General features: G+C 52.1%; 1 protein-coding gene across 1 annotated transcript; it reads right to left on the minus strand.

Moving 5' to 3' along the window:
• Positions 1-27,053: 27,053 nt before the first annotated feature.
• LOC147113258 (kazal-type serine protease inhibitor domain-containing protein 1-like) lies at positions 27,054-52,444 on the minus strand. The gene is made up of 5 exons (XM_085994146.1): positions 51,902-52,444; positions 42,630-43,232; positions 31,978-32,138; positions 29,975-30,122; positions 27,054-29,170 (listed from the first exon to the last, which is right to left on the minus strand). Exons 2-5 carry the CDS (start codon positions 43,120-43,122, stop codon positions 29,088-29,090), a joined length of 885 nt encoding a protein of 294 aa, XP_085850272.1. The 5' UTR covers positions 43,123-43,232; positions 51,902-52,444; the 3' UTR covers positions 27,054-29,087.
• Between the last annotated feature and the right edge of the window lie 19,308 nt (positions 52,445-71,752).

The following is a 71,752-nucleotide window of genomic DNA, read 5'->3' on the forward strand; positions in this document are numbered from 1 at the left end:
AACTCAGCAACCTCCGAAAAGCTAGTTTCGTTGGAAGTATATGAGCAACTAAAGGTTGAACATGAGCAAGAAGTCCAAAGGCTGCAGGAAATTCTTGAGGAGCTCAGGGCCAAGACAGACTCATCGGTAGAAGTTCCATACATAGATGAGGATGTAGAGGTGAAAGACATGGCAGAACTCATAAAAATATGGAAGGAAGCCCAAGACAAATATGAGGCGGCAATTACCGAGGTTGACCGACTTGAAGAACAGTTTCAACTGGGAATGGGCCCTGAACATGAGCTAGAGAGCATCGAGGCGCAACTTCTCCAAGCACTGGAAGCCAAAGTACAAGAGGAAGAGAAGATGAAAGCATTGGAGAAAATGATGGATGAAATGGAGGAGTACGCTGAATTACGTCCAGGGGAACAGGAGAATGGGGAAACAGCTACTTCAGTAGAAGGATTAAATAGCCTGATAACGAAATCCCTGAAGGAAGGGAAAGGATTGAACGCACAAATGAGGCCAGGAGGGAAGGAAGGGCAGACATCCGAGGAAGAGCAGGATGAATATGATTGCTTGAAGAAGGGTTTTGACCTGTTGAGTGACACCGAATGTTATGAGGATGTGGTCTGCCCAAATTGTGATGGGAACTCCCAAAGTGCTGAAATCCTGAGGAAGCACTTAAGGTCTAAGGAACATAGAGAGTTGGTGGCGCTACAGATGGCAGCCGGGAAAAGAGCTCGGAGAGTTTCAAAAAGGCAGAAAAGAAAAAGAAGAAGCAGAAAATAATAACTGTTTAAAATATTATTACTTCTACTACCTCAGTCCGAACACTACGAAAGGTGCTAAATTTGTAAAAAAAATCCAGGGACATTATCAAGACAGCCAGTGGGTTGTATAAGTCCGCACTGCTGGTTCAACAGGACGAAAGTACAAGCTGTTAAAAAACAAAAAAGGCTATGGAGGATGCTGTCTGGAACGAATTAATACCAGAGACTGAATTTATGAACTGTTCCCACAGAGACTGAACCTGTAAACTGATTCCACTGAGAGTATGTTTGTAAACTGTTATATGACGTTGACTCCATTGAGAGTATATCTGTAAATTGTTATATGACGTTGACTCCATCGAGAGTATATCTGCAAACTGTTTATATAAAGTTGAAGATTGTATGTTTAACGGGATTCTGTAAGTAATAAGCTAGGAAGGGAGGAGTGTTGTGTATGTAACCGTTTACCTTTAAGGGAACTATAGAATGTAACCGTTCGCCTTTAAGAGCACTACTTTAGGGTGGCACTATCTATTGGCTCATGTATACTGTAATACCGATAGTGACCACACCAGTATATAAGGGTTGTGATACGTTAACTAGGGCAGAATCGCCCGAGCCTCTGAATAGTAAAGACGTGTTTTATTTTGTTAACAGTGGAGTCTGTGATTATTTATAATACAACCCACAGACTTAACACACTCGACCACGGTCGAGGGGGAAAGGAGCCGGACAGAAGTCGGGCCCAGAGGCGCTGAGACTGGGGCAGCGTGGAGCAGAAGCCGCGGTACAAGCGGGCTGGGGAGTGTCGTGAGATGACTAGACCGCGACGGCGAAAAAGGCCGGACAAATACCGCGACCACGAGACGCTGCGACCGGGATCGTAAGGCGCGGGAAGAGATAAAAATAAATAAATCGCGGAGAACTCAGCCGCAGCCGGGGAGGGAAGCACCGGACTGCGAGAGGGCTGGGAGGCGCGATTGAGAGCCGCGCGAGCGGGAGAGACAGAGCCCGAGCGAGAGCCGCGCGAACGGGAGAGACAGAGCCCGAGAGAGAGCAAGTGAGAGCCGCGCGAGCGGGAGAGACAGAGCCCGAGAGAGAGCGAGCGAGAGCCGCGCGAGCGGGAGAGACACAGCCTGAGAGAGAGACCGAGCGAGGTTCCGGCCAGCGGCTTGCAGCAGCTGCCGTGAAGGACCAGGAGCTGGATCTGTCCGACACCAACTGGTTGTCCCCAGCGCCGGTTGCCCCTGCCGAAAAGAAGAAGGGGGGGGGGGACAAGGAACGTGATCGGCTTTTCTAGCGCGCGCTTCAGAATAAACTGAAGCCGGCGCATAGGCTACAAACCCCATAAACCAGCGGTCGTCGCCCGAGGGCAAAGCTTACCCCTCCCACCAGAGGAAGAAGTCAGGAGCGGGAAACCGCCATTTTGCCAGTAGGGGGGAAGAAGACAAGCGCGGGAAACCGCCATTTTGCCAGTAGGCGGGGAAGAAGACAAGCGCGGGAACCCGCCATTTTTGGAAAAGAAAAAAAAGAAAAAGTTAAAAAGTTAAAGAGAAATCCTGTTGTTTCGCAGAAAGATAGTGAGAGATAGTGAAGATGCCTAAGCATGGTAACATCAACAACTTCGATGCCGAGGTGGAAGATTGGGCCACGTACGTAGAACGTATCGAGATATATTGTGAGGCCAATAAAATAGAAGATGATGATAAAGCTATAACCTTGCTAAACTCGATGGGCACGAAGACATACGGGTTATTGAAGCATCTTCTATCACCAGCTAAACCGGCGGATCAAACCTTCGATAATATTGTTGCTGTCCTGAAGGGTCATTTTAACCCCGCACCGCTGATGTTAGCGGAACGATCTAAATTTTACGGGAGAACGCAACGAAAAGAGGAAAGCAACGCGGAGTACTTGGTCGAGCTGCGTAGACTAGCGAAATACTGCCAGTTTAGAGGAAATCTGACAGAGGCATTGCGAGACAAGTTCGTGTGTGGATTGTCAAAGGAAGGAACGAACGCAAAAACGACTACTCGAAGAGAACGATCTTACACTTGATAAGGCTGTCCTTATTGCAGCATCGCATGAAGCCGCAGCGAGAGGCACGGCGGAAATGCAGCGGAAGACAGCGGTACTCAGTGTGGATCAAATGACTTCGGGTACAACGAAATGTTCTCGTTGTGGGAAGACAACACACGACCAGAACCAATGCTGGGTTAAAAACCAGGACTGTAGGAAATGTGGCAAGCTTGGCCACATAGCTAAGGTATGCCGGCCAGGAAAGAAGAACAACAATAATAAGTCACCGCAGAAGAAGTACAGAAAGGTACATGAGGTGACTGGGAAGAGTCCAGATGAACAGAATTCGGACTCAGACTCCAACAGCAAGGCACTGGGTAGTCTGAGGATTCATAATGTGAGTAAAGAAGCTGACCGACAAACTATCTGGATCACACTACAGATTGCAAAAGTCCAAGTGAAGATGGAAGTGGACACCGGATTGGCGGTGACGGTCATGAATAAGCATGATTACAAAAAGTTATTCAAACATATTCCCCTACGGGATGCGGAGATAGTATTGCAGACATACACGGGGCACAAAGTATACCCCATCGGAAAGATAGAAGTCAAGGTGAGATACAAAGACAAAGATCACCAAAGGATGGACTTGTATGCGCTGCCCGAGGGAGGTCCACCACTTCTGGGACGGGAGTGGATCAGGAAAATAAAGATAGACTGGCATTCACTAAACATAATGACGGTAGATTCCGGGAAGGAAGAGGTCAAACCTGAACGGTTGTCCAGAATATTGGACGAAGCTAAAGAGGTATTCCAGCAAGGACTGGGAACACTGAGAGGAATTAAAGCAAAAATCAAGATTGCAGAACATGCAAGCCCAAAATTTTTCAAAGCCAGATCGGTACCTTACGCGATACGACCTGCTGTGGAGGCAGAACTGGAAGAGCTTGAACGTTCAGGGGTACTGTCTAAGGTGGACTGGAGTGAGTGGGCCACGCCCATTGTTCCCGTCATGAAGTCTTCATCAAGTAACAAGCCAGGGGGACTGGGGAAGGTCCACATCTGCGGAGATTTCAAGATCACAGTTAATCCGGTGCTGCACATGGTACAATACCCGCTTCCGTGGATTGAGGATATCTTTGCTTCATTGTCTGGCGGGCAACACTTCACCAAGATAGACCTGGCACAGGCATACTTACAAATGGAAGTCGAGGAAGAGTCGCAACAGTATCTCACAATCAACACGCACAGAGGCTTGTATCGTTATAATAGACTGGTTTTTGGAGTAGCTTCGGCTCCAGCAATTTGGCAGAGGGCAATGGAGCAGGTCTTACAAGGTGTTCCAAGCACGCAGTGTTACTTGGATGATATCCTGATTACGGGAGAAGACGAGGGGGAACACCTCACAAATTTGAAACTGGTGCTCACCAGGTTGAAGGAATGGCCTAGAAATTCAGTGCCCTTAGCGCCGATTTTGCGGCGCTAGAGGGCCTAGCGCTGCAATTGGCGCCGGTTCCTAAATTGCCTGGCGCCCTTCCGCGGCGGTAGACCGGTAGCGCTGCGCCGGCACCGATGACGTCATCAGTGTGCGCAGCGTCCCGGTTGCCGTGGTAACCCGGCCCCAAGCCGAAATTCAGTTGCGGCCGCCTCGCCAGTGGCAGCCGCAACTAAGACTCCGGCAAACGAGTGTTGCCGGAGTCTGCGCCGGCGCTTTAAGGAGGCGCGGCGGCCGGCCGCTTTCCCGCCGGCCGCCTGCCCGCAGTTCCCTCCCCGGACTTCCCCCCCCCCCCCGGAACAGATGCAAGCCCGGCACTTGTCCGAGGTGCCGGGCTCATTTTTGATGAGATTTGCGCGGGCCGCGGCCGGGTGCAGGCAGCTCCTCCTTAACGGAAGGAGGAGGCCTGCACTTCCCGAGCCTGCCGCACCGCAGCGGGCACCGCAGCGCCGGAATAGCGCCGCAATGCGGCGCGTTGCGCCAGTTTTCAGGCGCTAAAACCCTTCAGTAGCGCCGGCAGCCGTTTGGGCGCGGCGCTACTGAATTTTTGGCGCGCGCAAAGGGCTTTAGCGCCGGCGCTAACTTCCGGCGCTAAAGCCCTGGCGCAGCGCAAACTCAATTTCTAGGCCATGGCCTTCGAGTTAATCGCCAGAAATGTGAGTTCTTCCAGAAACGGATCTCGTACTGCGGTCATGTCATTGACCAAGAGGGGCTGCACAAGTCACCTGACAAGATAGAAGCTGTCGTGAAGGCCCCCGCTCCGGAAAACGTTTCACAGTTGAGATCATTTCTGGGGTTGATTAATTATTATCACAAGTTTCTGCCAAATTTATCCACGGTGCTACATCCGCTGAATGCTCTGTTACGGAAAGAAGTGCCATGGAAGTGGAGCGAGGACTGTAAAAAGGCCTTTCGCAGAAGCAAGGCGTTGATTACCTCTGAGGAAGTGTTGGCTCATTTCAACCCAACGTTACCTCTTCGTCTAGCTTGTGATGCTTCCCCTTATGGAATTGGAGCAGTACTTTCACACAAGTTACCAAATGGCTCGGAAAGGCCAGTCGCATTTGCGTCCCGATCGTTGACCTCCGCGGAGCGAAATTACGCTCAGATAGACAGGGAGGCCCTCAGCCTTGTGTGGGGAGTAAAGAAATTCAATCATTACCTGCAGGGCAAGAAGTTCACATTACTGACAGACCACCAGCCGTTGGTGTCCATATTCAACCCTAACAAGGCCGTTTCCACTATGACAGCGCAAAGGTTGCAGAGGTGGTCCGTGTTACTTGGGGCGCACCAATATGACATTGAATACAAAAGCTCCAAACAGCATGGAAATGCTGATGGGTTATCGCGCCTACCGTTGCCGGTAGTAGAAGAGGCGGCTACAATGGACCCGGTAGAAATGTTCCACTCATCCATAGTAGAATGTCTACCAGTAACCAATTCGATGATCGAGAATGAAACAAGAAATGACCCGACTCTCTCACGGGTCTACGATCTAACAGTGGAGGGATGGCCAGCACATGGCGAACCAACACTGCCAGCATTTTCGCAACGGAAAGAACAGCTGTCAGTGTGCCGAGGAACTTTGATGTGTGGATCAAGAGTGGTGATCCCACCCAAACTTCAGCATAAGGTGCTAAAGGAACTTCACGAGGGGCATCTGGGTGGAGTGAAAATGAAGAACCTAGCAAGAGCGTTTGTGTGGTGGCCAGGTATTGATGGAGACATCGAGGAAATAACCAAGAGTTGTCTAGGATGCCAGAAGGTCCAAAACGCGCCACCACAAGCTCCTCTGCATCCATGGGAGTGGCCCTCATCTCCTTGGCAAAAGGGTACACATCGACTTTGCTGGTCCATTTATGGACTCAATGTTTCTAATAGCGGTGGATGCACACTCCAAGTGGCTGGAGGTAATAAAGATGTCCTCCACCACCACGGAAAAAACCATCACAGTATTAAGGACCATGTTTGCCAGCAATGGGCTGCCGGAACAGGTCTGTTCTGATAATGGACCACAATTTGTGTCCGAAGAATTCAGGAAGTTTTTAAAAAGCAATGGGGTCAAGCACTACACGTCAGCCCCATACCATCCCGCCACCAATGGCTTAGCTGAAAGGTTTGTCCAGACCTTCAAGAAGGCCATAAAGGCCATGGGTAATGAGAACATCAACTTACAACATAAGGTAGATAGCTTCTTGTTGGCGTACAGGAATGCAACACATGCGGTCACAAATCAAACTCCCGCCATGATGTTTTTCAATAGAAGACTAAGATGCCGGCTGGATTTGATTAAGCCAAACGTCAGAAGGGACGTAGAGAACCGGCAATTCCAGGGCATGAATGAAAGGCCAACTAGATCTTTTCAGACAGGTCAACAAGTTTTGGGCCGGGACTACCGTACCGAGAAATGGCAGCCGGGAACTATTGTAAAAAGGCTAGGGCCGCTGCTGTATACAGTGGACATTGGTGACAGCATAATAAGGCGCCATGTTGACCAGATCATAGGGTCATCCACAAAGAGCCAACCTACTCCACAACCTTACACGGCTAATGTAGAAACAGAGATACCCAGAGCACCTACCTCCGATCTGGTAATACTGGAATCAGATGATCCTGACACTGTCCTTCAAGCTGAATCGGCCTTGCCGGAAGAACCTACTACCCCGCCGAAAACTACTACACCACCGAGGCGTTATCCGGACAGAGTCAGGAGACCTCCAGAGAGACTGAACCTGTGAACTGTTTTACATAATTTGTATATATGTTCTAATGATATGGTTAATGGGGAATAAGTATGTTGTAAGCTAAAAAGGGAGGATTGTAGTGTATGTAACTGTTCTACCTTTAAGAGAACTATCGTATGTAACCGTTCACCTTTAAGAGAACTATTTTAGGTGTGGCACTACTTTATCTTGGCTGCTGTATACTGTAATACCGACGGTGACCACACCAGTATATAAGTGCTGTGTCAGGATTTATTGGGCAGATTCGCCCTGACCTTCGAATAGTAAAGTCCTGTTTAAGTTACTCTTGTAGTCTGTGTATTACTTCGCTATACAACCCACAGACTTTCCAGGAAACAAACCGAAAACAGAGGGTGTCTGTTCTGCACCCTGTAACAATACTGACACTGAGACACACGGGCCGTACAGAACCACACGGGACTGAATCGTTCCCTTTTACCTACTGTGTACTGTACATGTACAGGAGCAGACACTGAGACACACGGGCCGTACAGAACCACACGGGACTGAATCGTTCCCTTTTACCTACTGTGTGCTGTACATGTACAGGAGCAGACACTGAGACACACACAGGACATACAGTACCAGATGGGAGTAAATCGTTCCCTTTTTCCCGCTGTGTACTGTACATGTACAGGAGTTGACACTGAGAAACACATGGGCCGCGCAGTACCAGACAGGAGTGAATCGTTCCCTTTTACCCGCTGTGTACTGTACATGTACAGGAGCTGACACTGAGACACACACAGGACATACAGTACCAGATGGGAGTAAATCGTTCCCTTTTTCCCGCTGTGTGTACTGTACATGTACAGGAGTTGAAACTGAGACACACACGTGTCGTACAGTACTGGACGGGACTGAATCATTCCCTTTTACCTGCTGTGTGCTGTACATGTACAGGAGCTGACACTGAGACACACACGGGCCGTACAGTACCAGACGGGAGTGAACCGTTCCCTTTTACCCGCTGTGTGCTGTACATGTACAGGAGCTGACACTGAGACACACACGGGCCGTACAGTACCAGACGGGACTGAATTGTTCCCTTTTACCCGCTGTGTGCTGTACATGTACAGGAGCTGACACTGAGACACACACGGGCCGTACAGTACCAGACGGGAGTGAATCGTTCCCTTTTACCCGCTGTGTGCTGTACATGTACAGGAGCTGACACTGAGACACACACGGGCCGTACATTACCAGACGGGACTGAATCGTTCCCTTTTACCCGCTTTGTGCTGTACATGTACAGGAGCTGACACTGAGACACACACGGACCGTACAGAACCAGACGGGAGTGAATCGTTCCCTTTTACCCGCTGTGTACTGTACATGTACAGGAGCTGACACTGAGACACACAGGCTGTACAGTACCAGGCGGGGGTGAATTGTTCCCTTTTACCCGCTGTGTGCTGTACATGTACAGGAGCTGACACTGAGACACACACGGGCCGTACAGTACCGGACGGGATTGAATCGTTCCCTTTTACCCGCTGTGTACTGTACATGTACAGGAGCAACACTGAGACACACATGGGCCGTACAGTACAAGACAGGAGTGAATCGTTCCCTTTTACCCGCTGTGTGCTGTACATGTACAGGAGCTGACACTGAGACACACACGGGCCGTATATTACCAGACGGAAATGAATCGTTCCCTTTTACCCGCTGTGTGCTGTACATGTACAGGAGCTGACACTGAGACACACACGGGCCGTACAGTACCAGACGGGAGTGAATCGTTCCCTTTTACCCGCTGTGTACTGTACATGTACAGGAGCTGACACTGAGACACACACGGGCCGTGCAGTACCGGACGGGAGTGAATCGTTCCCTTTTACCCGCTGTGTGCTATACATGTACAGGAGCTGACACTGAGACACACGGGCCGTACAGTACCAGACAGGAGTGAATCGTTCCCTTTTACCCACTGTGTGCTATACATGTACAGGAGCTGACACTGAGACACACACGGGCCATATAGTACCAGACGGGAGTGAATCGTTCCCTTTTACCCGCTGTGTGTGCTGTACATGTACAGGAGCTGACACTGAGACACACACGGGCCGTGCAGTACCAGACGGAAATGAATTGTTCCCTTTTACCCGCTGTGTGTTGTACATGTACAGGAGCTGACACTGAGACACACACGGGCCGTGCAGTACCAGACGGAAATGAATCGTTCCCTTTTACCCGCTGTGTGCTATACATGTACAGGAGCTGACACTGAGACACACACGGGCCGTACAGTACCAGACGGGAGTGAATCGTTCCCTTTTACCCGCTGTGTGCTGTACATGTACAGGAGCTGACACTGAGACACACACGGGCCGTACAGTACCAGATGGGAGTGAATCGTTCCCTTTTACCCGCTGTGTGTGCTGTACATGTACAGGAGCTGACACTGAGACACACACGGGCCGTACAGTACCAGACAGAAGTGAATCGTTCCCTTTTACCCGCTGTGTACTGTACATGTACAGGAGCTGACACTGAGACACACATGGGCCGTGCAGTACCAGACGGGTGTGAATCGTTCCCTTTTACCCGCTGTGTGTGCTGTACATGTACAGGAGCTGACACTGAGAAACACACGGGCCGTGCAGTACCGGACGGGAGTGACTCGTTCCCTTTTACCCGCTGTGTGCTATACATGTACAGGAGTTGACAATGAGACACACGGGCCGTACAGTACCAGACAGGAGTGAATCATTTCCTTTTACCCACTGTGTACTGTACATGTAGAGGAGCTGACACTGAGACACACACGGGCCATATAGTACCAGACGGGAGTGAATCGTTCCCTTTTACCCGCTGTGTACTGTACATGTACAGGAGCTGACACTGAGACACACACGGGCTGTACAGTACCAGACGGGGGTGAATCGTTCCCTTTTACCCGCTGTGTGTGCTGTACATGTACAGGAGCTGACACTGAGACACACACGGGCCGTACAGTACCAGACGGGGGTGAATCGTTCCCTTTTACCCGCTGTTTGTGCTGTACATGTACAGGAGCTGACACTGAGACACACACGGGCCGTGCAGTACCAGACGGAAATGAATCGTTCCCTTTTACCCGCTGTGTGTTGTACATGTACAGGAGCTGACACTGAGACACACACGGGCCGTGCAGTACCAGACGGAAATGAATCGTTCCCTTTTACCCGCTGTGTGATGTACATGTACAGGAGCTGACACTGAGACACACACGGGTCGTGCAGTACCAGACGGGAGTGAATCATTCCCTTTTACCCGCTGTGTGCTGTACATGTACAGGAGCTGACACTGAGACACACACGGGCCGTACAGTACCAGACGGGAGTGAATCGTTCCCTTTTACCCGCTGTGTACATGTACATGTACAGGAGCTGATGCTGAGACACACACGGGCCGTACAGTACCAGACGGGAGTGAATCGTTCCCTTTTACCCGCTGTGTGTGCTGTACATGTACAGGAGCTGACACTGAGACACACACGGGCCGTGCAGTACCAGACGGAAATGAATCGTTCCCTTTTACCCGCTGTGTGTTGTACATGTACAGGAGCTGACACTGAGACACACACGGGCCGTGCAGTACCAGACGGAAATGAATCGTTCCCTTTTACCCGCTGTGTGCTGTACATGTACAGGAGCTGACACTGAGACACACACGGGCTGTACAGTACCAGACGGGAGTGAATCGTTCCCTTTTACCCGCTGTGTGCTGTACATGTACAGGAGCTGACACTGAGACACACACGGGCCGTACAGTACCAGATGGGAGTGAATCGTTCCCTTTTACCCGCTGTGTGCTGTACATGTACAGGAGCTGACACTGAGACACACACGGGCCGTACAGTACCAGACGGGGGTGAATTGTTCCCTTTTACCCGCTGTGTGTGCTGTACATGTACAGGAGCTGACACTGAGACACACACGGGCCGTACAGTACCAGACGGAAATGAATCGTTCCCTTTTACCCGCTGTGTGTTGTACATGTACAGGAGCTGACACTGAGACACACACGGGCCGTGCAGTACCAGACGGAAATGAATCGTTCCCTTTTACCCGCTGTGTGCTGTACATGTACAGGAGCTGACACTGAGACACACACGGGCCGTACAGTACCAGACGGGAATGAATCGGTTCTCTGCTACACTGTCATTGGCAGAGATGTCCTGCAGGTGGTGCTGTTCAGTGCTTGATTCAGCGCTGGTGAAGTTAAATTCTGCTGAGGGGAATTTTAGTTTAGATGAAAATTATAAAATAAGTGATTCAGTTTGAAAGGATCAATTAACATAATTAGTGGAACCTGAAATTTTTCTTAAGTTGGTGAAATACATTTGAGACAAACAAACCCTGCACTCACTGACCCATTCAACAGGGAAAAGAAAATGATAGACTTGCATTTCTATAGCGCCTTTCACCACCAGACACCCCAAAACGCTTTACAGCCAATGAAGTACTTTTTGAAGTGTAGTCACTGGTGTAATGTAGGAAACGCGGCAGCCAATTTACGCACAGCAAGCTCCCACAAACAGCAATGTGATAATGACCAGATCATCTGTTTTAGTGATGTTGGTAGAAGAATAAATATTGACCAGGGCACCGGGGAGAAATCCCCTGCTCTTCTTTGAAATAGTGCCGTGGGATCTTTTATGTCTACCTGAGAGAGCAGATGGGGCCTCGGTTCAATGTCTCATCAGAAAGACGGCACCTTCGACAGTGCAGCGCTCCCTTAGCACTGTACTGGAGTGTCAGTCTAGATTTTTGTGCTCAAGTCTCTGGAGTCTCTGAACCCACAACCTTCTGACTCAGAGGAGAGAGAGAGAGACCCACTGAGCCATGGCTGACACTGTTGCAGCCCCTGCTGGTCCAGATGTTCGTAATGCTGATTCAGGAGGAGGGCAAAACTCGCTGAAGGAATCGAACAGCAAGCAAGAGATGATAAACACACACTATACAATATTGGGGAACCTCCCCCCCACCCCCTCCGTGCTCCTGTCTCCCCACCGCACTCCGCAGGTTTAGTACAGAAAATGATTGATTTTATCTCTCTACCCTGTGGAGTTTAATCACCTGGACTCGCCACTGAAACTGAGAGCATCGTCTGTACTCGAGGGGCTGAACGGCCTCCTCCTGTTCCTGTGTAACAAGCAAGAGGGGCTGAATGGCCTCCTCCTGTTCCTGTGTAATAGGCTCGAGGGGCTGAATGGCCTCCTCCTGTTCCTGTGTAATAGGCTCGAGGGGCTGAATGGCCTCCTCCTGTTCCTGTGTAATAGGCTCGAGGGGCTGAATGGCCTCCTCCTGTTCCTGTCTTCTATCATAAGGATTTTGCGAATCGATAAGCAGAAATGTTAAGCCGACAAAACGAGGGGCATTGCTTGGACACAGCTCAATGTGAAAACAGTCAAATAGCCGTCAATCATATCGTTAGCTGGGGGTGCAAGAGCAGAGGGACCTGGGGGGCAGACTCACAAATCCTTCAAGGTGGCCGGGCAAGTTGCTATTGCAGTTAGAAAGAGTATGGGATTGGCTTTGTAAATAGGGGCATTGAATATAAAAACAAGGAAGTTATGCTAAACCTTTATAAATCACTGGTTAGGCGTCAGCTGGAGAATTGTGTCCAATTCTGGGCACCGCACTTTAGGAAGGATGTCAAGGCCTTGGAGAGGGTGCAGAGGAGATTTACTAGAATGGTTCCAGGGATGAGGGACTTCAGTTATGTGGAGAGACTGGAGAAGCTGGGATTGTTCTCCTTAGAGCAGAGAAGGTTAATATAAGAACATAAGAAATAAGAGGAGTAGGCCATTCGGCCCTTCGAGCCTGCTCCGGCATTCAATATGATCATGGCTGATCTTCTACCTCAATTCCATAGAAGCTCCCTTTACACTGGCCCATCAAACACTCCCAGGGCAGGTACAGCACGGGTTAGATACAGAGTAAAGCTCCCTCTACACTGTCCTAAAGATCCCTCTACACTGTCCCATCAAACACTCCCAGGGCAGGTACAGCACAGGTAAGATACAGAGTAAAGCTCCCTCTACACTGTCCCATCAAACACTCCCAGGGCAGGTACAGCACGGGTTAGATATAGAGTAAAGCTCCCTCTGCACTGTCCCATTAAACACTCCCAGGGCAGGTACAGCACGGGTTAGATACAGAGTAAAGCTCCCTCTACACTGTCCCATCAAACACTCCCAGGGCAGGTACAGCACGAGTTAGATACAGAGTAAAGCTCCCTCTACACTGTCCCATCAAACACTCCCAGGGCAGGTACAGCACGGGTTAGATACAGAGTAAAGCTCCCTCTACACTGTCCCATCAAACCCTCCCAGGGCAGGTACAGCACGGGTTAGATACAGAGTAAAGCTCCTTCTACACTGTCCCATCAAACACTCCTAGGGCAGGTACAGCATGGGTTAGATACAGAGTAAAGCTCCCTCTACACTGTCCCCATCAAACACTCCCAGGACAGGTACAGCACGGGTTAGATACAGAGTAAAGCTCCCTCTACACTGTCCCATCAAACACTCCCAGGGCAGGTACAGCACGGGTTAGATACAGAGTAAAGCTCCCTCTACACTGTCCCATCAAACACTCCCAGGGCAGGTACAGTACGGGTTAGATAGAGAGTAAAGCTCCCTCTACACTGTCCCATCAAACACTCCCAGGGCAGGTACAGCACGGGTGTCTGTAACACACTGTAATATCAAAGACCGCCAAGTACTGAGAGACATTAATGGAAGTTGAACAGTCCTGGGACAGCTGGCCTAAGTATAAACAGAGATCTGCTCTTAATCAAATATTTATACACTCTATCAAATGATTAAAGATCTATGGTCTCAGAGAGTACATATCCTGGGGCGTTCCTTTGATATTGTTAACTGCAGACCCTCATTACTGTAAATTTTAGCTGATTTGCCACCATTAACATGACGTGGAGAGAGAGAGTGGCAGGGATGGGGAACGAGCAGAGTTGATCAGTTTAATGGGGGACGTGCAGACTCGCAGTGTTTCCAGTCTGGGCCAGCGTGGTCCTGCCATTAGGGTCAGCGGAGCGTCACCTGGGCCTACTCTCAGGCTGTGGTTTGTGGTGGGGTCAGTGTGGAGTCGGCAGGTGTCCCGCAGTGAGCTGGCATCTTTCGCCTCGCTGCCTCGTCCAGGCGTTTCAGGCCATCCAGCCCATGTTGGAAGCTGCAGGGGAAGTGGGTGAGGGAAGGAAATGTCTCGCATCCATCAGAGCAAATACACAAATATGGCGGCCAGTATGAACACTGCTGGTCTTTGTTTTCTCCAGGGTAAATCACTGTCGGAGGGGCAGTACTGAGGGAGCACTGCACTGTCGGAGGGGCAGTACTGAGGGAGCGCTGCACTGTCGGAGGGGCAGTACTGGGGGAGCGCCGCACTGTCGGAGGGTCAGTACTGAAGGAGCGCTGCACTGTTGGAGGGGCAGTACTGAGGGAGTGCCGCACTGTCAGAGGGGCAGTACTGAGGGAGTGCCGCACTGTCGGAGGGGCAGTACTGAGGGAGCACTGCACTGTTGGAGGGGCAGTACTGAGGGAGCGCTGCACTGTCGGAGGGGCAGTACTGAGGGAGTGCCGCACTGTTGGAGGGGCAGTACTGTGGGAGTGCTGCACTGTCGGAGGGGCAGTACTGAGGGAGTGCTGCACTGTCGGAGGGGCAGTACTGAGGGAACACTGCACTGTCGGAGGGGCAGTACTGAGGGAGCGCTGCACTGTTGGAGGGGCAGTACTGAGGGAGTCCTGTACTGTCGGAGGGGCAGTACTGGGGGAGTGCTGCACTGTCGGAGGGGCAGTACTGAGGGAGTGCTGCACTGTCGGGGGGTCAGTACTGAGGGAGCGCCGCACTGTCAGAGGGGCAGTACTGAGGGAGCACCACACTGTCGGAGGGGCAGTACTGAGGGAGCGCCGCACTGTCGGGGGGTCAGTACTGAGTGAGCGCTGCACTGTTGGAGGGACAGTAGTGAGGGAGTGCTGCACTGTCGGAGGGACAGTACTGAGGGAGTGCTGCACTGTCGAAGGGGCAGTACTGAGGGAGCGCTGCACTGTCGGAGGGGCAGTACTGAGGGAGTGCTGCACTGTCGGAGGGGCAGTACTGAGGGAGCACTGCACTGTCTGAGGGGCAGTACTGAGGGAGTGCTGCACTGTCGGAGCGGCAGTACTAAGGGAGCACCGCACTGTCGGAGGGGCAGTACTGAGGGAGCACCGCACTGTCGGAGGGGCAGTACTGAGGGAGTGCTGCACTGTCAGAGGGGCAGTACTGGAGGAGCGCCGCACTGTCGGAGGGGCAGTACTGGGGGAGTGCTGCACTGTCGGAGAGGCAGTACTGAGGGAGTGCTGCACTGTCGGGGTATCAGTACTGAGGGAGTGCTGCACTGTCGAAGGGGCAGTACTGAGGGAGTGCCACACTGTCGGGTGAGGGGTCAGGTGAGGGGCAATTTAGAAATCTAAAGGGAAAGGTCAAGGCAATAGAGCAGTGTAGTGATTTGTGTAAAAATAAGCAGAGGGTGACAGGAAGTGACAGAGAGTTTAACGGTAGCAGTGCAGCAGAGTATAAGGTCAAAGCAGGAATAATGGTGAAAAAAAATTAAATTAAAGGCTCTTTATCTGAATGCACGAAGCATTCGTAACAAGATAGACGAATTAATGGCACAAATAGAGATAAGTGGGTTTGATCTAATAGCCTTTACAGAGACGTGGTCGCAAGGTGGCCAAGGTTGGGAACTAAATGTTTTAGGGTACTGGATGTTTTGAAAAGAGGCAGGCAGAATGGAAAGGGGGGGGTGGTGTAGCCCTGATAATAAAGGATGACTTAAGGACAGTAGAGAGAAAGGATCTCGGCTTGGAAGATCAGGAAGTAGAATCAGTATGGGTGGAGATAAGGAATAACAAGGGCCAGGAAACACTGGTGGGAGTAGTATATAGGCCCCCTAACAGTAGCTGTACCATTGAACAGAATATTAATCAAGAAATAGTAGGAGCTTGCAACAAAGGTAATGTAATAATCTTGGGGGACTTTAATCTTCATATAGACTGGACAAATCAAATTGTCAAAGGTAGTCTGGAGGACGAGTTCATGGAATGCATTTGGGACAGTTTCCTAGAACAATACATCATGGAACCAACCAGGGAACAGGCTATTTTAGATCTTGTATTGTGTAATGAGACAGGGTTAATTAGCAATCTCATAGTAAAGGATCTTCTGGGGCAGAGTGATCATAATATGATAGAATTTTACATTAATTTTGAGAGTGACTTGCTTAAGTCTGAAACTAGAGTCTTGAACTTAAATAAAGCCAATTACATAGGTATGAGGGGCAAGTTGGCTAAGGTAGATTGGAAAAATTGATTAAAAGGTATGGCGGTAGATAAGCAGTGGCTAGCATTTAAAGAACTATTTCATAATTCTCAACAAAAATACATTCCATTGAGAAACAAAAAATCCACGAGAAAAGTGATCCAACCGTGGCTAACTAAAGAGGTTAAGGATAGCATTAGATTGAAAGAAGACGCTTATAATGTTGCAAAGAATAATAGTAAGCCTGAGGATTGGGAGAGTTTCAGAAACCAGCAAAGGTTGACCAAAGAATTGATCAAAAGGGAAAAAATAGAATATGAGAGAAAACTAGCAAGAAATATAAAAGCAGATTGTAAGAGCTTCTACAAGTATGTAAAAAGGAAAAGAGTAGCAAAAGTAAACGTTGGTCCCTTAGAGGCTGAGACAGGAGAAATTATTATGGGGAATAAGGAAATGGCAGAAACGTTAAACAAATATTTTGTATCTGTCTTCACAGTAGAAGACACAAAAAGCAAATCAAAAATAGTGGGGAACCAAGGGTCTAATGAGGGTGAGGAACTTAACATAATTAATATAAGTAGAGAAAAAGTACTAGAGAAACTAATGGGACTAAAAGCCGACAAATCCCCTGGACCTGACGGTCTACATCCTAGGGTTCTAAAAGAGGTGGCTGAAGAGATAGTGGAGGCATTGGTTTTGATCTTCCAAAATTCCCTAGATTCTGGAATGGTCCCAGAGGATTGGAAGGTCGCAAATGTAACACCGCTATTCAAGAAAGGAGGGAGAGAGAAAACAGGGAACTACAGGCCATTTAGCCTGACATCAGTCGTCGGGAAAATGCTGGAATCCATTGTTAAGGAAGTGGTATCAGGGCACTTAGAAAATCATAACATGATTAGGCAGAGTCAACATGGTTTTATGAAAGGGAAATCGTGTTTGACAAATTTATTAGAGTTTTTTGAGGATGTAACTAGCAGGGTAGATAAAGGGCAACCAGTGGATGTAGTATATTTGGATTTCCAAAAGGCATTCGATAAGGTGCCACATAAAAGATTATTACACAAGGGGTTGGGGGTAATATAATAGCACGCATAGAGGATTGGTTAACGGACAGAAAACAGAGAGTAGGGATAAACGGATCTTTTTCAGGTTGGCAGGCTGTAACTAGTGGGGTGCCACAAGGATCAGTGTTGGGGCCTCAGCTATTTACAATCTATATTAATGACCTAGATGAAGGGACCGAGTGCAATGTATCCAAGTTTGCTGATGATACAAAACAGGTGGGACAGTAAGCTGTGAGGACAACACAAAGGGGTATAGATAGACTAAGTGAGTGGGCAGTAAGGTGGCAGATGGATTATAATGTGGGGATATGTGAGGTTATTCACTTTGGTAGGAAGAATAGAAAAACAGAATATTTGTTAAATGGTGAGAAACTTTCAAATGTTGGTGTTCAGAGAGATTTGGGTGTCCTCGTGCAAGAAACACAGAAAGCTAGCATGCAGGTACAGCAAGCAATAAGGAAGGCAAATGGCATGTTGGCCTTTACAATTCAATTCAATTCAATTTTATTTGTCATATATGCAGCAGACGTGTGTACTGCACAAAGTAATGTTGATTTTTACGAGCCCTCCCAACATTGGAATAAATATGGCATAACAATGATAAAATACTAATTTATTGCAAGGGGGTTGGAGTATAAGAGTGAGGAAGTCTTGCTACAATTGTACAGGGCCTTGGTGAGACCACACCTGGAGTACTGGGCACAGTTTTGGTCTCCTTATCTAAGGAAGGATATACTTGCCTTGGAGGCGGTGCAACGAAGGTTCACTAGATTGATTCCTGGGAGGAGAGGGCTGTCCTATGATGAGAGATTGTGTAGAATGGGCCGATACTCTCTGGAGTTTAGAAGAATGAGGGGTGATCTCATTGAAACATACAGGATTCTGAGGGGGATTGACAGGGTAGATGCTGAGAGGTTGTTTCCCCTGGCTGGAGAGTCTAGAACTAGGGGGCATAGTCTCAGGATAAGGGGTCGGCCATTTAAGACTGAGATGAGGAGGAATTTCTTCACTCAGAGGGTTGTGAATCTTTGGAATTCTCTGCCCCCAGAGGGCTGTGAATGCTGAGTCTTTGAGTATATTCAAGGCTGCGATCAATAGATTTTTGGACTCTAGGGGAATCAAGGGATATGGGGATCGGGCAGGAAAGTGGAGTTGAGGTCGATGATCAGCCATAATCTTATTGAATGGTGGAGCAGGCTCGAGGGGCCAAATGGCCGACTCCTGCTCCTAATTCTTATGTTCTTATTTCGGAGGGGCAGTACTGAAGGAGAAATGCACTATTGGAGGGGCAGTACTGAGGGAGCGCTACACTGTCGGAGGGGCAGTACTGAGGGAGCGCCGCACTGTCGGAGGGGCAGTACTGAGGGAGCGCCGCACTGTCAGTGGGGCAGTACTGAGGGAGCGCTGCACTGTCGGAGGGGCAGTACTGAGGGACGCCGTACTGTCGGAGGGGCAGTACTGAGGGAGGGCTGCACTGTCAGAGGGGCAGTACTGAGGGATTGCTACACTGTCGGAGGGGCAGTACTGAGGGAGCGCTGCACTGTTGCAGGGGCAGTACTGAGGGAGCACTGCACTGTCGGAGAGGCAGTACTGAGGGAGAGCTGCACTGTCGGAGGGGCAGTGCTGTGGGACTGCTGCACTGTCGGAGGGGCAGTACTGAGGGAGCGCCGCACTGTCAGTGGGGCAGTACTGAGGGAGCGCTGCACTGTCGGAGGGGCAGTACTGAGGGACGCCGTACTGTCGGAGGGGCAGTACTGAGGGAGCGCTGCACTGTCGGAGGGGCAGTACTGAGGGAGGGCTGCACTGTCAGAGGGGCAGTACTGAGGGATTGCTACACTGTCGGAGGGGCAGTACTGAGGGAGCGCTGCACTGTCGGAGGGGCAGTACTGAGGGAGGGCTGCACTGTCAGAGGGGCAGTACTGAGGGATTGCTACACTGTCGGAGGGGCAGTACTGAGGGAGCGCTGCACTGTTGCAGGGGCAGTACTGAGGGAGCACTGCACTGTCGGAGAGGCAGTACTGAGGGAGAGCTGCACTGTCGGAGGGGCAGTGCTGTGGGACTGCTGCACTGTCAGCGGGGCAGTACTGAGGGACGCCGTACTGTTGGAGGGGCAGTACTGAGGGAGCGCTGCATTGTCAGAGGGACAGTACTGAGAGTACTGCACTGTTGGAGGGGCAGTACTGAGGGAAGGCTGCACTGTCGGAGGGGCAGTACTGAGGGAGCGCTGTACTGTCGGAGGGGCAGTACTGAGGGAGTGCTGCACTGTTGGAGAGGCAATACTGAGGGAGCGCTGCACTGTCGGGGGGGCAGTACTGAGGGAGCACTGCACTGTTGGAGGGGCAGTACTGAGGGAGTGCTGCACTGTCGGAGGCGCAGTACTGAGGGAGCACTGCACTGTTGGAGGGGCAGTACTGAGGGAGCACTGCACTGTCGGAGGTGCCGTCATTCTAATGAGATGTTAAACCGAGACCCCGTCTGCTCTCTCAGGTGGATGTAAATGTTCCCATGGCACTATTTCGAAGAGCACAGGAGTTCTCCCCAGTGTTCTGGGCTATATTTAGCAAAGAATATTTGGGCTAGAGATTCTTTATAGCCCAGTAATGGGCGCTATCATTAGAAAAGTTGGAGGATTGGCATCAGGCGCTGATGCTTTATGCTGCACGCAAAATTTATTATCAATGTTCAAAGAAATGATTGGAGCGCTTATTCAAGTCTTAAAGCGGAAGCTCACTGGTGTTACACTCAAAGGTGGACCAATATTGCGTGCAGTCTTATCGCAAGTCATCATTGCCACAAGCTTTTACCAGCTCTTAAAGGGGAGGATCATTGATGCTGCAGAACCTCAGCATTGCTGGCTGTGCAGCTGCCTCAGCAAGCAGCAGCAGGTCAAGTAGAAGGAGCCAGTGGACTGAAGCAGCTGTACTCATGGCAGATCCACGCCCCAGGGGGAGAGCCCGCATATTCTGCGATCAAGCACTGGAGGCATTGGTGTTCGCAGTGGCAAGACGGAGGGCGGTGCTCTACCCGGCAAGTGGCAGGAGGCCCTCGCCACAAGTCTTCTGCACCATGTGGAGGGAGGTAGCGCAACACATTTTGGGCAGCATTGTGGTCCCCAGGACCCCCACACAGTGCAGGAAGAAATTTAACGGCCTCACTCGTGTGGACAGGGTGAGTGAATGCTTCAACAAATGCTACATACCACCATCTGAACCACAGTCTGCACACACTGCCCAAAGCACCAGACTCCCAGCATTCACCCACCAACAATCTCTACCTACCAACGCTCACACCTTGCACACAATGACAGCTATTCAACTATGGCAGGCACATCACCCAAACACATTGCTCCACACTCACTCACACACTTTCCTTTCTCTTGCAGGCCAAGGTGGCTCACAACAGGAGGGAGCAGGAGCGCACAGGCGGGGACCAAGCCGACACCCAACCACTGTCTGCGCTGGAGGAAATCGTGCTGCAAATCATTGGGTGGCATGTGGTGGTCGCCGTGGCCACCGGCGACGTTGACCCCCTTGGGGACAACAATGGTATGTTCATCCCTACTCCTTCTTCTCACATCCCACTTCCCCCTCATCCCACAAGCGTTTTGCTTTTTCCAGCTAATCCTGCTGTATGCATGCGTTTCAACCTTCCTGCCCCCTGCCCTCACCTTAACCCGACTCTTGTGCCTTTATGCTTTCAGATAATCAGCAAGCACCTGATCAGCCTGTCCCTGAGGGCACCAATGTGCGCGAGGGGGGTGAAGAGGAGGAGGCGGAAGAACACACCGCGTCACTGCATATCTCACCCGCAGGCACCAGCTCAGATACTGGCACTATGCAATCTTTAGAGGCTAGTATAGTAACGGGATCGGCACTGGGTGATGCACCGGGGACAAGCGGGCTGCAGCAAGGCCAGGGGGAAAGGGTAGCTCAGGAGTCAGCTCCCCGGAGGGCGAGTTCACGCGTGAGTTCTGCTGCACAGGACTCAGATGAGGACCTCGATAGGGAGGTGTTCACAAGAAGGGTGATGGGCATACACACGGAGATGATAGGTGAAATGTCAGGGGTGTCCGAGAGCCTGTCGGCAATGGTAAGGAGCATGGAGGAGTCTGCCTCCAACATTGCACAGAGCTCTGCGCACAGCATGGAGCCCATCCTTGGCAATCTGCAAAGGATGGTGGACTCCCTGAGAGACCGTGGGGACCCAGACCTCATGCCGCGTGTCATGGGCGATGTGGCAGCTTCCATTGCAGCACAACGTCTTAGTGCTGTAATGCAGTCAATGGTTGATGCCATCGATTCTCAGACTGCTCTCATGCAGTCTCAGCTTGATGCCACACAAGCTCTGACTGCTGCCATCGTCGCTGGGTCCACCACAGCCCACCAGGGATCTCATGGTGTCGCAGCAGCCCAGCAATCTGTGCTCCAACAAATTGGTAGGGGTGCTTTGGTGCTGCCCCGGGGGAGTGGCAGTGGGTCAGTGGAGCAGGAACCTGCTGTCCTTTCTCAGGATGGCAGCATTCCTGCTCCCACCACTGCCACTCCGCCATTGCCCTTGTCGCTGCCCGTCATCCAGCCAGCCCAGACTGCTGCCGCCCAGCCTGAGGGGGTGCAGTCTGCAGCCGGGTCTCCCACACGGACACTCAGCAGCCTTCCACCAGCCCTACTGCAGCTACTGGGCCAACACTTCGTAGGAGCACTAGAGTAGGCAAAGGCACATTAACGAGAGGCACTAAGGGATTGCACAAGGGTGAATAGTTAATATTTTTTGGTGTAAATACGTGTTCACTGATTATTGATACATTTATTAATTCAGTTTGGACTCTTTTGTGGTGTCTCTCATTTGAGCTGTGAACTGTGATATGGCCTGCGACAGGGATGGAATGATGGGGATGTGGTGAGCAACGGGGCTCTGGGGTTTAATTTATTGGAACCGCAGTCTGATGAGGTGGTCACAGACCGCCCTTCCAGAAGGCCGATTGAGTAGCTGCCTCCGCCCTCGCTCCTGTTCCTCCTCCTCCTTCTCCCTCACTCCTGTCCCTCTTCCTCCTCCTCCTCCTTCTCCCTCACTCCTGTTCCTCTTCCTCCTCCTCCTCCTCCTCCTCCCTCACTCCTGTTCCTCCTCCTCCCTCACTCCTGTTCCTCCTCCTCCTCCTCCCTCACTCCTGTTCCTCCTCCTCCCTCACTCCTGTTCCTCCTCCTCCTCCTCCCTCACTCCTGTTCCTCCTCCTCCTCCCTCACTCCTGTTCCTCCTCCTCCTCCTCCCTCACTCCTGTTCCTCTTCCTCCTCCTCCCTCACTCCTGTTCCTCCTCCTCCTCCTTCTCTCACTCCTGTTCCTCTTCCTCCTCCTCCCTCACTCCTGTTCCTCCTCCTCCTCCTTCTCTCACTCCTGTTCCTCTTCCTCCTTCTCCCTCACTCCTGTTCCTCTTCCTCCTCCTCCTCTTCCCTCACTTCTGTTCCTCCTCCTCCTCCTACTCCCTCACTCCTGTTCCTCCTCCTCCTCCTCCTCCTCCTCATCGCCCTCTTCCTCCTCCTGAGGTGATCCCGCTATGCCTGGTGACAAGGGCTGTGCCCTCATGATGGCCAAGTTGTGGAGCATGCAGCAAACCTCCCGAGCGGTCAAGGCAGCGGAACCGTTGCTTGACCGCCCCGATGGTCTGCTCGATGATGTTCCTGGTGGCAGCATGGCTCTCATTGTACGAATGCTGGGCAGCAGCGTTGGGGTTGCAGAGACGAGTCATGAGCCAGGTGGAGAGCGGATAGCCCTTGTCTCCCAGCAGACAGCCGCAAGTTTGATGTGGTGGCTGGAAGAGTGCTGGCACACCGGTCAGGCGCAGGATGAAGGCATCATGGCAGCTGCCAGGATAGCGGGCATTGACGGTCAGGATTCGGCGTGTGTGGTGGCACACCAACTGCACATTAAGTGAGTGGAATCCTTTGCGGTTACAGAATACCTCAGGATTGTTATGAGGTGCCTGCAAAGCCACGTGGGTGCAATTAATGGTGCTCTGCACCATGGGGAAGCCCGCTATCCTGGCAAAGCCACATGCATGCTCGCGCTGCTTCTCTCTGGTCATGGGGAAGGAAATGTAGTCCCTTCTCCTTCTGTAGAGAGCCTCTGTGACCTGGCGGATGCAGCGATGGACGGCGAACTGTGAGATGTTCACTATGTCTCCTGTTGCAGACTGGAAGGATCCACTGGCGAAGAAATTGAGGTCAGCGGTGACCTTGACTGCCTCTGAGAGAGCCGTGGTCACCCTGATCTGGTTGCAGGAGGTGGCAGAGTTCTGTGAACACCTCCTTGGTGAAATGGAGCCTCTTAATACACTGCTCCTCGCTTAATTGGAGGTAGGAGAAGTGCTCTCGGAATACCCTCAGAGGGTAAGACCACCTGTTGATAGCCCTGATGGCCCTCCTCCTCTCTCTGGCCACATGTTCCCGTCTTTCTCGCTGCCTCCGCTCCCTACACCATAGATCCTGGAGGGCGAGGTCGATTGCCAGTACAGCCCCCATTAATGTAACCAAGTGTAGCGATTTGAAATTTTTAAGAATAAATGTAGCTATGTTTTAGTTCCCACAACACTCCTGATACAGAAGAACCTTTAAATTACTGAATGAAACTGTTGAACTATGTGAAACTGACAAGAAACCACTGAAACTCCACTAACCTGACAGCTGCGACTCATTACCGATGATCCCTTTATATAATGTCCCTGGAGCCGGCTTCCAGCTGCTTCACGCCAGCTCTCCCTGTCGCTGTTTGATTGAGGTGCTAAGGTAGGTGGCGACAATCAATTTCGCACATCGGGCGGCCAGTGAGTGTTGCACGCTCACTGATGTCATGATCTGCCTGGCGGTGAAGTCCCCGGCGGTACAACGGGGGGCCGTATTTGCCGTGCGGCGCTAGATTCACCTCGCCTCGGCACTACTGCATCAGCTAACGGGAGGCGCTAAGGTACCGAATTTTTCCCCCATAGAATCTCAGTGCAGAAGGAGACCGTATCCCTCAACCAGCACCGAGAAACAGATTATCTGGTCAATAGGATGGCACTTCATGATGTCAGGAGCGGTAATTCTACACAAAATAGCAGCCTCCAGGGCACCAGGTCTGAAGAATCTGTACATTTTCAATCCTGGGCAATTCTTCCCTCTTTAAACCTTGCTATGGTGACTGGGCCACAAGGACTGGAAAGGCCCAGGTTTAGAACCGCAAAGCAGCGCATCAAAGTGCTGGCATCCTGCACCAGACCTGGGAGGTACAGAGGGACAAACTATTGCAGTGACATAGTTCAATTGCCCTGTCACTGCCTGCCTCTTTCTCCCCATCTCTCTTTCATCCCTCTCTCTCTCTCTCTTGGTCTGTCTCTCTCTAGCTCTGTTTCTCTCTCTCTCTCAATGCCTCTCTGTCTTTTTCTCCCCGTATCTTTCTTTCATCCCTCTCTCTCTCTCTCTCTGTCTCTCTCTTTCTTCCTCCCTGCTCTCTCTCTCTCTGCTCTCTCTCTCTCTCTCTGTCCGTCTGTCTCTCTCTAGCTCAGTTTCGCTCTCTCCACCTCCCTCTCATCTCCCTCTCACATCCCCACTTAGTGTTTCCGGACTGTATTGAATGGACATTACCCAAATATGAGGAGAAATCCATCTTTTACCTATGTGTTAATGTGCAAAGGATTAACCTTTTAACCCGTGCTGCCGTGTTTCGAAGTGTTATGAGGGGCTTGGAATGTGCTGATTGCTGGAAATATGAGGTGCTGTAAAAGTGCAGGGTTAGAAGCGGGATTCCTCATTGAAGTGTTATGACTTGGGCAGAAATTCCTGACTTTGGGAAGCAAAGTAGGAGCAATACGACACCCTGGAATTATACAAGTGAGGAAGGTAGTCATTCAGGAACCTGTTTAAAACGAGCTAATTGCCCACTCGGAGTAAAATAACCTTGGCCAGGGCGTCTGCTCCTGATCACTGCACAGTGCTGGGAGGTGTGTGGATAACTCATCAACCCTCACACACAAAGAATGGCTGGCTCAGTCAGGTGTGAGACTGTACCCCTGAGAGAATCTGGAGCATCAGGAGGGGCAGAAAATCTGGCGGAGAAAGGATCCAGTGATTTGGAAGCACAGTTTTCACATGTTGGGATCAGGTTGGGGTTTGTTACAAAGCAGGCCCAACAAGGCACAAGGAGTGTGATGGAATACTCTCCACTTGCCTGGATGAGTGCAGCTCCAACAACACTCAAGAAGCTCGACATCATCCAGGACAAATCAATGCGCTTGATTGGCACCCCATCCACCACCTTAAACATTCACTCCCTCCACCACCGTCGTACCGTGGCTGCAGTGTGTACCATCTACAAGATGCACTGCAGCAACTCGCCAAGGCTTCTTCGGCAGCCCCTCCCAAACCCGCGACCTCTTCCACCTAGAAGGACAAGGGCAGCAGACGCATGGAAACACGATGTACCTTCACCACACAGACTGCAGCGGTTCAAGAAGGTGGCTCACCACCACCTTCTCAAGGGCATCTAGGGATGGGCAATAAATGCTGGCCTTGCCAGTGACGCCCACGTCCCATTAATTATTTTTTGAAATTCAGATAACTGATAGCTATTAAATAAGCACCTCAACTAGGTATAAAACAGGACTCGTGGAACCCTAAACATAATAATTTTTATTAAAGTCTCACTTATTGCCCAGTCACAACAGAAGGATTCCATAGAAATAAATGAGGGCGTTAGAGCCCGTGGATCGTGGGGGGGTCTCCCAGTGTGACCTGTCATCATGGTATATAATGCAGTTAGTGAGTCGCTCACTATCGCTCACGATTAGCACCTCACTCACTCTCGCTCACCATTAGAACCTCGCTCACTCTCGCTCACCATTAGAACCTCGCTCACTCACCATTAGAACCTCGCTCACTCTCACCATTAGAACCAAACTGAATCTCGCTCACCATTAGAACCTCGCTCACTCTCGCTCACCATTAGAACCTCGCTCACTCTCACTCACCATTAGAACCTCGCTCACTCTCGCTCACCATTAGAACCTCGCTCACCATTAGAACCTCGCTCACTCTCGCTCACCATTAGAACCTCGCTCACTCTCGCTCACCATTAGAACCTCGCTCACTCTCGCTCACCATTAGAACCGCGCTCACTCTCGCTCACCATTAGAACCTCGCTCACTCTCGATCACCATTAGAACCTCGCTCACTCTCGCTCACCATTAGAACCTCGCTCACTCTCGCTCACCATTAGAACCTCACTCACTCTCGCTCACAATTAGAACCTCGCTCACTCTCACCATTAGAACCAAACTGACTCTCGCTCGTCATTAGAACCTCGCTCACTCTCGCTCACCATTAGAACCTCGCTCACTCTCACTCACCATTAGAACCTCGCTCACTCTCGCTCACCATTAGAACCCCACTCACTCTCGCTCACCATTAGAATCTCGCTCACTCTCGCTCACCATTAGAACCTCGCTCACCATTAGAACCTCGCTCACTCTCGCTCACCATTAGAACCTCGCTCACTCTCGCTCACCATTAGAACCTCGCTCACTCTCGCTCACCATTAGAACCTCGCTCACTCTCGCTCACCATTAGAACCGCGCTCACTCTCGCTCACCATTATAACCTCGCTCACTCTCGCTCACCATTAGAACCTCGCTCACTCTCGCTCACCATTAGAACCTCGCTCACTCTCGCTCACCATTAGAACCTCGCTCACTCTCGCTCACCATTAGAACCTCACTCACCATTAGAACCGCGCTCACTCTCACTCACCATTAGAACCTCACTCACTCTCGCTCACCATTAGAACCTCGCTCACTCTCGCTCACCATTAGAACCTCGCTCACTCTCGCTCACCATTAGAACCTCGCTCACTCTCGTTCACCATTAGAACCTCACTCACTCTCGTTCACCATTAGAACCTCGCTCACTCTCGCTCACCATTAGAACCTCACTCACTCTCGCTCACCATTAGAACCTCGCTCACTCTCGCTCACCATTAGAACCTCACACTCTCGCTCACCATTAGAACCTCGCTCACCATTAGAACCTCGCTCACTCTCACTCACCATTAGAACCTCACTCACTCTCGCTCACCATTAGAACCTCGCTCACTCTCGCTCACCATTAGAACCTCGCTCACTCTCGCTCACCATTAGAACCGCGCTCACTCTCGCTCACCATTAGAACCGCGCTCACTCTCACTCACCATTAGAACCTCGCTCACTCTCGCTCACCATTAGAACCTCGCTCACTCTCGCTCACCATTTGAACCGCACTCTCTCGCTCACCATTAGAACCTCACTCACCATTAGAACCTCGCTCACTGTCACTCACCATTAGAACCTCACTCACTGTCACCATTAGAACCTCGCTCACTCTCGCTCACCATTAGAACCTCGCTCACTCTCGCTCACCATTCGAACCAAACTCACTCTCGCTCACCATTAGAACCTCGCTCACTCTCACTCACCATTAGAACCTCGCTCACTCTCGCTCACCATTAGAACCTCGCTCACCATTAGAACATCACTCACTCTCGCTCACCATTAGAACCTCGCTCACTCTCGCTCACCATTAGAACCTCGCTCACTCTCGCTCACCATTTGAACCGCACTCACTCTCGCTCACCATTAGAACCTCACTCACTCTCACTCACCATTAGAACCTCGCTCACTGTCGCTCACCATTAGAACCTCACTCACTCTCACCATTAGAACCTCGCTCACTCTCGCTCACCATTAGAACCTCGCTCACTCTCGCTCACCATTAGAACCTCGCTCACTCTCACTCACCATTAGAACCTCGCTCACTCTCGCTCACCATTAGAACCTCGCTCACCATTAGAACCTCGCTCACTCTCGCTGACCATTAGAACCTCGCTCACTCTCGCTCACCATGAGAGCCTCGCTCACTCTCGCTCACCATTAGAACCTCGCTCACTGTCGCTCACCATTAGAACCTCGCTCACTCTCGCTCACCATTAGAACCTCACTCACTCTCGCTCACCATTAGAACCTCGCTCACTCTCGCTCACCATTAGAACCTCACTCACTCTCACTCACCATTAGAACCTCGCTCACTCTCGCTCACCATTAGAACCTCGCTCACTCTCGCTCACCATTAGAACCTCACTCACTCTCGCTCACCATTAGAATCTCGCTCACTGTCGCTCACCATTAGAACCTCGCTCACTCTCGCTCACCATTAGAACCTCGCTCACTCTCGCTCACCATTAGAACCAAACTCACTCTCGCTCACCATTAGAACCTCGCTCACTCTCACTCACCATTAGAACCTCGCTCACCATTAGAACCTCACTCACTGTCGCTCACCATTAAAACCTCGCTCACTCTCGCTCACCATTAGAACCTCGCTCACTGTCGCTCACCATTAGAATAAACTCACTCTTGCTCACCATTAGAACCTCACTCTTAGGACACCACTAGAAGCCAGCTCATCGAATAGGTCACCAGTCGGTATTAGTTGGGAACCAACCAACTCAACTGGTCACCAGCAGAAACCATTAGAAACGGGTGTCACTGGGCCGATGAAGCGAAAGAGTGAAAGCAAGGTAATTATCTGGCGGATACTATCAGACTTTATTAGAATTCATTGCCACATCCTAGCTGATTGGTGTTGTCTCCTGTTGCACTGGTGTCTCCACACCTGGAGTTCAGTCCAGTGTTTCCAAAGCTTCTTCCTCAGTAATAATCATCAGTATCAGAATAATCCTCCTCTACATGCTGAGGCTGCCTCCATGGAACCTCAATCTCACCCATCTGATCTGAAAGAGAGAACCACCGAGAGAATATTACAGGTTGGTTATGGAAGCACTTCTTCACACAAAGGGTAGTGGAAATCTGGAACTCTCTCTATCCCTACAAGGTTGTGGATGCTGGGGGTCAGTTGGGGCTTTCAAGGCTGGGGACGATCGATTTTTGTTGGGTAAGTGTATCGAGGGATATGGAGCAAAGGCAGTAAATGGGATTGAGGTACAGATCAGCCATGGTCTTATTGAATGGTGGAGCAGGCTCGAGGGGCTGAATGGCCTCCACCTGTTCCAATGTAGATGAGGAGAGGGAGGAGCAAGTGTCATTAAAGAGAGCTGGCTGATTGAGCCAAATAGAGCACCAGGTCTGATCTGTGAGGCAGCCGAGACACTATCATCAGCTTCAGTCCCCCTGGGCTAGGCAGAGGGACACTGGTAGCAACCCAGCAGCTCATTGCTATCCACAGAGCAAGAAATAATGGGAAGGGATTTCCTACAATCTTACAGCACAGAAGGAGGCCATTCGGCCCATCGTGCCTGTGCCGGCTCTTTGAAAGAGCGCTCCAATTAGTCCCACTCCCCCCTGCTCTTTCCCCACAGCCCTGTATTTCTTTTCTTTTGAAGTATTTATCCAATTCCCCTTGGAAAGTTATTTTTGAATCCGCTTCCAGATATAAGAAACCTGGCACAGGCACAATGGGCCGAATGGCCTCCTTCTGTGCTGTATCACTCTACGAGTCTAAGAGAAGGGACAGTATAGGAGGGGCAAGGTGTGTGCTCGATTTCCCGCCGTGCGCTCGCTGTCAGTCCCTCCCTTACCTGGAGTGATGACAGTCAGACTGGCAGCTGCCGACACTTCTCCGAGTTTGTTCCGTGCGGAGCAGTGATACACTCCCGAATCCGTGTTGCGAACTCCCTGGATCTGGAGCCAGCCGGTCACTTCATATTTAAACGGGCCTCCTCGAAACTGCCAATGAAAACGATCCCAGTGAATTAGAGTCACGTGACTTGGACAAATGGCCGCTCGGGTCAGGATTGCCAAGTGTCCTGAAGTCTACTAATGTTATATTCCCTTTATATTGTCGTGCAGTCCCCGCCACTTACATCGTCTCCACTTATCGCCAGCAGCTGGCGCAAACCATTTGCCATTTCCACTTAAGTCAATTACACAAAGCTGCCACTTATAACACATTATACATGCCGGATATTCCGTACTGTTCAATAATCTTTTCCCACCCCGTTATCATTCGGTATTTAGATTGGACCAACGCGAATTTCAGGTGGCCGCCAGGGATGCCTAAAAACAGCAAGGGCCAATATGGGAGTGAACCGCTTACCAGATTCTCGCCCAATCCGCGTCTTAATCCTCATTTCTCCATCTCACGTTCGCCTAGACCGGGGTACACCGGGGGCATTGCCCCGAGTGGGGTACAATGGTTGCGGGGTGCATTGCCCCGAGTGGGGTACACTGGTTCTGGGGTGCATTGCTCCGAGTGGGGTACACAGGTTGTGGGGGGCATTGCCCCAAGTGGGGTACACTGGTTCTGGGGGGCATTGCCCCGAGTGGGGTACACTGGTTCTGGGGGGACATTGCCTTGAGTGGGGTACACTGGTTCTGGGGGGCATTGCCCCAAGTGGGGTACACTGGTTCTGGGGGCATTGCCCCAAGTGTGGTACACTGGTTCTGGGGGGCATTGCCCCAAGTGGGGTACACTGGTTCTGGGGGGACATTGCCCCAAGTGGGGTACACTGCTTCTGGGGGGCATTGCCCCAAGTGGGGTACACTGCTTCTGGGGGGCATTGCCCCAAGTGGGGTACTCTGGTTCTGGGGGGACATTGCCCTGAGTGGGGTACACTGGTTCTGGGGGGCATTGCCCCGAGTGGGGTACACTGGTTCTGGGGGGCATTGCCCCAAGTGGGGTACACTGGTTCTGGGGGGACATTGCCCCAAGTGGGGTACACTGCTTCTGGGGGGCATTGCCCCAAGTGGGGTACACTGCTTCTGGGGGGCATTGCCCCAAGTGGGGTACTCTGGTTCTGGGGGGGCATTGCCCTGAGTGGGGTACACTGGTTCTGGGGGGCATTGCCCTGAGTGGGGTACACCGGTTGCGTGGGGCATTGCCCCGAGTGGGGTACACTGGTTGCGGGGGGGGCATTGCCCCAAGTGGGGTACACTGGTTCTGGGGAGACATTGCCCCGAGTGGGGTACACCGGTTGCGGGGGGCATTGCCCCGAGTGGGGTACACTGGTTCTGGGGGGCATTGCCCTGAGTGGGGTACACCGGTTGCAGGGGACATTGCCCCGAGTGGGGTACACTGGTTGTGGGGGCATTGCCCCGAGTGGGGTACACTGGTTGTGGGGGGGCATTGCCCCGAGTGGGGTACACCGGTTGCGGGGGGGCATTGCCCCGAGTGGGGTAAACTGGTTGCGGGGGGGGACATTGACCCGAGCTCAGAGAGGGGGAGCAGCGATGGTGCAGCCCTGATATCCACAGTCACTGGGATGGGCAACGTTACCAGCTCCTCATCGAGACCTGGTCCTGGGATCTTGCTGCTGTAACCTCAAGGTTCCTGTAAAGCCTTTGATCTGAACTTGTGTTAAGGCTTCATCACAGTTCAAGAATGAAAAAGGGGAATAACTTTATCAAGCTTTAAAACCAACTTTACGTGCAGCAACCTAACCTTTGCTGACAATCTCCATCTTGGTGTCTGTATTCAACCAATTGCCTGATTGGCAGGTTGTCAGATTGTTAGGGAACGTCAGTAAATAGCTGTGAAAGATTGAAAGTGTCTAGAAATGGTCGTACTGTATCAGTCAGGTACCTGTACGGAGATGTGGGGGTCATCACCTGGCAGAAAGGTTTCCACCCCGTCTTTCCGCCATTCGATAGCTGCCATCGGATAAGCGAAGATCTCACAGCCAAAAATGACATCCTCTCCGGTCGTGTTCCAGGTGTTGAAGGGAGGAGATATGATCTGAGGGACTGAGAGAGAAAGGGTGAAGGACGATATATAGAAACATGGTTTAGACAAGGAAGAAGGCTTCTACAGAAGAGCCAAGAACTGCGAGGAGTTGGGCACGTTCGAAGAATGGAAACAGCTAGAACACCTTTCATGGTTGTGCACGGAGCTAGAAGCTGAGGAAGACCAAGGAAGCATTGGGGCAACAGTGTCAAGAGTGACTGGTCACAGAACGGGATACAGGCAACTGAAGTGTCCAGGCTGGTTCAGAACTGACAATAATAGAGTGAATTCATTCTCCTCTATCATCACTGCTGAACTGACGGATGGGGATTTAGTTGCAGTAGTAAGTGTATCAAAGGATATGGAACCAAGGCGGGTAGGTGGAGCGGAGATACAGATCAGCCATGAACTAACTGAATGGCGGAACAGGCCAAGGGGCTGAAAGGCCTCCTCCTGTTCCCTCTTTAAGGAGAAACTTCTTTACCCAGAGAGTGGTGAGAATGTGGAACTCGCTACCACAGGGAGTGGTTGAGGTGAATAATGTAGATGCATTTAAGGGGAAGCTGGATAAACACATGAGGGAGAAAGGAATAGAAGGACATGGTGATAGGGTGAGATGAAGAGGGGTGGGAGGAGGCTCGTGTGGAGCAGAAACACCGGCACGGACCAGTTGGGCCGAATGGCCTGTTTCTGAGCTGTAAATACTGTGTCATTCTATGATATCACAGAGATTGCGAATGGAAGTGTAAGTATTGATGTACAGACGGGAGGGTGCCTGTCCATCACCAGCCAGGATACTAAGGGCAGGCAGAGCTGTGGCTCAGTTGGTCGCACCCTTGTCTCGAAGTCAGAAGGTTAAGGGTTCAAGTCCCAAGTTCAAGAGACTTGAGCACAAAAGCCTAGGCTGACACTCCCTGAGGGAGTGCTGCACAGTTGAAGGTGCTGTCTTTCGGATGAGATGTTAAACTGAGGCCCCATCTGCTCTCTCAGAGATCCCATTGCACTATTATTGAAGAAGAGCAGGGGAGGTGTCCTGGTCAAAAATTATCCCTCAATCAACATCACTAAAAAATACATTATCTATTTGTTGTCACAATGCTGTTTGTGGGATCTTGCTGTGTGCAAATTGACTACATTACAACAGTGACTACTCTTCAAAAAAGTGCTTCATTTGCTGAAAAGCGCTTTGGGACGTCCGGTGGCCGTGAAAGGTGCTTTTTACACAAATTGCAGGCATCTGGTTCTCAGTCCTTGCTCTCCAACACCTTCCATCTTGAGAGCACATTGTAAAATTGGGTTTCTTTTCTTCTCACCCATATTGAATCCCTGGAACTGTGCCCGAACTCCAGGAAAATACAGTCGGACTCTGGGACTCTTTGGCCTGGTATCTGTTAAGAGGATCTCAAGCTGTGGGAGGCCACAGCAAGTCTGCCACATTCCTTACTTCAAAAACACTCGTCAAACTAATGAAGTCTTGAAAAATATCATTAAAAACTCATTCCAGTCGGAAAAGGAACAGCTGGGAAATCACTTTGGAAATGGAGCTGAAGTATTTGAGAAGGTAGAAATTTGTGGTTGGATGGGAACAGGAGGAGGCCATTCGGCCCCTCGAGCCTGTTCCGCCATTCAATGAGATCATGGCTGATCTGTGTCTTGACTCCATTTACCCGCCTTTGCTCCAGATCCCTCGATCCCCTGACCCAACAAAAATCCATCGAGCTCAGGTTTGAAATTTTCAATTGACCCCCAGCCTCAACAGCTTTTTTGGGGGGAAGAGTTCCAGATTTCCACCACCCTTTGTGTGAAGAAGTGCTTCCTGACATCACCCCTGAACGGCCTGGCTCTAATTTTAAGGTTCTGCCCCCTTGTTCTGGACTCCCCTTACCAGAGGAAATAGTTTCTCTGTAACAACCCGATCAAATCCTTTAATCATCTTAAACACCTCGATTAGATCGCCCCTTAATCTTCATTATTCATGGGGGTAACAGTCTAGTCTGTGCAACCTGTCCTTGTAATTTAACCCTTTGAGCCCCGGGATCATTCTGGTGCATCTGCGCTGCCCCCCCTCCAAGGCCGATATATCCTTCCTGAGGTGCGGGGCCCAGAACTGAACGTGGCGTCCAGACCGGGTCTGACCAGAGCTCAGTACAGCTGGAACATAACGTTCTCCCCTCTGTATTCCAGCCCCCTCGAGGTAAAGGCCGACATTCCATTAGCCTTTTGAATTATTTTTTGTACTTGTCCACTGGCTTTTAGTGATTTCTCACCTTGAGCCCTGAATCTCTTGGCTTCTTCACAGTTCCCAGCTTCTTACCATTTGGAAAATACTTTGCTCTGTCTTTCTTGGGTCCAAAGTGGGTGACCTCACACTTTCCTCACATTGAACTCCACCTGCCACAGTTTTGCCCACTCACTGAATCTGTCAATGTCCTGCCAATCTGCCTTCGCTCCGGGTTCAGATGAGCGACTTATGCAGATGAGGCCTGGGGGTTAAAATCTCCCAGGCTTCACGCTGGGAATGGGCCGGATGGTTTCTTGCCCCCGCCCTGCCCCCCCCCCCACCACCTCCCTCCCCCCTTACTCTGATCACATGGCTCAATCCGGGACTCAGATCTTCGGCAGTGACAGTCAGGTGTGGTAAGATATTAACTCATCGCAGAACCAGGCTCAGGCCCGGGCACAATTCAAGCAGCTATCAGCTGTGGCTCAGAAGGTTGTGGGTTCAAGTCTCACTCCAGAGAGTTGAGCACAAAAATCCAGGCTGGCATTCCCAGTGCCAGTACTGAGGAAGCGCTGCACTGCCGGAGGGGCAGTACTGAGTGAGTGCTGCACTGTTGGAGGTGCCGTCTTTCGGATGAGACATTAAACCGAAGCCCCGTCTGCTCTCAGGTGGATGTAAAAGATCCTGTTGCACTATTTTGAAGAAGAGCAGGGGGAGTTCTCCCCGGTGTCCTGGGCCAATATTTATCCCTCAACCAACATCATTAAAACAGATTATCTGGTCATCATCACATTGCTGTTTGTGGAATCTTGCTGTGCACAAATTGGCTGCTGCGTTTCCTACATTACAACAGTGACTACACTTCAAAAAGTACTTCATCAGTTGTAAAGCGCTTTGGGATGTCCTGAGGTGGTGAAAGACGCTGTGAACAGTTGTTTTTTGGACTGGAGGAAGGTACACAGTGGTGTTCCCCAGGGGTCGGTTGTGCTTTTCCTGATATATATTAATGACTTGGATGTGGGTGTTCAGGGCACAATTTCAAAATTTGCAGATGACACAAAACTTGGAAGTATAGTGAACAGTGAGGAGGATAGGGATAGACTTCAAGAGGACATAGACAGGCTGGTGAAATGGGTGGACACGTGGCAGATGAAATTTAACACAGAAAAGTGTGAAGTGATACATTTTGGTAGAAAGAATGAGGAGAGACAATATAAACTAAAGGGTACAATCCTAAAGGTGGTGCACGAACAGAGAGACCTGGGGGTATATGTGCACAAATCGTTGAAGGTGCCTGGGGCAGACTGAGAAAGCAGTTAAAAGGCTTACGGGATCCTGGGCTTCATAAATAGAGGCAGAGAGTACAAAAGCCAGGAAGTTATGATGAACCTTTATAAAACACTGGTTCGGCCTCAACTGGAGTATTGTCTCCAATTCTGGGCACCGCACTTTAGGAAGGATGTGAAGGCCTTAGAGAGGGTGCAGTAAAAATTTACGAGAATGATTCCAGGGATGAGGGACTTCAGTCACGTGGATAGACTGGAGAAGCTGGGGTTGTTCTCCTTGGATCAGAGTAGATTAAGAGGAGATTTGATAGAGGTGCTCAAAATCATGAACTAACAGAAAATACTGGAAATACTCAGCAGGCCAGGCAACATCTGTGGAGAGAGAAACAGAGTTAATGTTTCAGGTCTGGGACCCGTATTGGGGGAAAAATTCGGTTGTTTTGCGACAAAGCAACTAGTGCCCGGGCGTGGCGCCACCCACGCCACCAGCAAAATTCAGCGGGCGGTTAGTGGCGGCGAGGGAGTGGGACTAGCTGAAGGGCTCTTGCAAAGAGCCGGCACAGGCTCGACGGGCCGAATGGCCTCCATCAAGATCCCACAAACAGCAATGTGACCATGACCAGATAATCTCCTTCTATGATTCTCTGAAATAATTACATTGAGAGTGCAGTGGGACAGGAATCGATAACGTAAACTCTGGGTGTGACCCCCATTCCTGCGTTCAAAAAACTGCTGACTCTTTCCTCCCCCCATCCAGTGCACACTGATTGTCCCGACCTCAGAGAAAACGGCTTCTCCCTGCCCCGCGCCCCAGAGTAAACACCTTCTCCCGCCCCGCGCCCCAGAGTAAACACCTTCTCCCTGCCCCGCCCCCCCAGAGTAAACACCTTCTCCCCGCGCCCCAGAGTAAACACCTTCTCCCCGCCCCGCGCCCCAGAGTAAACACCTTCTCCCACCCCGCGCCCCAGAGTAAACACCTTCTCCCCGCCCCGCGCCCCCAGAGTAAACACCTTCTCCCACCCCGCGCCCCAGAGTAAACACCTTCTCCCCGCCCCGCCCCCCCAGAGTAAACACCTTCTCCCCGCCCAGCACCCCCAGTGTAAACACCTTCTCCTGCCCCGCACCCCAGAGTAAACACCTTCTCCTGCCCCGCCCCCCCAGAGTAAACACCTTCTCCCCGCCCCCCCAGAGTAAACACCTTCTCCCGCCCCCCCAGAGTAAACACCTTCTCCCGCCCCATCCCCCCAGAGTAAACACCTTTTCCCCGCCCCATCCCGCCAGAGTAAACACCTTCTCCCGCCCCGCGCCCCAGAGTAAACACCTTCTCCCACCCCGCGCCCCAGAGTAAACACCTTCTCCTGCCCCGCCCCCCCAGAGTAAACACCTTCTCCCACCCCGCGCCCCAGAGTAAACACCTTCTCCCACCCCGCGCCCCAGAGTAAACACCTTCTCCCGCCCCGCCCCCCCAGAGTAAACACCTTCTCCCGCCCCGCCCCCCCAGAGTAAACACCTTCTCCTGCCCCGCCCCCCCAGAGTAAACACCTTCTCCCACCCCGCACCCCCAGAGTAAACACCTTCTCCCGCCCCGCCCCCCCAGAGTAAACACCTTCTCCCGCCCCGCCCCCCCAGAGTAAACACCTTCTCCTGCCCCGCCCCCCCAGAGTAAACACCTTCTCCCACCCCGCACCCCCAGAGTAAACACCTTCTCCTGCCCCGCCCCCCCAGAGTAAACACCTTCTCCCGCCCCGCCCCCCCAGAGTAAACACCTTCTCCTGCCCCGCCCCCCCAGAGTAAACACCTTCTCCTGCCCCGCCCCCCCAGAGTAAACACCTTCTCCTGCCCCGCCCCCCCAGAGTAAACACCTTCTCCCCGCCCCCCCAGAGTAAACACCTTCTCCTGCCCCGCCCCCCCAGAGTAAACACCTTCTCCCGCCCCCCCAGAGTAAACACCTTTTCCCCGCCCCATCCCCCCAGAGTAAACACCTTCTCCCCGCCCCCCCAGAGTAAACACCTTCTCCTGCCCCGCCCCCCCAGAGTAAACACCTTCTCCCGCCCCCCCAGAGTAAACACCTTTTCCCCGCCCCATCCCCCCAGAGTAAACACCTTCTCCCCGCCCCCCCAGAGTAAACACCTTCTCCCTGCCCCGCGCCCCAGAGTAAACACCTTCTCCCGCCCCATCCCCCCAGAGTAAACACCTTCTCCTGCCCCATCCCCCCAGAGTAAACACCTTCTCCCTGCCCCGCGCCCCAGAGTAAACACCTTCTCCCGCCCCATCCCCCCAGAGTAAACACCTTTTCCCCGCCCCATCCCCCCAGAGTAAACACCTTCTCCCCGCCCCGCGCCCCAGAGTAAACACCTTCTCCCGCCCCATCCCCCCCAGAGTAAACACCTTCTCCTGCCCCGCCCCCCCAGAGTAAACACCTTCTCCCGCCCCATCCCCCCAGAGTAAACACCTTCTCCCGCCCCATCCCCCCAGAGTAAACACCTTCTCCCCGCCCCATCCCCCCAGAGTAAACACCTTCTCCCCGCCCCATCCCCCCAGAGTAAACACCTTCTCCCGCCCCATCCCCCCAGAGTAAACACCTTCTCCCGCCCCATCCCCCCAGAGTAAACACCTTTTCCCCGCCCCATCCCCCCAGAGTAAACACCTTCTCCCGCCCCATCCCCCCAGAGTAAACACCTTCTCCCTGCCCCATCCCCCAGAGTAAACACCTTCTCCCGCCCCGCCCCCCAGAGTAAACACCTTTTCCCCGCCCCGCGCCCCAGAGTAAACACCTTCTCCCGCCCCGCGCCCCAGAGTAAACACCTTCTCCCCGCCCCATCCCCCCAGAGTAAACACCTTCTCCCGCCCCATCCCCCCAGAGTAAACACCTTCTCCCGCCCCATCCCCCCAGAGTAAACACCTTCTCCTGCCCCGCCCCCCCAGAGTAAACACCTTCTCCCACCCCGCGCCCCAGAGTAAACACCTTCTCCTGCCCCGCCCCCCCAGAGTAAACACCTTCTCCTGCCCCGCCCCCCCAGAGTAAACACCTTCTCCTGCCCCGCCCCCCCAGAGTAAACACCTTCTCCCCGCCCCCCCAGAGTAAACACCTTCTCCTGCCCCGCCCCCCCAGAGTAAACACCTTCTCCCGCCCCCCCAGAGTAAACACCTTTTCCCCGCCCCATCCCCCCAGAGTAAACACCTTCTCCCCGCCCCCCCAGAGTAAACACCTTCTCCTGCCCCGCCCCCCCAGAGTAAACACCTTCTCCCGCCCCCCCAGAGTAAACACCTTTTCCCCGCCCCATCCCCCCAGAGTAAACACCTTCTCCCCGCCCCCCCAGAGTAAACACCTTCTCCTGCCCCATCCCCCCAGAGTAAACACCTTCTCCCCGCCCCCCCAGAGTAAACACCTTCTCCCTGCCCCGCGCCCCAGAGTAAACACCTTCTCCCGCCCCATCCCCCCAGAGTAAACACCTTCTCCTGCCCCATCCCCCCAGAGTAAACACCTTCTCCCTGCCCCGCGCCCCAGAGTAAACACCTTCTCCCGCCCCATCCCCCCAGAGTAAACACCTTTTCCCCGCCCCATCCCCCCAGAGTAAACACCTTCTCCCCGCCCCGCGCCCCAGAGTAAACACCTTCTCCCGCCCCATCCCCCCCAGAGTAAACACCTTCTCCCGCCCCATCCCCCCAGAGTAAACACCTTCTCCCGCCCCATCCCCCCAGAGTAAACACCTTCTCCCGCCCCATCCCCCCAGAGTAAACACCTTCTCCCGCCCCATCCCCCCAGAGTAAACACCTTCTCCCTGCCCCATCCCCCCAGAGTAAACACCTTCTCCCGCCCCGCCCCCCAGAGTAAACACCTTTTCCCCGCCCCGCGCCCCAGAGTAAACACCTTCTCCCGCCCCATCCCCCCAGAGTAAACACCTTCTCCCTGCCCCATCCCCCCAGAGTAAACACCTTCTCCCGCCCCGCGCCCCAGAGTAAACACCTTCTCCCCGCCCCATCCCCCCAGAGTAAACACCTTCTCCCGCCCCATCCCCCCAGAGTAAACACCTTCTCCCGCCCCATCCCCCCCAGAGTAAACACCTTCTCCCGCCCCATCCCCCCAGAGTAAACACCTTCTCCCGCCCCATCCCCCCAGAGTAAACACCTTCTCCCGCCCCATCCCCCCAGAGTAAACACCTTCTCCCGCCCCATCCCCCCAGAGTAAACACCTTCTCCCGCCCCATCCCCCCAGAGTAAACACCTTTTCCCCGCCCCATCCCCCCAGAGTAAACACCTTCTCCCGCCCCATCCCCCCAGAGTAAACACCTTTTCCCCGCCCCGCGCCCCAGAGTAAACACCTTCTCCCGCCCCGCCCCCCAGAGTAAACACCTTTTCCCCGCCCCGCGCCCCAGAGTAAACACCTTCTCCCGCCCCGCCCCCCAGAGTAAACACCTTTTCCCCGCCCCGCCCCCCAGAGTAAACACCTTCTCCCCGCCCCATCCCCCCAGAGTAAACACCTTCTCCCGCCCCATCCCCCCAGAGTAAACACCTTCTCCTGCCCCGCCCCCCCAGAGTAAACACCTTCTCCCGCCCCATCCCCCCAGAGTAAACACCTTCTCCCGCCCCGCCCCCCCAGAGTAAACACCTTCTCCTGCCCCGCCCCCCCAGAGTAAACACCTTCTCCCCATCCCCCCCAGAGTAAACACCTTCTCCCGCCCCATCCCCCCCAGAGTAAACACCTTCTCCCGCCCCATCCCCCCAGAGTAAACACCTTCTCCTGCCCCGCCCCCCCAGAGTAAACACCTTCTCCTGCCCCGCCCCCCCCCAGAGTAAACACCTTCTCCCCGCCCCGCGCCCCAGAGTAAACACCTTCTCCTGCCCCGCCCCCCCAGAGTAAACACCTTCTCCTGCCCCGCGCCCCAGAGTAAACACCTTCTCCCCGCCCCGCGCCCCAGAGTAAACACCTTCTCCTGCCCCGCCCCCCCAGAGTAAACACCTTCTCCCCGCCCCGCGCCCCAGAGTAAACACCTTCTCCTGCCCCGCCCTCCCAGAGTAAACACCTTCTCCTGCCCCGCCCTCCCAGAGTAAACACCTTCTCCCCGCCCCATCCCCCCAGAGTAAACACCTTCTCCCCGCTCCCCTCCCAGAGTAAACACCTTCTCCCCGCCCCGCGCCCCAGAGTAAACACCTTCTCCCCGCCCCATCCCCCCAGAGTAAACACCTTCTCCCGCCCCATCCCCCCAGAGTAAACACCTTCTCCCGCCCCATCCCCCCCAGAGTAAACACCTTCTCCCGCCCCATCCCCCCCAGAGTAAACACCTTCTCCCGCCCCATCCCCCCAGAGTAAACACCTTCTCCTGCCCCGCCCCCCCAGAGTAAACACCTTCTCCTGCCCCGCCCCCCCAGAGTAAACACCTTCTCCCCGCCCCGCGCCCCAGAGTAAACACCTTCTCCTGCCCCGCCCCCCCAGAGTAAACACCTTCTCCCGCCCTGCCCCCCCAGAGTAAACACCTTCTCCCCGCCCCGCGCCCCAGAGTAAACACCTTCTCCTGCCCCGCGCCCCAGAGTAAACACCTTCTCCTGCCCCGCCCCCCCAGAGTAAACACCTTCTCCTGCCCCGCCCCCCCAGAGTAAACACCTTCTCCCCGCCCCGCGCCCCAGAGTAAACACCTTCTCCTGCCCCGCCCTCCCAGAGTAAACACCTTCTCCCCGCCCCATCCCCCCAGAGTAAACACCTTCTCCCCGCTCCCCTCCCAGAGTAAACACCTTCTCCCGCCCCGCTCCCCCAGAGTAAACACCTTCTCCCGCCCCGCCCCCCCAGAGTAAACACCTTCTCCCGCCCCATCCCCCCAGAGTAAACACCTTCTCCCGCCCCATCCCCCCAGAGTAAACACCTTCTCCTGCCCCGCGCCCCAGAGTAAACACCTTCTCCTGCCCCGCCCCCCCAGAGTAAACACCTTCTCCTGCCCCGCCCCCCCAGAGTAAACACCTTCTCCCCGCCCCGCGCCCCAGAGTAAACACCTTCTCCTGCCCCGCCCTCCCAGAGTAAACACCTTCTCCCCGCCCCATCCCCCCAGAGTAAACACCTTCTCCCCGCCCCATCCCCCCAGAGTAAACACCTTCTCCTGCCCCGCGCCCCAGAGTAAACACCTTCTCCTGCCCCGCCCCCCAGAGTAAACACCTTCTCCTGCCCCGCCCCCCCAGAGTAAACACCTTCTCCCCGCCCCGCGCCCCAGAGTAAACACCTTCTCCCTGCCCCGCCCCCCCAGAGTAAACACCTTCTCCCCGCCCCGCCCCCCCAGAGTAAACACCTTCTCCCGCCCTGCCCCCCCAGAGTAAACACCTTCTCCTGCCCCGCCCCCCCAGAGTAAACACCTTCTCCCCGCCCCCCCAGAGTAAACACCTTCTCCCGCCCTGCCCCCCCAGAGTAAACACCTTCTCCCGCCCCCCCAGAGTAAACACCTTCTCCCGCCCCCCCAGAGTAAACACCTTCTCCCGCCCCCCCAGAGTAAACACCTTCTCCCGCCCCGCCCCCCCAGAGTAAACACCTTCTCCCCGCTCCCCTCCCAGAGTAAACACCTTCTCCTGCCCCGTCCCCCCAGAGTAAACACCTTCTCCCCGCTCCCCCCCCAGAGTAAACACCTTCTCCCGCCCCCCCAGAGTAAACACCTTCTCCCGCCCCGCCCCCCCAGAGTAAACACCTTCTCCCGCCCCCCCAGAGTAAACACCTTCTCCCGCCCCGCCCCCCCAGAGTAAACACCTTCTCCCGCCCCGCCCCCCCAGAGTAAACACCTTCTCCCTGCCCCGCCCCCCCAGAGTAAACACCTTCTCCCGCCCCGCCCCCCCAGAGTAAACACCTTCTCCCCGCCCCCCCAGAGTAAACACCTTCTCCTGCCCCGCCCCCCCAGAGTAAACACCTTCTCCCCGCCCCCCCAGAGTAAACACCTTCTCCCCGCCCCCCCAGAGTAAACACCTTCTCCTGCCCCGCCCCCCCAGAGTAAACACCTTCTCCCCTCCCCGCCCTGCCCCACCATCCTTACCTGCTTCACAGGGTCCCTCGTGAGCCAGGGTGATGTTGGCCGTCTGATTGCCATTGGCAGCCTCTTGGAACTTGCAGATCTGCAGGTAGGTCTGGCCATTGGAGCCACACACGGCCTGATTGGACCGACACATGCACTGGGGCTCGGGGACCTCCCCTTCTCTCAGGTCCCCCAGCTCCAGCCGACACTCCAGGTTCTCTCCGCACTGGCCGTAGAAGTGGTTGGTGTTGTCCAGGTCACAGATTTGCCCCTCGATGTTGCCACACTCCCAGCAGCAGTCACAGGGGTCCCTGACCAGCCCGGCAGGGCACCCCTGGGGAGGGAGGCACTGGTCCGACTCACAGGGAGGGCAGCCATCCCCTTCCTCGAGCAGCCTCTGCCACCCTCGGTGCACATGGTCCAGGGACTCCGCCGCCACCCCCAGTGCAGTCCAGCTCACGGCCAGCAGTAGAATGGGATTAGAGAGAGGGGACAGACCACCTGATCTCATCATCACTGCCTCCCCACCACCCTCGAGATTATTTCATTCCCCAGAATCTCACTGGCTTTTCCTGGCAGTTGCTGCTCCCTCAGATCAGTTTCATTATTCTCGTTATTCAGCACCTGAACAACAAACAAGAAAAAAAAGAATTTAGAAACTGTAAACCATCGAAAGGCCATCGCTTACCAACAGGTAGACCCCGCCCACCCACCTTCTCCCCATACCCCTCAATCCCAATAGATTCAGGGGGCAAATGAGTTAACGGGTGACAAACGCGCCCTTCCCCTGTGTGTGAGAATGAATGTGAGCGTAATTGGAGGAAGCACACGCACTCTCCAGTGAGGGTCACTGGATAAAGAACTCCTACAGGAAGCTCCCTCTACACTGTCCCATCAAACACTCCCAGGGCAGGTACAGCACAGGGTTAGATACAGAGTAAAGCTCCCTCTACACTGACCCATCAAACACTCCCAGGACAGGTACAGCATGGGTTAGATACAGAGTAAAGCTCCCTCTACACTGTCCCATCAAACACTCCCAGGGCAGGTACAGCACGGGTTAGATACAGAGTAAAGCTCCCTCTACACTGCCCCATCAAACACTCCCAGGGCAGGTACAGCACGGGTTAGATACAGAGTAAAGCTCCCTCTACACTGTCCCATCAAACACTGCCAGGGCAGGTACAGCACGGGTTAGATACAGAGTAAAGCTCCCTCTACACTGTTCCATCAAACACACCCAGGGTAGGTACAGCACGGGTTAGATACAGAGTAAAGCTCCCTCTACACTGTCCCATCAAACACTGCCAGGGCAGGTACAGCACGGGTTAGATACAGAGTAAAGCTCCCTCTACACTGTCCCATCAAACACTCCCGGGGCAGGTACAGCACGGGGTTAGATACAGAGTAAAGCTCCCTCTACACTGTCCCATCAAACACTCCCAGGGCAGGTACAGCACAGGGTTAGATACAGAGTAAAGCTCCCTCTACACTGTCCCATCAAACACTCCCAGGGCAGGCACAGCACGGGTTAGATACAGAGTAAAGCTCCCTCTACACTGTCCCATCAAACACTCCCAGGGCAGGTACAGCACGGGCACTGTCCCATCAAACACTCCCAGGGCAGGTACAGCACGGGTTAGATACAGAGTAAAGTTCCCTCTACACTGTCCCATCAAACACTCCCAGGGCAAGTACAGCACGGACTTCGAGGTGTCGCACAGAACAGGATGATCCCAGGTTTGATCCCCAATCTGTGCTGAATTTGCTGATAATGGGACAGATGATCTTGAACCTGCTTCACTCGGTCTCAGAGTCCCCGAGCCCATGTGTGAATATCGGGGGAGGACAGGGTCAGGCTAGCCTGCGATGCCTTACATGGTAGAGCAGCCTGATGACCCTCGTTGTCCTTATTGACACATGGGGAATGGCCAGTTGAGTGAGGCATCGGCACTCAGTCAGGACCGGAGATACTGGAACAGTATGAAGCGGCATTTGATTTACAATCTCCTGGAACTGTGCCCGATCCCGCGGGAAATACTGTTGGAATCTGCGGGACCACGGACTGGAAGTTGTTTGAAGATCTCAAGCTGTGGGAGGGCACAGCCAGTCTGCGACATTCCTTACTTCAAAAACACTCGTCAAACTCATGAACTCTTGAAAAATATCATTTAAAAGAATGATGTCAATTGGGATATACAGAGAAACCAAATGGACTGCACTCCCGCTCTTGGTCACTGTCCACTGACTGCTGCTGGGAACTAAGTCAGAGAGAGAATGCGGGAGAGAGACAGAAAGAGAGGGGGATGAAGAAAGGGACTGGGAGGCAGAGAGGATGGGAGAGGGACACCTCGGATAAAATTTGTGACGTTTGATAAGGGCCATTTCAGTATTGTGGCATGGGAGGAAACCTGATTGGAGAAGTTGAAAGATGGAGTTGCGGGAAAGGTGCGCATGGATTTGAGAGCCGACAACACGCTCAAGGACCTTGGAGTGCAAAGGGAGGTTGGAGATAGGGCGGTAGTTTGCAAGGACAGAGGGGTCAAGAGTGGTTTTTTGAGGAGAGGGGTGATGACAGCAGATTTGAAGGGGAGGGGGGCAGTACCTGAGGAGAGAGAACCTTTAACAATATCAGCTAACATGGGGGCCAGGAAAGGAAGCTGGGTGGTCAGCAGTTTAGTGAGAACAGGGTCGAGGGAGCAGGGGTTTAGGCAATGGCTGTGATACTACCAAGGCTGAATTTCCTGCCAACATTCAGGGGATGAAATTTGTCTTTCAAAAAGGAAGAATATCTGTTTGCTCTGAAAATAATAATACTTCACTGCTAAAATCACAATCCCGGAAATTGCATGTTTCAAATCCACAGTTTCCTGTAATTTTGGAATTAATTACTGTACAGAGAAAAGCAGGCTCTCTCTCTGTGCCCTTCCCTCAATCTCTCTCCCTATTCCTCTCTCTGTCTTGTCCTTGCTCTCTTTTGTTCTCTCTCAGTCCCCCTCTCCCTTTCTGTCCTTCTCTCTACTCCTCTCCGTTTCCCTGAATCTCACGAATCCTCATGCTGTCCCTACATATCCCCCACCCCACCTACCCACCTTCTCCCCATATCCCCAACCCCACCTACCCACCTTCTCCCCATATCCCCCACCCCACCTACCCACCTTCTCCCCATATCCCCAACCCCACCTACCCACCTTCTCCCCATATCCCCAACCCCACCTACCCACCTTCTCCCCATATCCCCCAACCCCACCTACCCACCTTCTCCCCATATCCCCCAACACCACCTACCCACCTTCTCCCCACATCCCCCAACCCCACCTACCCACCTTCTCCCCATATCCCCCAACCCCACCTACCCACCTTCTCCCCATATCCCCCAACCCCACCTACCCACCTTCTCCCCATATCCCCAACCCCACCGACCCACCTTCTCCCCATATCCCCAACCCCACCGACCCACATTCTCCCCACATCCCCCAACCCCACCTTCACCCCATATCCCCCAACCCCACCTACCCACCTTCTCCCCACATCCCCCAACCCCACCTACCCACCTTCTCCCCATATCCCCCAACCCCACCTACCCACCTTCTTCCCACATCCCCCAACCCCACCTACCCACCATCTCCCCATATCCCCCAACCCCACCTACCCACCTTCTCCCCATATCCCCCAACCCCACCTACCCACCTTCTCCCCATATCCCCAACCCCACCTACCCACCTTCTCCCCATATCCCCCAACCCCACCTACCCACCTTCTCCCCATATCCCCAACCCCACCGACCCACCTTCTCCCCATATTCCCAACCCCACCTACCCACCTTCTCCCCATATCCCCCACCTACCCACCTTCTCCCCATATCCCCCAACCCCACCTACCCACCTTCTCCCCATATCCCCAACCCCACCTACCCACCTTCTCCCCATATCCCCCAGCCCCACCTACCCACCTTCTCCCCATATCCCCAACCCCACCTACCCACCTGCTCCCCATATCCCCAACCCCACCTACCCACCTTCTCCCCATATCCCCAATCCCACCTACCCACCTGCTCCCCATATCCCCCAACCCCACCTACCCACCTTCTCCCCATATCCACAACCCCACCTACCCACCTTCTCCCCATATCCCCAACCCCACCTACCCACCATCTCCCCATATCCTCAACACCACCTACCCACCTTCTCCCCATATCCCCAATCCCACCTACCCACCTGCTCCCCATATCCCCCAACCCCACCTACCCACCTTCTCCCCATATCCACAACCCCACCTACCCACCTTCTCCCCATATCCCCAACCCCACCTACCCACCATCTCCCCATATCCTCAACACCACCTACCCAACTTCTCACATAGAAACATAGAAGATAGGAGCAGGAGTTGGCCATTCAGCCCCTCGAGCCTGCTCCGCCATTCAATGAGATCATGGCTGATCATCCAAGCTCAGTACCCTGTCCCTGCTTTCTCCCCATATCCCTTGATCCCTTTAGCCTTAAGAAATATATTTAACTCCTTCTTGAATATATTTAATGAATTGGCCTCAACTGCCTTGTGTGGTAGAGAATTCCACAGGTTCACCACTCTCTGGGTGAAGAAACTCCTCCTCATCTCTGTCCTAAATGGCCTACCCCTTATCATTAGACTGTGACCCCTGGTTCTGGACTCCCCCACCATCGGGAACATCCTTCCTGTATCTAGTCTGTCTAGTCCTGTTAGAATTTTATAAGTTTCAATGAGATCCCGTCTCATTCTTCTAAACTCCAGCGAGTATTAGCCCAATCGACACAATCTCTCCTCATACATCATTTCTGCCATCCCAGGTATCAGTCTGGTGAATCTTCACTGCACTTCCTCCATGGCAAGAACATCCTTCCTCAGATAAGGCGACCAAAACTGCACACAATACTCAAGATGTGGTCTCACCAAGGCCCTGTACAACTGCAGCAAGACATCCTTGTTCCTGTACTCGAACCCTCTCGCTACGAAGGCCAACATAACATTTGCCTTCTTAACCGTCTGCTGCACCTGCATGCTTACCTTCAGCGACTGGTGCACAAGGACACCCAGGCCTCATTGCACTTCCCCTTCTCCCAATCTATTGCCGTTCAGATAATAATCTGCCTTCCTGTTTTTGCCACCAAAGTGGATAACCTCACATTTATCCACATTATATTGCATCTGTCATGCATCTGCCCAATCACCCAACCTGTCCAAATCATACTGGAGTTTCTCAGCATCCTCCCCACAGCACACACGCCCACCCCGCTTTGTGTTGTCTGCAAACTTGGAGATATTACATCTAGTTCCCTCGTCTAGATCATTAATATATATTGTGAATAGCTGGGGTCCTAGCACCGATCCCTGCGGTACCCCACTAGTCACTGCCTGCCACTCGGAAAAAGACCCGTTTATTCCAACTCTTTGCTTCCTGTCTGCCAACCAGTTCTCTATCCAAATCAGTACCTTACCCCCAATCCCATGTGCCTTAACTTTACACGCTAATCTCTTATGCGGGACCTTATCGAAAGTCTTCTGAAAGTCCAAATACTCCACATCCACTGGTTCTCCCTTATCTATTCTACCAGTTACATCCTCAAAAAATTCCAGTAGATTAGTCAAGCACGATTTACCTTTTGTAAATCCATGTTGACTTTGTCCGATCCTGTCACTGTTTTCCAAGTGCTCTGCTATTACATCCTTTATAATGGACTCTAGCATTTTCCCCACTACCGATATCAGGCTTACCGGTCTATAATTCCTCGTTTTCTCTCTACCACCTTTTTTGAATAGTGGGGTAACATTAGGTACCCTCCAATCCATGGGTACTGTTCCAGAGACTATATCCATTAATCTATTCTCATTCCATTCACTCACCCAATTGTCCAGTGACTCCAGTTACCCATTTCCCTCCAATGTCCTTCTCCGGTTACTTGTTTGGGTGATAAAGATTTCCCGGCTTCCCTTCGTACTCCTAACTCTGGTGCCTTTACCCCGGGATTTTAACCCTACCCCTCAGGGAACATTCTCCATGGAATAACACTGTCAATAATGGGAAAGCATGGAATGAGTTAGGGGCATTTTCCGATGAAGTACGCTCAAGCCAACATTCCCTGTACAATCTTCCCTTTTCTGGACCCACCATGACCTGAGGGCAGGGAAGGTCACTGCTGCCACATATGCGATGGGATTTCTTCCATAACTCTCAGTGAGAAGGGACTGGGGCCAGAGGTCAGAGTTCAAGGAAAGCAGAGTTCTCGGAGGCTACAGAGAGATGGAGGGTTGTAGGGGCTGGAGGAGGTTACAGAGATAGGGAGGGTTGTAGGGCTGGAGGAGGTTACAGAGAGAGGGAGGGTTGTAGGGGCTGGAGGAGGTTACAGAGAGAGGGAGGGTTGTAGGGGCTGGAGGAGGTTACAGACAGATGGAGGGTTGTAGGGGCTGGAGGAGGTTACAGAGAGAGGGAGGGTTGTGGGGCTGGAGGAGGTTACAGAGAGAGGGAGGGTTGTAGGGGCTGGAGGAGGTTACAGAGAGAGGGAGGGTTGTAGGGGCTGGAGGAGGTTACAGAGAGAGGGAGGGTTGTAGGGGGCTGGAGGAGGTTACAGAGATAGGGAGGGTTGTAGGGCTGGAGGAGGTTACAGAGAGAGGGAGGGTTGTAGGGCTGGAGGAGGTTACAGAGATAGGGAGGGTTGTAGGGCTGGAGGAGGTTACAGAGATAGGGAGGGTTGTAGGGGCTGGAGGAGGTTACAGAGATAGGGAGGGTTGTAGGGCTGGAGGAGGTTACAGAGATAGGGAGGGTTGTAGGGCTGGAGGAGGTTACAGAGATAGGGAGGGTTGTAGGGCTGGAGGAGGTTACAGAGAGAGGGAGGGTTGTAGGGCTGGAGGAGGTTACAGAGATAGGGAGGGTTGTAGGGCTGGAGGAGGTTACAGAGAGAGGGAGGGTTGTAGGGCTGGAGGAGGTTACAGAGATAGGGAGGGTTGTAGGGCTGGAGGAGGTTACAGAGATAGGGAGGGTTGTAGGGCTGGAGGGGGTTACAGAGATAGGGAGGGTTGTAGGGCTGGAGGAGGTTAGAGAGATAGGGAGGGTTGTAGGGCTGGAGGAGGTTAGAGAGATAGGGAGGGTTGTAGAGGGCTGGAGGAGGTTACAGAGATAGGGAGGGTTGTAGGGCTGGAGGGGGTTACAGAGATAGGGAGGGTTGTAGGGGCTGGAGGAGGTTACAGAGAGAGGGAGGGTTGTAGGGCTGGAGGGGGTTACAGAGATAGGGAGGGTTGTAGGGCAGGAGGAGGTTACAGAGAGAGGGAGGGTTGTAGGGCTGGAGGAGGTAACAGAGAGAGGGAGGGTTGTAGGGGCTGGAGAAGATTACAGAGAGAGGGAGGGTTGTAGGGCTGGAGGAGGTTACAGAGATAGGGAGGGTTGTAGCGGCTGGAGGAGGTTACAGAGATAGGGAGGGTTGTAGGGCTGGAGGAGATTACAGAGATAGGGAGGGTTGTAGGGCTGGAGGAGGTAACAGAGATAGGGAGGGTTGTAGGGCTGGAGGAGGCTACAGAGATAGGGAGGGTTGTAGGGCTGGAGGAGGTTACAGGGATAGGGAGGGTTGTAGGGGCTGGAGGAGGTTACAGAGATAGGGAGGGTTGTAGGGCTGGAGGAGGTTACAGAGATAGGGAGGGTTGTAGGGGCTGGAGGAGGTTACAGAGATAGGGAGGGTTGTAGGGCTGGAGGAGGTTACAGAGATAGGGAGGGTTGTAGGGCTGGAGGAGGTTACAGAGATAGGGAGGGTTGTAGGGGCTGGAGGAGGTTACAGAGATAGGGAGGGTTGTAGGGCTGGAGGAGGTTACAGAGATAGGGAGGGTTGTAGGGCTGGAGGAGGTTACAGAGATAGGGAGGGTTGTAGGGGCTGGAGGAGGTTACAGAGATAGGGAGGGTTGTAGCGGCTGGAGGAGGTTACAGAGATAGGGAGGGTTGTAGGGGCTGGAGGAGGTTACAGAGATAGGGAGGGTTGTAGGGGCTGGAGGAGGTTACAGAGATAGGGAGGGTTGTAGGGGCTGGAGGAGGTTACAGAGATAGGGAGGTCAGTCACTGAGCTATAAACAGCTTCTGACGTAAAGTTACTGACACTTTGAGTAATGTTACTAATACTGTGAACAATGTGACTGATACTGGAATTGTGCTATTGCCACATTAATTAATCTTCTTTCTTGCATCTGTGAAAAGGACTGCAGTTTTAAATTAACCCTTTGGTTGTTCTGCACCTTCCATCGGTTCTTTTAAAGCAGATTGTTTAATAGTAACAGCCATAAACACAGACAGATACCAGTGTAGTGGAGTAGAACTGCCAAGAGATTCAGATAGAGAGAGTGTGAGAGAGAGAGAGAGAGAGAGAGACAGTGAGAGAGATAGAGCGTGAGAGAGGCAGAGAGTGAGAGAAAGTGTTTGTGAGAGAGAGTGAGGGAGCGAGAAAGTGAGGGAGTGTGGGAGAAAGTGAGAGTGAGAGAGAAAGTGAAAGAGAGAGAGTGAGAGAATGTGAGAGAGATAGTGAGAGAGAGATTGAGAGAGAGAGTGAAAGTATGTGTGAGTGAGAGAAGAGAGTGAGAGAGAGAGACAGAGACAGTGAGAGACAGAGACAGAGCGAGTGAGAGACAGAGACAGAGCGAGTGAGAGAGAGAGCGAGAGAGTGAGAGACAGAGAGAGTGAGAGACAGAGAGTGAGAGAGAGAGAGAGAGACAGAGAGAGTGAGAGACAGAGACAGAGCGAGTGAGAGAGAGAGCGAGAGAGTGAGCGAGCGAGAGAGTGTGAGAGACAGAGAGAGTGAAAGAGGCAGAGACGGCGAGAGAGAGAGAGCGAGTGAGACAGAGAGAGTGAGAGAGAGAGTGATAGAGACAGAGAATGAGAGAGAGTGATAGAGAGAGTGAGTGAGAGAGACAGAGATAGAGGGACAGAGCGAGCGAGCCCGCACACCCAAAGTGAGGTATTTGCAGCGACTGTCTGTGTTACACATGAACAAATCTCAGGGAACATGAGAAACACTGTGCGAGAGCAGGTGAATGAGAACACTGTAATCTCAGCGTGTTGTGTCTGTGTCTGTGTCTGTCTGTCTGTCTGTGTCCCTATTGTATCTCTCGGGTTCAATCTCTGTGTTAAGTGAACAGGATGAAGCAGGCGGTGGATGATTGAGGTGAACTGACCCGCTCAGCACAGATGACCGAGTGACCGCAGTAAGCGGAGCTCGAAGCTCACTCCCCATCCAGCGGCACTTTCCCCGGACTCGGCACCACCGCCTCCAGCTGTTCCTTACCTTTGCTGTGAGTAGAGTTGCTGCGATTCGCAGTTCTGCCTGTAGTCAGGGAGCGGCCTGGCTTAATCCGCTTCTCTTTAACAACCCATTCCGGCAGCTCATCAAAGGCACAGTCTGACTGCCGGCAGCCTGTCACAGAGCTCAGGGTAAAGGCTGTTCCACTGCCGTGCCCCAGGACTCTGTAACGCCAAGTGAAATGCGACTCCCGCCCCGGACTCCAACACTCCCTCTTTAACCAACACTTAAGTAGGAAACCACATGTTCTTTAAACCTTTACCTCACAGCATCAGACAGCAGACTCAACTACCCCTCTCTCTGTCTCCCTCTACCTATGATCTCTCTATCACTATCTCTAACTATATTTCTATCATTATCACTCTATCTCTTTATAGCTTTCTTTCTCTCTCTTTTTCTTTCTATCTTTCTCTCTATCGCTCTCTCTCTATTTCTCTCTCTCTATTTCTGTCTCTCTGTGTCTACCAGTTTATTGATCTTTCTCTGTTTTGTACTCTTTTTGTTTCTGTCACTCTATATTGTCCTCCCTTTGTGTCTCTTCCTTTTCCTCTCCTTGTCTTTGTCTCTGTCTATCCCTCTATCGCTTTATTTGTCTCCCTCTTTATCCCTCCTCTATCTGCCTCTCTCTTACTATTATATCTGTATTATATTAAAGATCTTCTTCACACACTTCCTCTCAAACTTTTCTACAACTTCCTGTATCCATATTTAGAATGGAGGCTGCCTATGTAAACTTGTCACGTTGTAATTACACTTTCCTACCAGTGGTGGCGCTGCAGCACGGCCGTCATTGCCCACTGCATACAAATGTTATTGGAGCCCCAGTGGATCTTCCTCCCACCCACACCACTTACTGCAGCTTCCTGAGGATGCGATGTGATAGGCCCTGTTGATTCATTCCAATGCAAATGAGATTGATTTCTTTCAAAAAATAACATTTTGGGAAACAGTATCTGAGTAATTGGAGACATGACGTGTGGTGAGTGCAGCGTGCTCGGGAGGAACAGGTGACTTTGGACCCCTGGTCCCCAACGCTCTCCACCACTGGGGGTTTTCCTCACCTCATGTCTGGGTCTGTTGTAAGAGGAAGACAGAAAGACTTTATTTATACAGCGCCTTTCACCACCTCAGGATGTCCCAAAGCGCTTCACTTTTTGAATTGTAGTCACTGTTGTAATGTACGAAACGCGAGAGCAAGCTCCCACAAACAGCAATGTGATAATGACCAGATAACCGTGTTTTATTTTATTCGTTCCTAGGATGTGGGCGTCGCTGGCAAAGCCAGCATTTATTGCCCATCCTTGAGAAGGCGGTGGTAAGCCACCTTCTTGAACCGCTGCAGTCCGTGTGGTGAAGGTTCTCCCACAGTGCTGTTAGGGAGGGAGTTCCAGGATTTTGACCCAGCGACAATGAAGGATCGGCGATATATTTCCAAGACAGGATGGTGTGTGACTTGGAGGGGAACTTGGAGGTGGCGGTGTTCCCATGCGTCTGCTGCCCTTGTCCTTCTAGGTGGAAGAGGTCGTGGGTTTGGGAGGTGCTGCCAAAGAAGCCTTGGCGAGTTGCTGCAGTGCATCTTGTAGATGGTACACACTGCAGCCACGGTACGCCGGTGGTGGAGGGAGTGAATGTTTAAGGTGGCGGATGGGGTGCCAATCAAGCGGGCTGCTTTGTCCTGGATGGTGTCGAGCTTCTCGAGTGTTGTTGGAGCTGCACTCATCCAGGCAAGTGGAGAGTATTCCATCACACTCCTGACTTGTGCCTTGTAGATGGTGGAAAGGCTTTGGGGAGTCAGGGGGTGAGACACTCACCACAGGATACCCAGCCTCTGACCTGCTCTTGTTGCCACAGTATTTATGTGGCTGGTCCAGTTAAGTTTCTGGTCAATGGTGACCCCCAGGATGTTGATGGTGGGGATTCAGCAATAGTAATGCTGTTGAATGTCAAGGGGCGGTGGTTAGACTCTCGTTTGTTGGAGACAGTCATTGCCTGGCACTTGTGTGGCGTGAATGTTACCTGCCACTTATCAGCCCAAGTCTGAATGTTGTCCAGGTCTTGCTGCATGCGGGCACGGACTGCTTCATTATCTGAGGAGCTGTGAATGGCGCTGAGCACTGTGCAGTCATCAGCGAACATCCCCTTTCTGACCTTATGATGGAGGGAAGGTCATTGATGAAGCAGCTGAAGATGGTTGGGCCTAGGACACTGCCCTGAGGAACTCCTGCAGCGATGTCCTGGGGCTGTGATGATTGACCTCCAAACAGTCAGGGGGAGATAGAGGAACAGATATGTAGGCAAATCTCAGAAAAGTGCGAAAATAATAGGGTAATAATAGTGGGGGATTTCAACTTCCCCAATATAAATTGGGATAGTCAGAGTGTGAAAGGCTTAGAGGGTGCAGAATTCTTAAAGTGCATCCAGGAGAGCTTTTTGAGCCAACATGTAGAAAGTCCTACAAGAGAGGGGGCGGTACTGGACCTAATTCTGGGGAATGTAGCCGGGCAAGTGGTGGAAGTGTCAGTAGGAGAGCATTTTGGCGACAGTGACCACAATTCGGTGACATTTAAGGTGGTCATGGAAAAAGACAAAGACGGCCCGGAAATAAGGGTTCTAAATTGGGGGAAGGCCGATTTTAATATGATAAGGCAGGATCTGGCCAAATTGGACTGGGAGCAGCTACTTATAGGAAAATCCGCATCAAAACAGTGGGAGACTTTCAGAAGGGAAATAGAGAGAGTACAACGCCAACATGTTCCTGTAAAGGTCAAGGGTGGGACCAACAAGCAAAGGGAACCTTGGATGACAAGGGATATACAAAAATGCATTAGAAATAAAAGGGGGGCTTTTGGCAGTTACAAAAGACTAAAGACGGAAGAAGCCCTAGAGGAGTATAAAAAATGCAGGGGCATACTTAAAAAGAAATTAGGAGGGCGAGGAGGGGCCATGAAATAACACTGGCGAGCAAAATAAAGGAAAATCCTAAGATGTTTTATAAGTATATTAAGGGCAAGAGGATAACCAGGGAAAGGGTAGGGCCCATTAGGGACCAAAGTGGCAATCTGTGTGTAGAGCCAGATGATGTAGGCGGGGTTTTAAATGAATTTTTTGCATCTGTGTTCACTATGGAGAAAGACGATGCAGACATAGAAATCGGGCAAGGGGGCTGTGACATACTTGAACATATTAGCATCGAGAGGGAGGAGGTGCTAGCGGTTTTAGCAGGCCAAAAAGTGGATAAATCCCCAGGCCCGGACGAGATGTATCCCAGGCTGCTGTGGGAGGCAAAGGAGGAGATTGCAGGGGCTCTGACACAAATTTTCAGAACCTCTCTGGCCACAGGGGATGTACCAGAGGACTGGAGAACAGCTAACGTAGTACCATTATTCAAGAAGGGTAGCAGGGATAAACCAGGGAATTACAGGCCAGTGAGCCTAACATCTGTGGTAGGGAAATTATTGGAAAAAATTCTGAGGGACAAAATTAGTCTCCACTTGGAGAGGCAAGGATTAATCGGGGATAGTCAGCATGGCTTTGTCAAGGGTAAATCATGTCTGACAAATCTGATTGAATTTTTCGAGGGGGTGACTAGTGGGGTGGATGAGGGAAATGCTGTGGATGTGGTTTACATGGACTTCAGTAAAGCTTTTGACAAAGTCCCGCATAGGAGACTGGTCAAGAAGGTAAGAGCCCATGGGATCCAGGGTGCCTTGGCGCGTTGGATCCTCAACTGGCTGAGTGGCAGGAGGCAGAGGGTGATGGTCGAAGGTTGCTTTTGTGACTGGAAGCCTGTGTCTAGTGGGGTACCTCAGGGATCGGTGCTGGGTCCCTTGTTGTTTGTGATCTACATAAATGATTTGGATGAGAATGTAAAAGGTATGATCAGTAAGTTCGCAGATGACACGAAAATTGGTGGGGTGGTAAATTGCGAGGAGGAAAGCCTCAGGCTACAGGACGATATAAACGGGTTGGTCAGATGGGCGGAAAAGTGGCAAATGGAATTTAACCCTGAAAAGTGCGAGGTGATGCATTTTGGACTTACAAATAAGGCAAGGGAATACACAATGAGTGGTAGGACCCTAGGAAATACAGAGGGTCAGAGGGACCTTGGTGTACATGTACATAGATCCCTGAAGGCAGCGGAACAGGTAGATAAGGTGGTTAAAAAGGCATATGGGATACTTGCCTTCATTAGCCGAGGCATAGAATATAAGAGCAGGGAGGTTATGATGGAGCTGTACAAAACGCTGGTGAGGCCACAGCTGGAGTACTGTGTGCAGTTCTGGTTGCCTCACTATAGGAAGGATGTGATTGCTTTGGAGAGGGTGCAGAGAAGATTCACCAGGATGTTACCTGGGATGGAGCGCCTCAGCTATGAAGAGAGCTGGACAGGCTGGGGTTGTTTTCCTTGGAGCAAAGAAGGCTGAGGGGGGACCTGATTGAGGTGTACAAAATGATGAGGGGCATAGATAGGGTAGATAAAGAGGAACTTTTCCCCTTAGTAGGGGGGTCAATAACAAGGGGGCATAGATTCAGGGTAAGGGGCAGGAGATTTAGAGGGGATTTGAGGAGGAACTTCTTCACCCAGAGGGTGGTTGGAATGTGGAACTCAATGCCTGAAAGGGTGGTAGAGGCAGGAACCCTCACAACATTCAAGAAGCATTTGGATGAGCACTTGAAATGCCATTGCATACAAGGCTATGGACCAAATGCTGGAAAATGGGATTAGACTGGACAGGGATGGATGGGCGGCGCAGACACGATGGGCCGAAGGGCCTCTTTCTGTGCTGTAAAACTCTATGACTCTATGACTCTATGACACCACAACCATCTTCCTTTGTGCTTGGTATGACTCCAGCCAGTGGAGAGTTTTTCCCCTGATTCCCATTGATTTCAGTTTTACTAGGGCTCCTTGATGCCACACTCGGTCAAATGCTGCCTTGATGTCAAGGGCGGCCACTCTCACCTCACCTCTGGAATTCAGCTTTTTTGACCAAGTTTGGACCAAGGCTGTGATGTGGTCGGGATCCGAGTGGTCCTGCCAGAACGCAAACTGAGCATCAGTGAGCAGGTTATTGATGAGTAAGTGCCGCTCGATAGCACTTGTTTTTGTGACATTGATTGAGGGATGAATATTGGCCCAGGACACCGGGGAGAACTCTCCTGCTCTTCTTCAACAGAGTGCTGTGGGATTCTTTACATTCACCTGAGAGGGCATATGGGGCCTTGGTTTAACGTCTCATCTGAAAGATGGCATCTTCAACAGTGCAGTGCTCTCTCAGTACTGACACTCTGACAGTGCAGCGCTCCCTCCGTACTGCCCCTCCGACAGTGCAGTGCTCCCTCAGTACTGCCCCTCCGACAGTGCAGTGCTCCCTCAGTACTGCCCCTCCGACACTGCGGCGCTCCCTCAGTACTGCCCCTCCGACAGTGCGGCGCTCCCTCAGTACTGTCCCTCTGACAGTGCAGCGCTCCGTCCGTACTGCCCCTCCGACTGTGCAGCGCTCCCTCCGTACTGCCCCTTCGACAGTGCAGCGCTCCCTCAGTACTGCCCCTCCGACAGTGCAGCACTCCCTCAGTACTGACACTCCGACAGTGCAGCGCTCCCTCAGTACTGCCCCTCTGACAGTGCAGCGCTCCCTCAGTACTGCCCCTCCGACAGTGCAGCGCCCTCTTAGTACTGCCCCTCTGACAGTGCAGCACTCCCTCAGTACTGCCCCTCCAACAGTGCGGCACACCCTCAGTACTGCCCCTTCAAAAGTGCAGCGCTCCCTCAGTACTGCCCCTCTGACAGTGCAGCGCTCTCTCAGTACAGCATAGGGATTATGGGAGTGTTTGATGGGACAGTGTAGAGGGAGCTTTACTCTGTATCTAACCCGTGCTGTACCTGCCCTGGGAGTGTTTGATGGGACAGTTGGTTGTAGTGGAGTGAGGAGGATGGGGAGAGGGGGAGAGAAAGGGCAGAGAGGGAGAGTGGGAGTAAGAGGTCAGACACAGAGATGGGAGGGAGAGAGGTAGAGAGACAGAAGAATACAGACAATGAAACAGAAAGACAGTGAGTCCGAAAGATAGTGAGAGACAGCAAGAGACAACGATAGAGAGAAAGAGAGAGAGACTGATGGACAAAGAGCCAGAGAGATAGATACAGAGAGAGAAACTGAGCAACAGACTGAGACAGACAGACATGAAGAGTCATAGAGGGAAACAGAGTGAGAGAGGGAGAGCCAGAACATGAGAGATGGAGAGAAAAAGACAAATATACGGAGAGAGGCAGAGAGAAAGTTAGACAAACAAGGAAAGTGAGGGAGACAAAGAGTGAGACAGACAATCATGTTTGTTCTGTCGATCTGTCATCAGTGAAGTAACAAATTGCTCATTACATTAAAGAGTGAGGAGTCTCAGAGAGCCAGGACAATAGGGAAGGTGAGAGCTTTCGAGGGATGTCAGCAGGTCATTCATCTTCGTATAGACTGACATCACTTGGACACAAGATGAGAAGCAATGAATCGGGAAGAGCTTAGCGGGGACACGGTAAACACCAAACACGGGGTTTAAACAGGTGAGGACACAAACCATAAAAAAATATCATTAGTATGACGGCGTAGTGGGCTAGTGCTAGGATGCTCACTGATGGATGGGCCGCTATAGAGAGATATAACTTACTTAATGAGATACTGAAGGTAAGCATGCAGGTGCAGCAGGCGGTTAAGAAGGCCAATGGTATGTTGGCCTTCGTAGCGAGAGGGTTCGAGTACAGGAGCAAGGATGTCTTGCTGCAGTTGTACAGGGCCTTGGTGAGACCACATCTGGAGTATTGTGTGCAGTTTTGGTCGCCTTATAGAAACATAGACATAGAAGATAGGAGCAGGAGTCGGCCATTCGGCCCCTCGAGCCTGCTCCGCCATTCAATGAGATCATGGCTGATCATCCAAACCCTAGCACCTGGTCCCTACACCGACAGCCATCCCACCCAAGCCCTATCCCCGTAACCCCGTAACCCCACGTATTTAATCCCCCCTAACACTAAGGGCCAATTTTTATCATGGCCAATCAACCTAACCCGCACATCTTTGGACTGTGGGAGGAAACCGGAGCACCCGGAGGAAACCCACGCAAACACGGGGAGAATGTGCAAACTCCACACAGGCAGTCAGGAAGGATGTTCTTGCCATGGAGGGAGTTCAGCGAAGATTCACCAGGCTGATACCTGGGATGGCAGGAATGACGTGTGAGGAGAGATTGGGTCGATTGGGCTTATACTCACTGGAGTTTAGAAGAATGAGAGGGGATCTCATTGAAACTTATAAAATTCTAACAGGACTAGACAGACTAGATGCAGGAAGGATGTTCCCGATGACGGGGAGCCCAGAACCAGGGGTCACAGTCTAAGGATAAGGGGTAAGCCATTTAGGACAGAAATGAGGAGGAATTTCTTCACCCAGAGAGTGGTGAACCTGTGGAATTCTCTACCACAGAAGGCAGTTGAGGCCAATTCATTAAATATATTCAAGAAGGAGTTAGATATATTTCTTAAGGCTAAAGGGATCAAGGGATATGGGGAGAAGGCAGGGACAGGGTACTGAATTTGGATGATCAGCCATGATCTCATTGAATGGCGGAGCAGGCTCGAGGGGCCGAATGGCCTACTCCTGCTCCTATCTTCTATGTTTATGTTTCTATAGAGAAAGTAAACCCAACAAGAGGGTGATGGTCAGGGAATGAAGGTCAGGGGGTGAAGGTCAGGGGGTGATGGTCATGGGGTGATGGTCAGGGGGGTCAGGGGGTGATGGTCAGGGGGTGAGGGTCAGGGGCTGATGGTCAGGAGGTGATGGTCGGGGGGTCATGCGGTGATGGTCGGGGGGTCAGGGGTTGATGGTCGGGGGGTTCAGGGGTGATGGTCAGGAGGTGATGGTCGGGATGTCAGGGGGTGATGGTTGGGGGGGTCAGGGGGTGATGGTCGGGGGGGTCAGGGGGTGATGGTCAGGAGGTGATGGTCGGGGGGATCAGGGGGTGATGGTCGGGGGGGTCAGAGGGTGATGGTCGGGGGGTCAGGGGGTGATGGTCAGGGGGGTCAGAGGGTGATGGTCGGGGGGGTCAGGGGGTGATGGTTGGGGGGGTCAGGGGGTGATGGTCGGGGGGGTCATGGGGTGATGGTCAGGAGGTGATGGTCGGGGGGATCAGGGGGTGATGGTCGGGGGGGTCAGAGGGTGATGGTCGGGGGGTCAGGGGGTGATGGTCAGGGGGGCCAGGGGTGACGGTCAGGGAGTGATGGTCAGGAGGTGATGGTCGGGGGGGGTCAGGGGGTGATGGTCAGGAGGTGATGGTCAGGGGGTTCAGTGGGTGATGGTCAAGGGGGGTCAGCAGGTGATAGTCAGGGGTGATGGTCAGGAGGTGATTGTCGGGGGGGTCAGGGGGTGATGGTCAGGGGGTGATGGTCGTGGGGGTTAGTGGGTGATGGTCGGGGGGGTCAGGGGTGATGGTCAGGGGGTTCAGGGGGTGATGTTCAGGAGGTGATGGTCGGGGGGTCAGGGGGTGATGGTCGGCGGGGGTTCCGGGGGTGATGGCCTGGGGGGTCAGGGGTGATGGTCAGGGGGGTCAGGGGGTGATGGTCAGGAGGTGATGGTCGGGGGGGGTCAGGGGGCAATGGTCGGGGGGTAAGGGGGTGATGGTCGGGGGGGTTCAGGGGGTGATGGTCAGGAGGTGATGGTCGGGGGGTCAGGGGGTGATGGTCAGGAGGTGATGGTCGGGGGGGTCAGGGGGTGATGGTCAGGAGGTGATGGTCGGGGGGGTCAGGGGGTGATGGTCAGGAGGTGATGGTCGGGGGGGTCAGGGGGTGATGGTCAGGGGTGATGGTCAGGAGGTGATGGTCGGGGGGTATCAGGGGGTAATGGTCAGGGGGGTCAGGGGGTGATGGTCAGTGGGGGTCAGGGGGTGATGGTCAGGGGGTGATGGCCGGAGGGGTCAGGGGGTGATGATTGGGGAGATCAGGGGGTGCTGGTCAGGGGGTGATGGTCGGGGTGGTCAGGGGGGTCAGGGGGTGATGGTCGGGGGGTCAGGGGGTGATAGTCAGGAGGTGATGGTCAAGGGGTGATGATCAGGGGGGATCAGGGGGTGATGGTCGGGGGTCAGGGGGTGAAGGTCAGGGGGGGTCGGGGGTGATGGTCAGGAGGTGATGGTCAGTGGGGTCAGGGGTTGATGATCGGGGGGGTCAGGGGGTGATGGTTGGGGGGGTCAGGGGGTGATGGTCAGTGGGGTCAGGTGGTGATGGTCGGGGGTGTCAGGGGGTGATGGTCAGAGGGGGTCAGGGGGTGATGGTCAGGGCAGATGGTCAGGGGGTCAGGGGGTGAGGGTCAGGGGTGATGGTTGGGGGGGTCAGGGGGTGATGGTCAGAGGGGGTCAGGGGGTGATGGTCAGGGGGTGATGGTCAGTGGGGTCAGGGGTTGATGATCGGGGGGGTCAGGGGGTGATGGTTGGGGGGGTCAGGGGGTGATGGTCAGTGGGGTCAGGTGGTGATGGTCGGGGGGGTCAGGGGGTGATGGTCGGGGGTGTCAGGCGGTGATGGTCAGGGGGTGTCAGGGGGTGATGGTCAGAGGGGGTCAGGGGGTGATGGTCAGGGCAGATGGTCAGGGGGTCAGGGGGTGAGGGTCAGGGGTGATGGTTGGGGGGGTCAGGGGGTGATGGTCAGAGGGGGTCAGGGGGTGATGGTCAGGGCAGATGGTCAGGGGGTCAGGGGGTGAGGGTCAGGGGGTGATGGTTGGGGGGGTCAGGGGGTGATGGTCAGTGGGGGTCAGGGGGTGATGGTCAGGGAATGGAAAAATGGTGAAGGGCAATCTTTTGTTGATTTGAGGAACCTAACCGGAGAATCAAGGCCCATTGAGCAGGAGAGAAGATGAGGCAAATTAAGGACTGGTTGGGTAATATCAAGCTCGGGTTATAAAGAGTAGGTTGTAGGATAAAGGGATGACTGACAGTGGTGAGGAACTCCAGGTCAGAGGTCCCGGGAAAGATTAATTTTGAGCCAGAGATGGGAATCGAAACTTGCAAAATTGGACAGAAAATCTATTTTTTCTGCAAAAACAGAGTGAAGGAAAACGAGCTCCAGCTGTGCACTGAGCTAAATCTCAGCCAGGCCGAGTGCCTCTGGTCCCAGCATTCATACACAGCTATAGTGCTGGGCAGCAAGCCCAAGTTTCTGAGATAGTGTTTTTTTATTTAAGCCATTTAGGACAGAGATGAGGAGGAATTTCTTCACCCAGAGAGTGGTGAACCTATGGAATTCTCTACCACAAAAGGCAGTAGAGGCCAATTCATTAAATATATTCAAGAAGGAGTTAGATATATTTCTTAAGGCTAAAGGGATCAAGGTGTATGGGGAGAAGACAGGAACAGGGTACTGAATTTGGATGATCAGCCATGAGGGTATCAGGACTGCCAAAAGGAAACAGACACTGTGGATAGAGGATCATTTCCGCAACAACTCGGACCCCCGGCGCATGTGGCAAGGCACCCAGTCCATCACTGACTACAAGGGCAAAAACACCAGCCCCCCGGTTAGCGATGCCTCTCTCCCGGAGGAGCTTAACAACTTCTACGCTCGCTTCAACAGGGACAACAGGGAGCCGGCTACCAAAGCCTTGCCACCCCCAGAAGATCAGGTGCTCACTCTGTCGACCTCCGACGTAAGGGGTGTTCTACGCGGAGTGAACACATGAAAGGCTGCTGGACCGGATAGCATCCCGGGACGGGTACTCAAGGAATGTGCCGATCAGCTGGCTGATGTCTTCACCGCCACCTTCAATCTGTCATTGGCCCAGGCAGTAGTCCCTACATGCTTCAAGACCGCTACCATTATTCCTGTGCCAAAACAAGCGGCTGTGACGTGCCTGAACGACTATTGACCTGTCGCACTCACACCCATCATAATGAAGTGTTTCGAGAGACTGGTCTTAGCCCACATCAAAGCCAGTGTTCCTGCCTCTCTTGACCAACACCAGTTTGCCTATCGTGCAAACAGATCAACGGAGGATGCAATCACAACTGCTCTACACTCGGCACTGAATCACCTAGATGGTAAGGAGACCTACATCAGAATGCTGTTCATAGACTACAGCTCAGCATTCAACACTATCGTCCCCAACAAGCTGGCCACCGAACTCCAAACTCTTGGCCTGAACACTTCCCTCTGCAACTGGACCCTGGACTTCCTAACAAACAGACCCCAGTCTGTCAAATTAGGCAACCACACCTCCCCCCCCTGACCCTGAACACAGGGGCCCCACAAGGATGTGTGCTGAGCCCCCTCCTCTACTCCTTCTTCACCCACGACTGTGTGGCTGTTAATGGTTCCAACACCATCATCAAGTTTGCGGATGACACCACGGTAGTAGGCCAGATCACCAACAACGATGAGTCAGCCTACAGGGAGGAGGTCCAGCATCTTGTGAAGTGGTGCGCCGATAACAACCTGGCCCTTAACATCAAGAAAACCAAAGAAATCATTGTGGACTTCAGGAAGTCCAAAGGCGGAAGTTACACCCCCATCCACATCAATGGGGCTGTGGTGGAAAGGGTGGACAGCTTTAAGTTCCTCGGAGTCCACATCACAGAAGACCTCTCCTGGTCCCTCAATACCTCCTCTCTGGTGAAGAAGGCCCAGCAGCGCCTATATTTCCTAAGGATGCTGAAGGGATGTAACCTGTCACCCCTGATCCTCTCTAACTTTTACCACTGCACTATAGAGAGCATCCTGACAAACTGTATCACAGTATGGTATGGCAGCTGTAGCTACTATGACCGGAAAGCCCTGCAGCGGGTAGTCAAAACTGCCCAACGCATTACCGGCAGCCGGCTACCGACCATAGAACACATATACCAGAAACGCTGTCTACGGAGGTCACGGTCCATCATCAAAGACCCTACCCACCCCAGCCACAGTCTGTTCGCCCTCCTGCCATCTGGGAGATGCTACAGATGCATTCGCACCCGTACGACCAGATTTAGGAACAGCTTCTTTCCCAGGGCTGTCATCCTACTGAACTCCACAAATAAACTCTAAAGCCTGCACATCTGCCAATGCACTTTATTATGGTTATGTTTATGTTAATATACTACAAGCCAAATGAATGTTGAATGTTTAAATGTCTTAATCTAAATGTACACTCTCGGGAGCCGCAAGCCTACATTTCGTTGTACTGCACTTGTGCACTAACAATGACAATAAAAGTTGATTTGATTTGATTGATTTGATTTGATTTTGATTTGATGATCGCATTGAATGGCGGAGCAGGCTAGAGGGGCCGAATGGCCTACTCCTGCTCCTATCTTCTATGTTTCTATGTTTAATATTCATTCCTGAGATGTGGGCATCGCTGGCAAGGCCAGTATTGATTGCCCATCCCTAGTTGCCCTTGAGAAGGTGGTGGTGAGCCATCTTCTTGAACCGCTGCAGTCCGTGTGGTGAAGGTGCTCCCACAGTGCTGTTAGGGAGGGAGTTCCAGGATTTTGACCCAGCGACGATGAAGGAACGGCCGATATATTTCCAAGTCAGGATGGTGTGTGACTTGGAGGGGAACGTTGAAGCGGTGGTGTTCCCAAGCGACTGCTGCCCTTGTCCTTCTCAGTCCTGAATCCGGAAAGTTTCACGAGATTTCGTTGGACATGCCGTACATGTCCAAGTGATCTGAAGGCACACCAGGGGTTAGTGAAGGGAGGTGCACGTCACACACTCTACTCTCCATTTACTGTCCGCCTACTCGCCAAATGCACATTCCCAGCTTGTTTGGGTTGAAGTTCAGAACAAGAGACAACCACTTCAAACAAGCTTCAACAGGGAGGGATCCTGCTAAATCCATGGTGGGTTTGCCAAGAAATGCTGAGCTAACATTTGGCTCCAGAGTCCATCCATAAAACTACCAATTTGTAAAATATATCCATCTGGTGACTCAGGTTTCAGCAGAGTATGAAATCAGACCTTTATTACAGTGTGAAGAGAGCCCAGCACTGGACCGTCCGCAGAACCAACAATGGCCGACACGTAGGGTTCACTTGGAATGTTTTCCTGCATTAAAGCGATTGAATTGGGGCAACTTGTTACTGAAACGGAAATGGTTTTGCTTCAGTCAGCTTAACAGTCCAGATTGTGATTAAAATAGAAGTTCAACATATTGGCCCAGTAATTCGGGTCCCAACGTGTGAGTACGGACGGGGTACTCACGCGTGGGCCCGATGGAAGTGTCGGTTTTCAGCATGCAGAGCGTGATGTAAGAAAAAGGAGACTTACCATCAAGTAACTTTAAAGTAAGCTTTAAGTAACTTATAAACACACTATATACACAAGAGAGGTCTTTACCATGCCTCTGGTAGAAGCCTCTTACAATACTGAACAGACCAGTATTTATACCAGTCCAACAGGAAGTGACATATGACAGGAAGTGAGGTATGTACACAGTTCATAGTTCATAGTTCATAGTTCACAGGAAGTGATGACATAACTTCCCGGAAGTTATCATTTTTATCACATTCTTCCCTCCTGCAGGATTAGGAGGCTGTGGTCTACCTTTTGGTCCGCAGCCGCCGAACAAGGAAGAGTCGCACCCGTTTGGATTCCCGTCGTAGAGGGTCGCTGGTCCGCTTACATGCGGTTGGCCATTGGTCAGAGTCTGTGTGGCCTGGATTGCCCTGTGAAGGGTCGGGGAGATCATGGCTTCGAGTACGAGCCCCAATAGGTTCAAAGTCGGACTGCCTCTGTTCAGAGGGAGGTGCAGAGCTGGTCTGTGGCGGATCAGTACTTTCATGCGCGGTACTGGGAGGGTCGCAACCTTGAGCACAGGGTTCTACCGGCACCAAGCTAGTTGGTGTCCGATCAGGATCCTGGAGAGGGGTACCCGATAGGTCCCAAGAGTTTCCTGGTGAAATGCCATCACCCGATGTCCCACTAGGTCCTGGTGGGCAGGGAGCCAGATCCCGTAATGATACGGTAGATTCTCGGCCGTCGGAATATCGTATGTTTGCATAGGTGGGGTTGGCATCGGTTAGTTCGACCTCGTCTACAAGAGGGTCATTTTTAGATGTCCGAACGTATCTTCGGAGTAATACAGGTCCAGGAGTAGTTAGCCATGACGGGAGTGATGTCCCATGAGATGAGCGACGCTGGAATCCAAAGAACCGCTCATGAGGTGTAGTATTTGTGGCTGTAGAAAGCAGGGACTGTATAGAGTGCAATGCATCCGGAAGCACTGTTTCCCATTGCTGGTCTGGTAGGCCCCGAGATCTTAAAGCGAGACGTACGGAATTCCAGATGATACCGTTATACCTCTCTACCTGCCCATTTCCGATGGGATGGTATGGTGTTGTTTTGCTTGTAGCAATTCCCCGTTCTGAGAGGTAGTCCTTGAGTTCCCTTGACATAAAGGATGGACCCCGATCTGAGTGAATATAAGCCGGCATGCCACAGAGAGAAAATACCTGCTCAAGGCAGCAGATTACTGTGGACGCCAGCATATTGGAGCAGGGGAAGGCAAACGGAAAACGTGAATATTCGTCGATCATGGTGAGCAAATATGTATTCCGAGTTGAAGAGGGCACTGGGCCCTTAAAATCGATGCTAAGTCGTTGCATCGGTTGGGTTGCATGTATGAGTATACCATCTGAGGGGCGGAAGAACTGAGGTTTTAATTCCGCACAAAGCCGGCATTCTGAGCATATTTTCTTTACATCTCCAGTGGAAAAAGGGAGATTCCGTGATCGTACGAAATGTAGCATGCGCGTAACGCCAGGATGACACAAACCATTGTGGACATCCATGAAAGTGGAGGATGACATAGTGGAGCAGAATGCCCGTGTGAGGGTGTCCGGGGCCACATTCTCCTTGCCAGGCCGATAGAGAATGGTATAACCAAAAGAGGCCAGTTCCATCCTCCAAAGTTGTATTTTATTATTCTTAATTTTGGTTCGTTTTCGATTATCGAGCATGAAGGCGACTGATCGTTGGTCCGTGATCAATGTAAAGTGCTGGCGAGCTAGAAAATGGTTCCACTTCCGTACTGCCTCTATGATGGCTGTGGCTTCTTTCTCAACCGGAGGATAATGTAGCTCGGCACCTTGTAAGGTCCTGGACATAAATGCTACAGGACGACCTTCCTGATTCAGAGTAGCCGAGATCGCCACCTCCGAGGCATCACATTCAACCACGAAAGGGAGATTCTCATCAATGGAGTGAAGAGCCGCTTTCTCCAACTGTTTTTTGAGAAGGTTAAAGGCTGCAACAGCCGCTGTTCCCAGTGGAAATGATCTAGCATGCAGCAAGGGTTGGATTTTGTCCGAAAAATGAGGAATCCATTTAGCGTAGTATGCAAACAGACCGAGAGCCCGACGTAAAGAAGCCGGATTCTTAGGTGACGGGAGCTCTTGGAGCGGGCGAAGTCTTTCTGGGTCTGGCTTAATGATACCATTGCCTACGCAGTAGCCAAGGATGTTGATGGTCGGTTGCGACTCAACAGATTTGGATTCATTCAGGGTCAAATTACGGCGATGGAGGGCATCCCGAAATTTTTGGAGGTTGGAGTCGTGTTCCTGTTGATCGTGACCTGCAATGGTAATGTTATCAAGATAGGGAAAAGTGTCCCTTCGGTTTTCCTGCTTAACCAGGCCATCCATTGCCCGTTGAAAGACAGCCACTCCATTAGTAACCCCGAATGGGAGGCGACGAAATTGGTACAGCCGTCCATTAGCCTCAAAGGCTGTGTACTGCTTATCTGAGACCTTCAAGGGTAACTGATGATAGGCACTTTTTAAATCGTAAGTTGAGAACACTTTGTATTCGGCCAGTTTATTAACCATATCATCAATGCGTGGCAATGGGTAGGCGTCCAAGTTGGTATATTGATTGATGGTTTGCGAATAATCGATGCATAGTCGCTGTTTGTGAGGTTTTAGAGGGTTCTTGACAATGACGACTTGAGCCCGCCAGGGCGACGAACATGGTTCAATGATATCCTCTGCTAGAAGTCGAGAGATTTCAGCCGCAATAAAAGATTGGTCTTCCTGATTAAAGCGCCGCGATTTCGTTATTATCGGTTGGCATTGAGGCGGAATACTGGCAAATAATGAGGGTTCATCAAGTGAAGCTGCTGATAATGCACAAAATGGTAATTTAGATGGTATATTAGAAATAGTAAGTCTGGGTTTGGATCCACCAAACTCAATGGTGAGTTTCTTATGCTGTTTTTGGAAGTCCAGCCCTAAGAGGAGATCACTACATAAGTCTTTGAGCACCGAAAGTCGGGTGGAGGGATACATACGACCATGAAGTGTCATATCAACAACACAAAAGCCGGAGATTCTGGTATTAAGTGATGACTGGGCCATCGCAATTGCCTGGTCCGATGGGAAGACATGTAGTTTCAATTTCGCAACAATCTGTTCCTTAATGAAACTATCAGTACTTCCTGAGTCAATTAAGGCATCTAAGGTATGCCCTTTAATTGAAATTTTTGTGGCTGCCTGAGACAGGTTCTGTGGGCAAGCAGCTGTAATTGGTGTCGTTGCACAGAGAGTGGCTAAAACTCTCGGTGTGCTTCTTCGGGAGAGAGCTCGAGAGGAAGCTTGATAGGTCCTAGCTGGAGCATCTTGATAGGCCCTAATTGGGGCAGTTCGGTAGGCCTTAGCTGGATTGGCCCTCGTAGAGGCCCTTGATAGGCAAACTTTAGCAAAGTGTCCTTTTTTCCCGCAATAACTGCAGATTGCATTGCGAGCAGGGCAGGTTTTCCTAGGGTGAAAAGCATCTCCACAAAAGAAGCATTCCTTCCTAGATTGCCAAGAGGCTGCTAAAGTGGGGTCGTCCTCCTCTTCTTCATCAGAATTATCAGAATTAGATTCCCCCATGATAGGGTTCACCTGAGACCGCTTGAATTGTCTGGTTGCAGCTACAGCAGCAGATCGAGATCTGGGCAGCTGATAGAGGTCTGCATTTCTCTTTGCCAAATCCAGTGAACAAGCTAGGTCAAAAGCTTTTTGTAGCTCAAGTGTTTTACTTTCTAGTAGACGCTGGCGTATAAATGGAGAGGCAATCCCGCAGATGAAAGCATCACGAATCATTTCTTGGCGGTACAGCTCAGCTGAGGCTGCCTGAAAGTTACAATCTACGCTGAGCCTGCGAAGTTCTTGCAGGAATTCGTCAATTGATTCCCCTGGCCCTTGTCGGGCTGTGGCCAGTAGATGTCTAGCATAGACCTCATTTGGGGTCTTCGCATACAGTTTCTTAAGTGCCCGAATCACCTCTTCGTAATTATCCCAGTCATCAACATATTCGAACACTTTTGGGGTCACATAATTGACAAGTATCTTCAATTTAGCAGGAGCATCCGCTTTACATTCATCCAGAAAATTCTCAAAAGTACGATACCAATGCTTCCATACCCTGCCAGCTGCTGGTGTATTCGGGTCCAAGTCCAGACGAATAGGTCTAAGGATTTTCTCCATGATGGGTGGTTCCCTGGATCCTTAACTTCCGAGTTTGTCTGAAGGTCTAGTATTTGTCAGTGTAAATATTAAGTTACTTAAATTGATGTAAGAAAAAGGAGACTTACCATCAAGTAACTTTAAAGTAAGCTTTAAGTAACTTATAAACACACTATATACACAAGAGAGGTCTTTACCATGCCTCTGGTAGAAGCCTCTTACAATACTGAACAGACCAGTATTTATACCAGTCCAACAGGAAGTGACATATGACAGGAAGTGAGGTATGTACACAGTTCATAGTTCATAGTTCATAGTTCACAGGAAGTGATGACATAACTTCCCGGAAGTTATCATTTTTATCACACAGCGCATGTGCGGAAAACCGGCATTTCCTTTCCGCTGAACCAAGGGGTTCAGAGGTCGAACGCGTGCGCGCAGCAGTCTCGCGCTGAAATTCCTTTTTTTTTAAAGGTTTGCCTGTGCGTGAAGGCCTCAACTTTTTACGAATGAAAAAAGCAGACGTAAGGACTTAGTTTTAAAAGGTAAGTGGTCTAATAATTAAAGTTAGAAAACTTTTTCCACAGGTTTATTATTTTTAAAGACTTTACAGTAAGGTAAGTGTATTTTTAGACCCGATTTGTTAAAAAAATATTTTTTTCAAAAATTTGAATAATTGTTTAAATTAGTTTTTTACAGTTATTAATAGTTCATTTAATTAGTGGGATTTTTTAAAACTTTTATTTGAAGTTTAAGTATTGTTTTGGGCATCCAGAGTTTTCATGAGTTTGACAGTTCTTACTATCAAACTCATGAATGAACTTTTGCAACCTCCGATTGGTTGCCCAGTGCTCACGTGATCCCAGCCGGCTCATCGAACGAACTACGCCACTGGATCACGCAAGCACAGCGCGCTGGGAGCTGAACCGGGCCACTGACAGGAAATCCACGCAGGCCCAGGCTTCAACTGTCGGCGCGCTATGTAAGTGTAGGTCGGGGGCTTGCACCCGCGGGAAGCCCCCGACACCAATTTCTGGGCCATTGGGATTGAATGGGAAGGGGTTTGGGCCATTGGGATTCTGTACAGTGGGAGTGAATGGGAAGGGGTTTGGGCCATTGGGATTCTGTACAGTGGGAGTGAATGGGAAGGGGTTTGGTCCATTGGGATTCTGTACAATGGGAAAGAATGGGAAGGGGATTGGTCCATTGGGATGCTGTACAGTGGGAGTGATTAGAAAGGGGTCCATTTGGTCCATTGGGATTTTGTACAGCGCTCCCTCAGTACTCCCCCTCTGACAGGGCATCACTCCCTCAGTACTGCCCCTCCGACAGTGCGGTGCTCCCTCAGTAATACCCCTCCGACAGAGCATCACTCCCTCAGTACTGCCCCTCCGACAGTGCGGCGCTCCCTCAGTACTGCCCCTCCAACAGGACATCACTCCCTCAGTACTGCCCCTCCGGCAGTGCGGCGCTCCTTCAGTACTGCCCCTCTGACAGTGCGGCGCTCCCTCAGTACTGCCCCTCCGACAGTGCAGCGCTCCCTCAGTACTGCCCCTGTGACAGTGCAGTTCTCCCTCAGTACTGACCCTCCGACAGTGCGGCGCTCCCTCAGTACTGCCCGCTTAAATGGATGTAAAAGATCCCATGGCACTATTCGAAGAAGAACAGGGGAGTTCATCCCGGTGTCCTGGGCCAGTGTTTGTCCCTCAACCAACGTCACTAAAAACAGATTATCTGGTCATTTATCTCATTGCTGTTTGTGGGATCGTGCTGTGTGCAAATTGGCTGCTGTGTTTCCTACATTACAACAGTGACTACACTTCAAAAGTACTTCATTGGCTGTAAACTGATTTGGGATGTTCTGAGGTCACGAAAGGTGCTATAGAAATGCAAGTCTATCTTTCTTTGAAGTGTCAGCCTGGATTGTGGGGCTCAAACCCTGGAGTGGAGCTTGGACCCAGATGCAGGAGTGCTACCCGCTGACCTCAGCCCCACCCACCCCAGGAATGTGTTATTATCGGGTATGGCGTTATTGCCCCAGACTGCGAGGGAATCTGAGCTGAAGTCGAAGCAGCTGAAAAATTCAATGATCATTGTTTTATTTTTATTCTGACATTTTGTTCTTGTCCCAGTTTGTAAAATAAATTCTTGGTCTCTGGGATGTTTGCAGTCGGGGAAACGACCTGGGAAAGAGTCGGGGTGGCACGATTGCACGAAGAATCATTCCATTGTTTACCTCGCCAAACACCTGCAGCTCTTTGCAGCTCTCCTCCTTTGTCCCAGTGCCCTGTCCCTGGTTATCTTCTTCTCTGGGGCCGGGTGGGTTCAAGTCCTTTAGACAGAAAGGAAAATTGAGCAGGGCATAAAATGGACAAATCTGAA

The sequence above is a fragment of the Somniosus microcephalus genome, chromosome 8, assembly GCF_052327205.1.
Source record: "Somniosus microcephalus isolate GS21.2 chromosome 8, FLI_Smic_1.0, whole genome shotgun sequence".
NCBI classification, from domain to species: Eukaryota; Metazoa; Chordata; class Chondrichthyes; order Squaliformes; family Somniosidae; genus Somniosus; species Somniosus microcephalus.

Coding starts and splice junctions, on each gene's coding strand:
- LOC147113258 (XM_085994146.1), bottom strand. CDS start 43,122: ATGATGAGATCAGGTGGTCTGTCCCCTCTCTCTAATCCCATTCTACTG. Junction 30,123..31,977: donor ACCCCCACATCTCCGTACAG/GTACCTGACTGA, acceptor TTTCATTGGCAG/TTTCGAGGAGGCCCGTTTAA. Junction 29,171..29,974: donor TCTGACTGTCATCACTCCAG/GTAAGGGAGGGA, acceptor TCTCTCTTTCAG/ATCAGATGGGTGAGATTGAG.